This window comes from Myxine glutinosa, chromosome 1, assembly GCF_964187855.1.
Source record: "Myxine glutinosa chromosome 1, kmMyxGlut1.1, whole genome shotgun sequence".
Taxonomy (NCBI): Eukaryota; Metazoa; Chordata; class Myxini; order Myxiniformes; family Myxinidae; genus Myxine; species Myxine glutinosa.
In genome coordinates this window covers 393,712,359-393,784,447 of record NC_136261.1, presented here as the reverse complement: position 1 = coordinate 393,784,447, position 72,089 = coordinate 393,712,359, and the positions used below count along the sequence as shown (strand labels likewise).

The 72,089-nt window shown below is 40.9% G+C and overlaps 1 protein-coding gene across 1 annotated transcript; it reads left to right on the top strand.

Moving 5' to 3' along the window:
* Positions 1-38,084: 38,084 nt before the first annotated feature.
* On the top strand, positions 38,085-68,390 carry LOC137416679 (uncharacterized). Its single transcript, XM_068102315.2, has 5 exons — positions 38,085-38,120; positions 45,254-45,445; positions 50,841-50,951; positions 51,693-51,797; positions 67,323-68,390. The coding sequence occupies exons 2-5, from the start codon at positions 45,265-45,267 to the stop codon at positions 68,378-68,380; spliced, it is 1,455 nt and encodes a 484-aa protein (XP_067958416.1). The 5' UTR covers positions 38,085-38,120; positions 45,254-45,264; the 3' UTR covers positions 68,381-68,390.
* Positions 68,391-72,089: the final 3,699 nt, after the last annotated feature.

Genomic DNA, 72,089 nt, shown 5'->3' with positions numbered 1-72,089 from the left:
GAGTTATTTAATTATTAGCGATTAATTAAGTACTTATTTAATTAATCAAATTTCCTTTCTCTTCTGACCATTAACTCAGGCACCTTTTGAGATAGGAAGCTGACATTTGGACATGCCAATGACCAGGTGATTTGGCTGCAAAGGATATTTTTGATTTATTAATTAATCAATTAATCGATTAATTATTTAATTATTCGATTAATGCCAAAAAAAATTTTTTTTTAAGTTACAGATTCTGATGAAATAGTGGTAGTTTATGTGTTCTCTGACCAAATTGATTAATAATTTAATTTTTTTATGATTATTATTTATTTATTTTCATTATTAATAATTTATTTATTTTCTTTCTCATTTGGCCAATATCTCAGGCACCTTTTGAGCTGGGAAGCTAATATTTGGACATGAGTGACCAAGTGATGTGGCTATCAAGGATATTTTTGATTTATTGTTTAATCATTTCATCTATTAATTATTTATTGATTAATCGATTAATTATTTATTGAGTAATCAATTAATTATTTAATTTTTTATAAATGATTTATTTAATTAAATTTCTAAAAGATACATCTTCGGATGAAGCACTAGTGGTTTAGTTATGCTGTTAGCCAATTGATTATGAAAATATTTTGTAATAATCTTTTATTGATTTTAATTATACAATTAATCAATCAATTAGTGTACACCTCTCCCTCCCAATGCAGCCTCAATGAGCTGCACTGTGGTAATGCCGGCGCCGGAGGCGCCCCGGCAATGCCGCGCTGCAGCATATTTAATTATTTGGCATGGGGCGGTGTACTTTGAATGTATGTGTACTTGTTGTACACCGCTCCTTTCCTATGCCATCTCCAGGCAATGCAAATCGTCATTGCCGGGCACCAAAGGGGGCTCGCCAGTGACGCACGCTGAAAGAGAGTACTCAGTTTTCACTCTGGTTTCTTTCTTTCTTTCTTGTTTGTTTTCTTTCTTTTTTGTTTGTTTTCTTTCTTTCTTGTTTGTTGTACACCGCTCCTTTCCTATGCCATCTCCAGGCATTGCAAATCGTCATTGCCGGGCACCAAAGGGGGCTCGGCAGTGACGCACGCTGAAAGAGAGTGCTCAGTTTTCACTCTGGTTTCTTTCTTTCTTGTTTGTTTTCTTTCTTTCTTGTTTGTTTGTTTGTTTTCTTTCTTGTTTGTCCGGGCGATATCTCAGCCATCCTTTGAGCTAGGAAGCTGAAATTTTGGCACAATAGTGAGAAAGTGCTTTATCAAAAACGGTATATATATTTTTTGATTAATCAATAAATTTAGGAGTTATTTAATTATTAGCGATTAATTAAGTACTTATTTAATTAATCAAATTTCCTTTCTCTTCTGACCATTAACTCAGGCACCTTTTGAGTTAGGAAGCTGACATTTGGACATGCCAATGACCAGGTGATTTGGCTGCAAAGGATATTTTTGATTTCTTAATTAATCAATTAATCGATTAATTATTTAATTATTCGATTAATGCCAAAAAAAAATTTTTTTTAAGTTACAGATTCTGATGAAATAGTGGTAGTTTATGTGTTCTCTGACCAAATTGATTAATAATTTAATTTTTTTATGATTATTATTTATTTATTTTCATTATTAATCATTTATTTATTTTCTTTCTCATTTGGCCAATATCTCAGGCACCTTTTGAGGTGGGAAGCTAATATTTGGACATGAGTGACCAAGTGATGTGGCTATCAAGGATATTTTTGATTTATTGATTAATCATTTCATCTATTAATTATTTATTGATTAATCGATTAATTATTTATTGAGTAATCAATTAATTATTTAATTTTTTATAAATGATTTATTTAATTAAATTTCTAAAAGATACATCTTCGGATGAAGCACTAGTGGTTTAGTTATGCGATTAGCCAGTTGATTATGAAAATATTTTGTGATAATCTTTTATTGATTTTAATTATACAATTAATCAATCAATTAGTGTACACCTCTCCCTCCCAATGCAGCCTCAATGAGCTGCATTGCGGTATTGCCGGGCGCCTGAGGCGCCCCGGCAATGCCGCGCTGCAGCATATTTAAATATTTGGCATGGGGCGGTGTACTTTGAATGTATGTGTATTTGTTTTCTTTCTTGTTTGTTTGTCTGGGCGATATCTCAGCCATCCTTTGAGCTAGGAAGCTGAAATTTCGGCACAATAGTGAGCAAGTCCTTTTTCAAAAACGGTATTTTTATTTTTTGATTAATCAATAAATTGAGCAGTTATTTAATTATTAGCGTTTAATTATGTACTTATTTAATTAATCAAATTTCCTTTCTCTTCTGACCATTAACTCAGGCACCTTTTGAGTTAGGAAGCTGACATTTGGACATGCCAATGACCAGGTGATTTGGCTGCAAATTATATTTTTGATTTATTAATTAATCAATTAATCGATTAATTATTTAATTATTCGTTTAATGACAAAAAAATTTTTTTTTTTAAAGTTACAGATTCTGATGAAATAGTGGTAGTTTATGTGTTCTCTGACCAAATTGATTAATAATTTAATTTTTTGATGATTATTATTTATTTATTTTCATTATTAATAATTTATTTATTTTCTTTCTCATTTGGCCAATATCTCAGGCACCTTTTGAGCTGGGAAGCTAATATTTGGACATGAGTGACCAAGTGATGTGGCTATCAAGGATATTTTTGATTTATTGATTAATCATTTCATCTATTAATTATTTATTGATTAATCGATTAATTATTTATTGAGTAATCAATTAATTATTTAATTCTTTATAAATGACTTATTTAATTAGATTTCTAAAAGATACATCTTCGGATGAAGCACTAGTGGTTTAGTTATGCGATTCGCCAATTGATTATGAAAATATTTTGTGATAATCTTTTATTGATTTTAATTATACAATTAATCAATCAATTAGTGTACACCTCTCCCTCCCAATGCAGCCTCAATGAGCTGCACTGCGGTATTGCCGGCGCCCGAGGCGCCCCGGCAATGCCGCGCTGCAGCATATTTAATTATTTGGCATGGGGCGGTGTACTTTGAATGTATGTGTACTTGTTGTACACCGCTCCTTTCCTATGCCATCTCCAGGCATTGCAAATCGTCATTGCCGGGCACCAAAGGGGGCTCGCCAGTGACGCACGCTGAAAGAGAGTACTCAGTTTTCACTCTGGTTTCTTTCTTTCTTTCTTGTTTGTTTTCTTTCTTTTTTGTTTGTTTTCTTTCTTTCTTGTTTGTTGTACACCGCTCCTTTCCTATGCCATCTCCAGGCATTGCAAATCGTCATTGCCGGGCACCAAAGGGGGCTCGGCAGTGACGCACGCTGAAAGAGAGTACTCAGTTTTCACTCTGGTTTCTTTCTTTCTTTCTTGTTTGTTTTCTTTCTTTTTTGTTAGTTTTCTTTCTTTCTTGTTTGTTGTACACCGCTCCTTTCCTATGCCATCTCCAGGCATTGCAAATCGTCATTGCCGGGCACCAAAGGGGGCTCGGCAGTGACGCACGCTGAAAGAGAGTGCTCAGTTTTCACTCTGGTTTCTTTCTTTCTTGTTTGTTTTCTTTCTTTCTTGTTTGTTTGTTTGTTTTCTTTCTTGTTTGTCCGGGCGATATCTCAGCCATCCTTTGAGCTAGGAAGCTGAAATTTCGGCACAATAGTGAGCAAGTCCTTTTTCAAAAACGGTATTTTTATTTTTTGATTAATCAATAAATTGAGCAGTTATTTAATTATTAGCGTTTAATTATGTACTTATTTAATTAATCAAATTTCCTTTCTCTTCTGACCATTAACTCAGGCACCTTTTGAGTTAGGAAGCTGACATTTGGACATGCCAATGACCAGGTGATTTGGCTGCAAATTATATTTTTGATTTATTAATTAATCAATTAATCGATTAATTATTTAATTATTCGTTTAATGACAAAAAAAATTTTTTTTTTAAAGTTACAGATTCTGATGAAATAGTGGTAGTTTATGTGTTCTCTGACCAAATTGATTAATAATTTAATTTTTTGATGATTATTATTTATTTATTTTCATTATTAATAATTTATTTATTTTCTTTCTCATTTGGCCAATATCTCAGGCACCTTTTGAGCTGGGAAGCTAATATTTGGACATGAGTGACCAAGTGATGTGGCTATCAAGGATATTTTTGATTTATTGATTAATCATTTCATCTGTTAATTATTTATTGATTAATCGATTAATTATTTATTGAGTAATCAATTAATTATTTAATTCTTTATAAATGACTTATTTAATTAGATTTCTAAAAGATACATCTTCGGATGAAGCACTAGTGGTTTAGTTATGCGATTCGCCAATTGATTATGAAAATATTTTGTGATAATCTTTTATTGATTTTAATTATACAATTAATCAATCAATTAGTGTACACCTCTCCCTCCCAATGCAGCCTCAATGAGCTGCACTGCGGTATTGCCGGCGCCCGAGGCGCCCCGGCAATGCCGCGCTGCAGCATATTTAATTATTTGGCATGGGGCGGTGTACTTTGAATGTATGTGTACTTGTTGTACACCGCTCCTTTCCTATGCCATCTCCAGGCATTGCAAATCGTCATTGCCGGGCACCAAAGGGGGCTCGCCAGTGACGCACGCTGAAAGAGAGTACTCAGTTTTCACTCTGGTTTCTTTCTTTCTTTCTTGTTTGTTTTCTTTCTTTTTTGTTTGTTTTCTTTCTTTCTTGTTTGTTGTACACCGCTCCTTTCCTATGCCATCTCCAGGCATTGCAAATCGTCATTGCCGGGCACCAAAGGGGGCTCGGCAGTGACGCACGCTGAAAGAGAGTACTCAGTTTTCACTCTGGTTTCTTTCTTTCTTTCTTGTTTGTTTTCGTTCTTTTTTGTTTGTTTTCTTTCTTTCTTGTTTGTTGTACACCGCTCCTTTCCTATGCCATCTCCAGGCATTGCAAATCGTCATTGCCGGGCACCAAAGGGGGCTCGGCAGTGACGCACGCTGAAAGAGAGTGCTCAGTTTTCACTCTGGTTTCTTTCTTTCTTGTTTGTTTTCTTTCTTTCTTGTTTGTTTGTTTGTTTTCTTTCTTGTTTGTCCGGGCGATATCTCAGCCATCCTTTGAGCTAGGAAGCTGAAATTTTGGCACAATAGTGAGAAAGTGCTTTATCAAAAACGGTATATATATTTTTTGATTAATCAATAAATTTAGGAGTTATTTAATTATTAGCGATTAATTAAGTACTTATTTAATTAATCAAATTTCCTTTCTCTTCTGACCATTAACTCAGGCACCTTTTGAGTTAGGAAGCTGACATTTGGACATGCCAATGACCAGGTGATTTGGCTGCAAAGGATATTTTTGATTTATTAATTAATCAATTAATCGATTAATTATTTAATTATTCGATTAATGCCAAAAAAAATTTTTTTTTAAGTTACAGATTCTGATGAAATAGTGGTAGTTTATGTGTTCTCTGACCAAATTGATTAATAATTTAATTTTTTTATGATTATTATTTATTTATTTTCATTATTAATCATTTATTTATTTTCTTTCTCATTTGGCCAATATCTCAGGCACCTTTTGAGCTGGGAAGCTAATATTTGGACATGAGTGACCAAGTGATGTGGCTATCAAGGATATTTTTGATTTATTGATTAATCATTTCATCTATTAATTATTTATTGATTAATCGATTAATTATTTATTGAGTAATCAATTAATTATTTAATTTTTTATAAATGATTTATTTAATTAAATTTCTAAAAGATACATCTTCGGATGAAGCACTAGTGGTTTAGTTATGCGATTAGCCAGTTGATTATGAAAATATTTTGTGATAATCTTTTATTGATTTTAATTATACAATTAATCAATCAATTAGTGTACACCTCTCCCTCCCAATGCAGCCTCAATGAGCTGCATTGCGGTATTGCCAGGCGCCTGAGGCGCCCCGGCAATGCCGCGCTGCAGCATATTTAAATATTTGGCATGGGGCGGTGTACTTTGAATGTATGTGTATTTGTTTTCTTTCTTGTTTGTTTGTCTGGGCGATATCTCAGCCATCCTTTGAGCTAGGAAGCTGAAATTTCGGCACAATAGTGAGCAAGTCCTTTTTCAAAAACGGTATTTTTATTTTTTGATTAATCAATAAATTGAGCAGTTATTTAATTATTAGCGTTTAATTAAGTACTTATTTAATTAATCAAATTTCCTTTCTCTTCTGACCATTAACTCAGGCACCTTTTGAGTTAGGAAGCTGACATTTGGACATGCCAATGACCAGGTGATTTGGCTGCAAATTATATTTTTGATTTATTAATTAATCAATTAATCGATTAATTATTTAATTATTCGTTTAATGACAAAAAAAAATTTTTTTTTAAAGTTACAGATTCTGATGAAATAGTGGTAGTTTATGTGTTCTCTGACCAAATTGATTAATAATTTAATTTTTTGATGATTATTATTTATTTATTTTCATTATTAATAATTTATTTATTTTCTTTCTCATTTGGCCAATATCTCAGGCACCTTTTGAGCTGGGAAGCTAATATTTGGACATGAGTGACCAAGTGATGTGGCTATCAAGGATATTTTTGATTTATTGATTAATCATTTCATCTATTAATTATTTATTGATTAATCGATTAATTATTTATTGAGTAATCAATTAATTATTTAATTCTTTATAAATGACTTATTTAATTAGATTTCTAAAAGATACATCTTCGGATGAAGCACTAGTGGTTTAGTTATGCGATTCGCCAATTGATTATGAAAATATTTTGTGATAATCTTTTATTGATTTTAATTATACAATTAATCAATCAATTAGTGTACACCTCTCCCTCCCAATGCAGCCTCAATGAGCTGCACTGCGGTATTGCCGGCGCCCGAGGCGCCCCGGCAATGCCGCGCTGCAGCATATTTAATTATTTGGCATGGGGCGGTGTACTTTGAATGTATGTGTACTTGTTGTACACCGCTCCTTTCCTATGCCATCTCCAGGCATTGCAAATCGTCATTGCCGGGCACCAAAGGGGGCTCGCCAGTGACGCACGCTGAAAGAGAGTACTCAGTTTTCACTCTGGTTTCTTTCTTTCTTTCTTGTTTGTTTTCTTTCTTTTTTGTTTGTTTTCTTTCTTTCTTGTTTATTGTACACCGCTCCTTTCCTATGCCATCTCCAGGCATTGCAAATCGTCATTGCCGGGCACCAAAGGGGGCTCGGCAGTGACGCACGCTGAAAGAGAGTACTCAGTTTTCACTCTGGTTTCTTTCTTTCTTTCTTGTTTGTTTTCTTTCTTTTTTGTTAGTTTTCTTTCTTTCTTGTTTGTTGTACACCGCTCCTTTCCTATGCCATCTCCAGGCATTGCAAATCGTCATTGCCGGGCACCAAAGGGGGCTCGGCAGTGACGCACGCTGAAAGAGAGTGCTCAGTTTTCACTCTGGTTTCTTTCTTTCTTGTTTGTTGTACACCGCTCCTTTCCTATGCCATCTCCAGGCATTACAAATCGTCATTGACGGGCACCAAAGGGGGCTCGGCAGTGACGCACGCTGAAAGAGAGTACTCAGTTTTCACTCTGGTTTCTTTCTTGTTTGTTGTACACCGCTCCTTTCCTATGCCATCTCCAGGCATTGCAAATCGTCATTGCCGGGCACCAAAGGGGGCTCGGCAGTGACGCACGCTGAAAGAGAGTACTCAGTTTTCACTCTGGTTTCTTGTTTTCTTGTTTGTTTGTTTTCTTGGTTGTCCGGGCGATATCTCAGCCATCCTTTGAGCTAGGAAGCTGAAATTTCGGCACAGTAGTGAGCAAGTCCTTTGTCAAATACGGTATTTTTTGTTTTTTGAATAATCAATTAATTGAGGAGTTATTTAATTATTAGCGTTTAATTAAGTACTTATTTAATTAATTAAATTTCATTTCTCTTCTGACCATTATTAACTCAGGCACCTTTTGAGTTAGGAAGCTGATATTTGGACATGCCAATGACCAGGTGATTTGGCTGCAAAGCATATTTTTGATTTATTAATTAATCAATTAATCGATTAATTATTTAATTATTCGATTAATGACCAAAAAAATTTTTTTTTTTAAGTTACAGATTCTGATGAAATAGTGGTAGTTTATGTGTTCTCTGACCAAATTGATTACTAATTTAATTTTTTTATGATTATTATTTATTTATTTTCATTATTAATCATTTATTTATTTTCTTTCTCATTTGGCCAATATCTCAGGCACCTTTTGAGCTGGGAAGCTAATATTTGGACATGAGTGACCAAGTGATGTGGCTATCAAGGATATTTTTGATTTATTGATTAATCATTTCATCTATTAATTATTTATTGATTAATCGATTAATTATTTATTGAGTAATCAATTAATTATTTAATTTTTTATAAATGACTTATTTAATTAAATTTCTAAAAGATACATCTTCGGATGAAGCACTAGTGGTTTAGTTATGCGATTAGCCAATTGATTATGAAAATATTTTGTGATAATCTTTTATTGATTTTAATTATACAATTAATCAATCAATTAGTGTACACCTCTCCCTCCCAATGCAGCCTCAATGAGCTGCACTGCGGTATTGCCGGGCGCCGGAGGCGCCCCGGCAATGCCGCGCTGCAGCATATTTAATTATTTGGCATGGGGCGGTGTACTTTGAATGTATGTGTACTTGTTTGTTTTCTTGTTTGTTTGTCCGGGCGATATCTCAGCCATCCTTTGAGCTAGGAAGCTGAAATTTCGGCACAGTAGTGAGCAAGTCCTTTGTCAAATACGGTATTTTTTGTTTTTTGAATAATCAATTAATTGAGGAGTTATTTAATTATTAGCGTTTAATTAAGTACTTATTTAATTAATTAAATTTCATTTCTCTTCTGACCATTATTAACTCAGGCACCTTTTGAGTTAGGAAGCTGATATTTGGACATGCCAATGACCAGGTGATTTGGCTGCAAAGGATATTTTTGATTTATTAATTAATCAATTAATCGATTAATTATTTAATTATTCGATTAATGACAAAAAAATTTTTTTTTTTAAGTTACAGATTCTGATGAAATAGTGGTAGTTTATGTGTTCTCTGACCAAATTGGTTAATAATTTAATTTTTTTATGATTATTATTTATTTATTTTCATTATTAATCATTTATTTATTTTCTTTCTCATTTGGCCAATATCTCAGGCACCTTTTGAGCTGGGAAGCTAATATTTGGACATGAGTGACCAAGTGATGTGGCTATCAAGGATATTTTTGATTTATTGATTAATCATTTCATCTATTAAGTATTTATTGATTAATCGATTAATTATTTATTGAGTAATCAATTAATTATTTAATTTTTTATAAATGACTTATTTAATTAAATTTCTAAAAGATACATCTTCGGATGAAGCACTACTGGTTTAGTTATGCGATTAGCCAATTGATTATGAAAATATTTTGTGATAATCTTTTATTGATTTTAATTAAACAATTAATCAATCAATTAGTGTACACCTCTCCCTCCCAATGCAGCCTCAATGAGCTGCACTGCGGCATTGCCGGGCGCCTGAGGCGCCCCGGCAATGCCGCGCTGCAGCATATTGAATTATTTGGCATGGGGCGGTGTACTTTGAATGTATGTGTACTTGTTGTACACCGCTCCTTTCCTATGCCATCTCCAGGCATTGCAAATCGTCATTGCCGGGCACCAAAGGGGGCTCGGCAGTGACGCACGCTGAAAGAGAGTACTCAGTTTTCACTCTGGTTTCTTGTTTGTTTGTTTTCTTGTTTGTTTGTCCGGACGATATCTCAGCCATCCTTTGAGCTAGGAAGCTGAAATTTCGGCACAGTAGTGAGCAAGTCCTTTGTCAAATACGGTATTTTTTGTTTTTTGAATAATCAATTAATTGAGGAGTTATTTAATTATTAGCGTTTAATTAAGTACTTATTTAATTAATTAAATTTCATTTATCTTCTGACCATTATTAACTCAGGCACCTTTTGAGTTAGGAAGCTGATATTTGGACATGCCAATGACCAGGTGATTTGGCTGCAAAGGATATTTTTGATTTATTAATTAATCAATTAATCGATTATTTATTTAATTATTCGATTAATGACAAAAAAATTTTTTTTTTTTAAGTTACAGATTCTGATGAAATAGTGGTAGTTTATGTGTTCTCTGACCAAATTGATTAATAATTTAATTTTTTTATGATTATTATTTATTTATTTTCATTATTAATCATTTATTTATTTTCTTTCTCATTTGGCCAATATCTCAGGCACCTTTTGAGCTGGGAAGCTAATATTTGGACATGAGTGACCAAGTGATGTGGCTATCAAGGATATTTTTGATTTATTGATTAATCATTTCATCTATTAAGTATTTATTGATTAATCGATTAATTATTTATTGAGTAATCAATTAATTATTTAATTTTTTATAAATGACTTATTTAATTAAATTTCTAAAAGATACATCTTCGGATGAAGCACTACTGGTTTAGTTATGCGATTAGCCAATTGATTATGAAAATATTTTGTGATAATCTTTTATTGATTTTAATTATACAATTAATCAATCAATTAGTGTACACCTCTCCCTCCCAATGCAGCCTCAATGAGCTGCACTGCGGTATTGCCGGGCGCCGGAGGCGCCCCGGCAATGCCGCGCTGCAGCATATTTAATTATTTGGCATGGGGCGGTGTACTTTGAATGTATGTGTACTTGTTTTCTTTCTTTCTTGTTTGTTTGTTTGTTTTCTTTCTTGTTTGTCCGGGCGATATCTCAGCCATCCTTTGAGCTAGGAAGCTGAAATTTCGGCACAATAGTGAGCAAGTCCTTTTTCAAAAACGGTATTTTTATTTTTTGATTAATCAATAAATTGAGCAGTTATTTAATTATTAGCGTTTAATTATGTACTTATTTAATTAATCAAATTTCCTTTCTCTTCTGACCATTAACTCAGGCACCTTTTGAGTTAGGAAGCTGACATTTGGACATGCCAATGACCAGGTGATTTGGCTGCAAATTATATTTATGATTTATTAATTAATCAATTAATCGATTAATTATTTAATTATTCGTTTAATGACAAAAAAAAAATTTTTTTTAAAGTTACAGATTCTGATGAAATAGTGGTAGTTTATGTGTTCTCTGACCAAATTGATTAATAATTTAATTTTTTGATGATTATTATTTATTTATTTTCATTATTAATAATTTATTTATTTTCTTTCTCATTTGGCCAATATCTCAGGCACCTTTTGAGCTGGGAAGCTAATATTTGGACATGAGTGACCAAGTGATGTGGCTATCAAGGATATTTTTGATTTATTGATTAATCATTTCATCTGTTAATTATTTATTGATTAATCGATTAATTATTTATTGAGTAATCAATTAATTATTTAATTCTTTATAAATGACTTATTTAATTAGATTTCTAAAAGATACATCTTCGGATGAAGCACTAGTGGTTTAGTTATGCGATTCGCCAATTGATTATGAAAATATTTTGTGATAATCTTTTATTGATTTTAATTATACAATTAATCAATCAATTAGTGTACACCTCTCCCTCCCAATGCAGCCTCAATGAGCTGCACTGCGGTATTGCCGGCGCCCGAGGCGCCCCGGCAATGCCGCGCTGCAGCATATTTAATTATTTGGCATGGGGCGGTGTACTTTGAATGTATGTGTACTTGTTGTACACCGCTCCTTTCCTATGCCATCTCCAGGCATTGCAAATCGTCATTGCCGGGCACCAAAGGGGGCTCGCCAGTGACGCACGCTGAAAGAGAGTACTCAGTTTTCACTCTGGTTTCTTTCTTTCTTTCTTGTTTGTTTTCTTTCTTTTTTGTTTGTTTTCTTTCTTTCTTGTTTGTTGTACACCGCTCCTTTCCTATGCCATCTCCAGGCATTGCAAATCGTCATTGCCGGGCACCAAAGGGGGCTCGGCAGTGACGCACGCTGAAAGAGAGTACTCAGTTTTCACTCTGGTTTCTTTCTTTCTTTCTTGTTTGTTTTCGTTCTTTTTTGTTTGTTTTCTTTCTTTCTTGTTTGTTGTACACCGCTCCTTTCCTATGCCATCTCCAGGCATTGCAAATCGTCATTGCCGGGCACCAAAGGGGGCTCGGCAGTGACGCACGCTGAAAGAGAGTGCTCAGTTTTCACTCTGGTTTCTTTCTTTCTTGTTTGTTTTCTTTCTTTCTTGTTTGTTTGTTTGTTTTCTTTCTTGTTTGTCCGGGCGATATCTCAGCCATCCTTTGAGCTAGGAAGCTGAAATTTTGGCACAATAGTGAGAAAGTGCTTTATCAAAAACGGTATATATATTTTTTGATTAATCAATAAATTTAGGAGTTATTTAATTATTAGCGATTAATTAAGTACTTATTTAATTAATCAAATTTCCTTTCTCTTCTGACCATTAACTCAGGCACCTTTTGAGTTAGGAAGCTGACATTTGGACATGCCAATGACCAGGTGATTTGGCTGCAAAGGATATTTTTGATTTATTAATTAATCAATTAATCGATTAATTATTTAATTATTCGATTAATGCCAAAAAAAAATTTTTTTTAAGTTACAGATTCTGATGAAATAGTGGTAGTTTATGTGTTCTCTGACCAAATTGATTAATAATTTAATTTTTTTATGATTATTATTTATTTATTTTCATTATTAATCATTTATTTATTTTCTTTCTCATTTGGCCAATATCTCAGGCACCTTTTGAGCTGGGAAGCTAATATTTGGACATGAGTGACCAAGTGATGTGGCTATCAAGGATATTTTTGATTTATTGATTAATCATTTCATCTATTAATTATTTATTGATTAATCGATTAATTATTTATTGAGTAATCAATTAATTATTTAATTTTTTATAAATGATTTATTTAATTAAATTTCTAAAAGATACATCTTCGGATGAAGCACTAGTGGTTTAGTTATGCGATTAGCCAGTTGATTATGAAAATATTTTGTGATAATCTTTTATTGATTTTAATTATACAATTAATCAATCAATTAGTGTACACCTCTCCCTCCCAATGCAGCCTCAATGAGCTGCATTGCGGTATTGCCGGGCGCCTGAGGCGCCCCGGCAATGCCGCGCTGCAGCATATTTAAATATTTGGCATGGGGCGGTGTACTTTGAATGTATGTGTATTTGTTTTCTTTCTTGTTTGTTTGTCTGGGCGATATCTCAGCCATCCTTTGAGCTAGGAAGCTGAAATTTCGGCACAATAGTGAGCAAGTCCTTTTTCAAAAACGGTATTTTTATTTTTTGATTAATCAATAAATTGAGCAGTTATTTAATTATTAGCGTTTAATTATGTACTTATTTAATTAATCAAATTTCCTTTCTCTTCTGACCATTAACTCAGGCACCTTTTGAGTTAGGAAGCTGACATTTGGACATGCCAATGACCAGGTGATTTGGCTGCAAATTATATTTTTGATTTATTAATTAATCAATTAATCGATTAATTATTTAATTATTCGTTTAATGACAAAAAATTTTTTTTTTTAAAGTTACAGATTCTGATGAAATAGTGGTAGTTTATGTGTTCTCTGACCAAATTGATTAATATTTTAATTTTTTGATGATTATTATTTATTTATTTTCATTATTAATAATTTATTTATTTTCTTTCTCATTTGGCCAATATCTCAGGCACCTTTTGAGCTGGGAAGCTAATATTTGGACATGAGTGACCAAGTGATGTGGCTATCAAGGATATTTTTGATTTATTGATTAATCATTTCATCTATTAATTATTTATTGATTAATCGATTAATTATTTATTGAGTAATCAATTAATTATTTAATTCTTTATAAATGACTTATTTAATTAGATTTCTAAAAGATACATCTTCGGATGAAGCACTAGTGGTTTAGTTATGCGATTCGCCAATTGATTATGAAAATATTTTGTGATAATCTTTTATTGATTTTAATTATACAATTAATCAATCAATTAGTGTACACCTCTCCCTCCCAATGCAGCCTCAATGAGCTGCACTGCGGTATTGCCGGCGCCCGAGGCGCCCCGGCAATGCCGCGCTGCAGCATATTTAATTATTTGGCATGGGGCGGTGTACTTTGAATGTATGTGTACTTGTTGTACACCGCTCCTTTCCTATGCCATCTCCAGGCATTGCAAATCGTCATTGCCGGGCACCAAAGGGGGCTCGGCAGTGACGCACGCTGAAAGAGAGTACTCAGTTTTCACTCTGGTTTCTTTCTTTCTTTCTTGTTTGTTTTCTTTCTTTTTTGTTTGTTTTCTTTCTTTCTTGTTTGTTGTACACCGCTCCTTTCCTATGCCATCTCCAGGCATTGCAAATCGTCATTGCCGGGCACCAAAGGGGGCTCGGCAGTGACGCACGCTGAAAGAGAGTGCTCAATTTTCACTCTGGTTTCTTTCTTTCTTGTTTGTTTTCTTTCTTTCTTGTTTGTTTGTTTGTTTTCTTTCTTGTTTGTCCGGGCGATATCTCAGCCATCCTTTGAGCTAGGAAGCTGAAATTTTGGCACAATAGTGAGAAAGTGCTTTATCAAAAACGGTATATATTTTTTTTGATTAATCAATAAATTTAGGAGTTATTTAATTATTAGCGATTAATTAAGTACTTATTTAATTAATCAAATTTCCTTTCTCTTCTGACCATTAACTCAGGCACCTTTTGAGTTAGGAAGCTGACATTTGGACATGCCAATGACCAGGTGATTTGGCTGCAAAGGATATTTTGATTTATTAATTAATCAATTAATCGATTATTTATTTAATTATTCGATTAATGCCCAAAAATTTTTTTTTTAAGTTACAGATTCTGATGAAATAGTGGTAGTTTATGTGTTCTCTGACCAAATTGAATAATAATTTAATTTTTTTATGATTATTATTTATTTATTTTCATTATTAATCATTTATTTATTTTCTTTCTCATTTGGCCAATATCTCAGGCACCTTTTGAGCTGGGAAGCTAATATTTGGACATGAGTGACCAAGTGATGTGGCTATCAAGGATATTTTTGATTTATTGATTAATCATTTCATCTATTAATTATTTATTGATTAATCGATTAATTATTTATTGAGTAATCAATTATTTATTTAATTTTTTATAAATGATTTATTTAATTAAATTTCTAAAAGATACATCTTCGGATGAAGCACTAGTGGTGTAGTTATGCGATTAGCCAATTGATTATGAAAATATTTTGTGATAATCTTTTATTGATTTTAATTATACAATTAATCAATCAATTAGTGTACACCTCTCCCTCCCAATGCAGCCTCAATGAGCTGCACTTCGGTATTGCCGGCGCCGGAGGCGCCCCGGCAATGCCGCGCTGCAGCATATTTAATTATTTGGCATGGGGCGGTGTACTTTGAATGTATGTGTACTTGTTGTACACCGCTCCTTTACTATGCCATCTCCGGGCATTGCAAATCGTCATTGCCGGGCACCAAAGGGGGCTCAGCAGTGACGCACGCTGAAAGAGAGTACTCAGTTTTCACTCTGGTTTCTTTCTTTCTTTCTTGTTTGTTTTCTTTCTTTTTTGTTTGTTTTCTTTCTTTCTTGTTTGTTGTACACCGCTCCTTTCCTATGCCATCTCCAGGCATTGCAAATCGTCATTGCCGGGCACGAAAGGGGGCTCGGCAGTGACGCATGCTGAAAGAGAGTGCTCAGTTTTCACTCTGGTTTCTTTCTTTCTTGTTTGTTTTCTTTCTTTCTTGTTCGTTTGTTTGTTTTCTTTCTTGTTTGTCCGGGCGATATCTCAGCCATCCTTTGAGCTAGGAAGCTGAAATTTTGGCACAATAGTGAGAAAGTGCTTTATCAAAAACGGTATATATTTTTTTTGATTAATCAATAAATTTAGGAGTTATTTAATTATTAGCGATTAATTAAGTACTTATTTAATTCATCAAATTTCCTTTCTCTTCTGACCATTAACTCAGGCACCTTTTGAGTTAGGAAGCTGACATTTGGACATGCCAATGACCAGGTGATTTGGCTGCAAAGGATATTTTTGATTTATTAATTAATCAATTAATCGATTAATTATTTAATTATTCGATTAATGCCAAAAAAATGTTTTTTTTAAGTTACAGATTCTGATGAAATAGTGGTAGTTTATGTGTTCTCTGACCAAATTGATTAATAATTTAATTTTTTGATGATTATTATTTATTTATTTTCATTATTAATAATTTCTTTATTTTCTTTCTCATTTGGCCAATATCTCAGGCACCTTTTGAGCTGGGAAGCTAATATTTGGACATGAGTGACCAAGTGATGTGGCTATCAAGAATATTTTTGATTTATTGATTAATCATTTCATCTATTAATTATTTATTGATTAATCGATTAATTATTTATTGAGTAATCAATTAATTATTTAATTCTTTATAAATGACTTATTTAATTAGATTTCTAAAAGATACATCTTCGGATGAAGCACTAGTGGTTTAGTTATGCGATTCGCCAATTGATTATGAAAATATTTTGTGATAATCTTTTATTGATTTTAATTATACAATTAATCAATCAATTAGTGTACACCTCTCCCTCCCAATGCAGCCTCAATGAGCTGCACTGCGGTATTGCCGGCGCCCGAGGCGCCCCGGCAATGCCGCGCTGCAGCATATTTAATTATTTGGCATGGGGCGGTGTACTTTGAATGTATGTGTACTTGTTGTACACTGCTCCTTTCCTATGCCATCTCCAGGCATTGCAAATCGTCATTGCCGGGCACCAAAGGGGGCTCGGCAGTGACGCACGCTGAAAGAGAGTACTCAGTTTTCACTCTGGTTTCTTTCTTTCTTTCTTGTTTGTTTTCTTTCTTTTTTGTTTGTTTTCTTTCTTTCTTGTTTGTTGTACACCACTCCTTTCCTATGCCATCTCCAGGCATTGCAAATCGTCATTGCCGGGCACCAAAGGGGGCTCGGCAGTGACGCACGCTGAAAGAGAGTGCTCAGTTTTCACTCTGGTTTCTTTCTTTCTTGTTTGTTTTCTTTCTTTCTTGTTTGTTTGTTTGTTTTCTTTCTTGTTTGTCCGGGCGATATCTCAGCCATCCTTTGAGCTAGGAAGCTGAAATTTTGGCACAATAGTGAGAAAGTGCTTTATCAAAAACGGTATATATTTTTTTTGATTAATCAATAAATTTAGGAGTTATTTAATTATTAGCGATTAATTAAGTACTTATTTAATTAATCAAATTTCCTTTCTCTTCTGACCATTAACTCAGGCACCTTTTGAGTTAGGAAGCTGACATTTGGACATGCCAATGACCAGGTGATTTGGCTGCAAAGGATATTTTTGATTTATTAATTAATCAATTAATCGATTAATTATTTAATTATTCAATTAATGCCCAAAAATTTTTTTTTTAAGTTACAGATTCTGATGAAATAGCGGTAGTTTATGTGTTCTCTGACGAAATTGAATAATAATTTAATTTTTTTATGATTATTATTTATTTATTTTCATTATTAATCATTTATTTATTTTCTTTCTCATTTGGCCAATATCTCAGGCACCTTTTGAGCTGGGAAGCTAATATTTGGACATGAGTGACCAAGTGATGTGGCTATCAAGGATATTTTTGATTTATTGATTAATCATTTCATCTATTAATTATTTATTGATTAATCGATTAATTATTTATTGAGTAATCAATTAATTATTTAATTTTTTATAAATGATTTATTTAATTAAATTTCTAAAAGATACATCTTCGGATGAAGCACTAGTGGTGTAGTTATGCGATTAGCCAATTGATTATGAAAATATTTTGTGATAATCTTTTATTGATTTTAATTATACAATTAATCAATCAATTAGTGTACACCTCTCCCTCCCAATGCAGCCTCAATGAGCTGCACTTCGGTATTGCCGGCGCCGGAGGCGCCCCGGCAATGCCGCGCTGCAGCATATTTAATTATTTGGCATGGGGCGGTGTACTTTGAATGTATGTGTACTTGTTGTACACCGCTCCTTTACTATGCCATCTCCGGGCATTGCAAATCGTCATTGCCGGGCACCAAAGGGGGCTCAGCAGTGACGCACGCTGAAAGAGAGTACTCAGTTTTCACTCTGGTTTCTTTCTTTCTTTCTTGTTTGTTTTCTTTCTTTTTTGTTTGTTTTCTTTCTTTCTTGTTTGTTGTACACCGCTCCTTTCCTATGCCATCTCCAGGCATTGCAAATCGTCATTGCCGGGCACGAAAGGGGGCTCGGCAGTGACGCATGCTGAAAGAGAGTGCTCAGTTTTCACTCTGGTTTCTTTCTTTCTTGTTTGTTTTCTTTCTTTCTTGTTCGTTTGTTTGTTTTCTTTCTTGTTTGTCCGGGCGATATCTCAGCCATCCTTTGAGCTAGGAAGCTGAAATTTTGGCACAATAGTGAGAAAGTGCTTTATCAAAAACGGTATATATTTTTTTTGATTAATCAATAAATTTAGGAGTTATTTAATTATTAGCGATTAATTAAGTACTTATTTAATTCATCAAATTTCCTTTCTCTTCTGACCATTAACTCAGGCACCTTTTGAGTTAGGAAGCTGACATTTGGACATGCCAATGACCAGGTGATTTGGCTGCAAAGGATATTTTTGATTTATTAATTAATCAATTAATCGATTAATTATTTAATTATTCGATTAATGCCAAAAAAATGTTTTTTTTAAGTTACAGATTCTGATGAAATAGTGGTAGTTTATGTGTTCTCTGACCAAATTGATTAATAATTTAATTTTTTGATGATTATTATTTATTTATTTTCATTATTAATAATTTCTTTATTTTCTTTCTCATTTGGCCAATATCTCAGGCACCTTTTGAGCTGGGAAGCTAATATTTGGACATGAGTGACCAAGTGATGTGGCTATCAAGAATATTTTTGATTTATTGATTAATCATTTCATCTATTAATTATTTATTGATTAATCGATTAATTATTTATTGAGTAATCAATTAATTATTTAATTCTTTATAAATGACTTATTTAATTAGATTTCTAAAAGATACATCTTCGGATGAAGCACTAGTGGTTTAGTTATGCGATTCGCCAATTGATTATGAAAATATTTTGTGATAATCTTTTATTGATTTTAATTATACAATTAATCAATCAATTAGTGTACACCTCTCCCTCCCAATGCAGCCTCAATGAGCTGCACTGCGGTATTGCCGGCGCCCGAGGCGCCCCGGCAATGCCGCGCTGCAGCATATTTAATTATTTGGCATGGGGCGGTGTACTTTGAATGTATGTGTACTTGTTGTACACTGCTCCTTTCCTATGCCATCTCCAGGCATTGCAAATCGTCATTGCCGGGCACCAAAGGGGGCTCGGCAGTGACGCACGCTGAAAGAGAGTACTCAGTTTTCACTCTGGTTTCTTTCTTTCTTTCTTGTTTGTTTTCTTTCTTTTTTGTTTGTTTTCTTTCTTTCTTGTTTGTTGTACACCACTCCTTTCCTATGCCATCTCCAGGCATTGCAAATCGTCATTGCCGGGCACCAAAGGGGGCTCGGCAGTGACGCACGCTGAAAGAGAGTGCTCAGTTTTCACTCTGGTTTCTTTCTTTCTTGTTTGTTTTCTTTCTTTCTTGTTTGTTTGTTTGTTTTCTTTCTTGTTTGTCCGGGCGATATCTCAGCCATCCTTTGAGCTAGGAAGCTGAAATTTTGGCACAATAGTGAGAAAGTGCTTTATCAAAAACGGTATATATTTTTTTTGATTAATCAATAAATTTAGGAGTTATTTAATTATTAGCGATTAATTAAGTACTTATTTAATTAATCAAATTTCCTTTCTCTTCTGACCATTAACTCAGGCACCTTTTGAGTTAGGAAGCTGACATTTGGACATGCCAATGACCAGGTGATTTGGCTGCAAAGGATATTTTTGATTTATTAATTAATCAATTAATCGATTAATTATTTAATTATTCAATTAATGCCCAAAAATTTTTTTTTTAAGTTACAGATTCTGATGAAATAGCGGTAGTTTATGTGTTCTCTGACGAAATTGAATAATAATTTAATTTTTTTATGATTATTATTTATTTATTTTCATTATTAATCATTTATTTATTTTCTTTCTCATTTGGCCAATATCTCAGGCACCTTTTGAGCTGGGAAGCTAATATTTGGACATGAGTGACCAAGTGATGTGGCTATCAAGGATATTTTTGATTTATTGATTAATCATTTCATCTATTAATTATTTATTGATTAATCGATTAATTATTTATTGAGTAATCAATTAATTATTTAATTTTTTATAAATGATTTATTTAATTAAATTTCTAAAAGATACATCTTCGGATGAAGCACTAGTGGTGTAGTTATGCGATTAGCCAATTGATTATGAAAATATTTTGTGATAATCTTTTATTGATTTTAATTATACAATTAATCAATCAATTAGTGTACACCTCTCCCTCCCAATGCAGCCTCAATGAGCTGCACTGCGGTATTGCCGGCGCCGGAGGCGCCCCGGCAATGCCGCGCTGCAGCATATTTAATTATTTGGCATGGGGCGGTGTACTTTGAATGTATGTGTACTTGTTGTACACCGCTCCTTTACTATGCCATCTCCGGGCATTGCAAATCGTCATTGCCGGGCACCAAAGGGGGCTCAGCAGTGACGCACGCTGAAAGAGAGTACTCAGTTTTCACTCTGGTTTCTTTCTTTCTTTCTTGTTTGTTTTCTTTCTTTTTTGTTTGTTTTCTTTCTTTCTTGTTTGTTGTACACCGCTCCTTTCCTATGCCATCTCCAGGCATTGCAAATCGTCATTGCCGGGCACGAAAGGGGGCTCGGCAGTGACGCACGCTGAAAGAGAGTGCTCAGTTTTCACTCTGGTTTCTTTCTTTCTTGTTTGTTGTACACCGCTCCTTTCCTATGCCATCTCCAGGCATTGCAAATCGTCATTGCCGGGCACCAAAGGGGGCTCGGCAGTGACGCACGCTGAAAGAGAGTACTCAGTTTTCACTCTGGTTTCTTTCTTGTTTGTTTGTTTTCTTGGTTGTCCGGACGATATCTCAGCCATCCTTTGAGCTAGGAAGCTGAAATTTCGGCACAGTAGTGAGCAAGTCCTTTGTCAAATACGGTATTTTTTGTTTTTTGAATAATCAATTAATTGAGGAGTTATTTAATTATTAGCGTTTAATTAAGTACTTATTTAATTAATTAAATTTCATTTCTCTTCTGACCATTATTAACTCAGGCACCTTTTGAGTTAGGAAGCTGATATTTGGACATGCCAATGACCAGGTGATTTGGCTGCAAAGGATATTTTTGATTTATTAATTAATCAATTAATCGATTAATTATTTAATTATTCGATTAATGACAAAAAAAATTTTTTTTTTAAAGTTACAGATTCTGATGAAATAGTGGTAGTTTATGTGTTCTCTGACCAAATTGATTAATAATTTAATTTTTTTATGATTATTATTTATTTATTTTCATTATTAATCATTTATTTATTTTCTTTCTCATTTGGCCAATATCTCAGGCACCTTTTGAGCTGGGAAGCTAATATTTGGACATGAGTGACCAAGTGATGTGGCTATCAAGGATATTTTTGATTTATTGATTAATCATTTCATCTATTAAGTATTTATTGATTAATCGATTAATTATTTATTGAGTAATCAATTAATTATTTAATTTTTTATAAATGACTTATTTTTGATTTATTGATTAATCATTTCATCTATTAATTATTTATTGATTAATCGATTAATTATTTATTGAGTAATCAATTAATTATTTAATTTTTTATAAATGACTTATTTAATTAAATTTCTAAAAGATACATCTTCGGATGAAGCACTAGTGGTTTAGTTATGCGATTAGCCAATTGATTATGAAAATATTTTGTGATAATCTTTTATTGATTTTAATTATACAATTAATCAATCAATTAGTGTACACCTCTCCCTCCCAATGCAGCCTCAATGAGCTGCACTGCGGTATTGCCGGGCGCCGGAGGCGCCCCGGCAATGCCGCGCTGCAGCATATTTAATTATTTGGCATGGGGCGGTGTACTTTGAATGTATGTGTACTTGTTTTCTTTCTTTCTTGTTCGTTTGTTTGTTTTCTTTCTTGTTTGTCCGGGCGATATCTCAGCCATCCTTTGAGCTAGGAAGCTGAAATTTTGGCACAATAGTGAGAAAGTGCTTTATCAAAAACGGTATATATATTTTTTGATTAATCAATAAATTTAGAAGTTATTTAATAATTAGCGATTAATTAAGTACTTATTTAATTCATCAAATTTCCTTTCTCTTCTGACCATTAACTCAGGCACCTTTTGAGTTAGGAAGCTGACATTTGGACATGCCAATGACCAGGTGATTTGGCTGCAAAGGATATTTTTGATTTATTAATTAATCAATTAATCGATTAATTATTTAATTATTCGATTAATGCCAAAAAAATTTTTTTTTTAAGTTACAGATTCTGATGAAATAGTGGTAGTTTATGTGTTCTCTGACCAAATTGATTAATAATTTAATTTTTTTATGATTATTATTTATTTATTTTCATTATTAATAATTTCTTTATTTTCTTTCTTATTTGGCCAATATCTCAGGCACCTTTTGAGCTGGGAAGCTAATATTTGGACATGAGTGACCAAGTGATGTGGCTATCAAGAATATTTTTGATTTATTGATTAATCATTTCATCTATTAATTATTTATTGATTAATCGATTAATTATTTATTGAGTAATCAATTAATTATTTAATTCTTTATAAATGACTTATTTAATTAGATTTCTAAAAGATACATCTTCGGATGAAGCACTAGTGGTTTAGTTATGCGATTCGCCAATTGATTATGAAAATATTTTGTGATAATCTTTTATTGATTTTAATTATACAATTAATCAATCAATTAGTGTACACCTCTCCCTCCCAATGCAGCCTCAATGAGCTGCACTGCGGTATTGCCGGCGCCCGAGGCGCCCCGGCAATGCCGCGCTGCAGCATATTTAATTATTTGGCATGGGGCGGTGTACTTTGAATGTATGTGTACTTGTTGTACACTGCTCCTTTCCTATGCCATCTCCAGGCATTGCAAATCGTCATTGCCGGGCACCAAAGGGGGCTCGGCAGTGACGCACGCTGAAAGAGAGTACTCAGTTTTCACTCTGGTTTCTTTCTTTCTTTCTTGTTTGTTTTCTTTCTTTTTTGTTTGTTTTCTTTCTTTCTTGTTTGTTGTACACCGCTCCTTTCCTATGCCATCTCCAGGCATTGCAAATCGTCATTGCCGGGCACCAAAGGGGGCTCGGCAGTGACGCACGCTGAAAGAGAGTGCTCAGTTTTCACTCTGGTTTCTTTCTTTCTTGTTTGTTTTCTTTCTTTCTTGTTTGTTTGTTTGTTTTCTTTCTTGTTTGTCCGGGCGATATCTCAGCCATCCTTTGAGCTAGGAAGCTGAAATTTTGGCACAATAGTGAGAAAGTGCTTTATCAAAAACGGTATATATTTTTTTTGATTAATCAATAAATTTAGGAGTTATTTAATTATTAGCGATTAATTAAGTACTTATTTAATTAATCAAATTTCCTTTCTCTTCTGACCATTAACTCAGGCACCTTTTGAGTTAGGAAGCTGACATTTGGACATGCCAATGACCAGGTGATTTGGCTGCAAAGGATATTTTTGATTTATTAATTAATCAATTAATCGATTAATTATTTAATTATTCGATTAATGCCCAAAAAAATTTTTTTTAAGTTACAGATTCTGATGAAATAGTGGTAGTTTATGTGTTCTCTGACCAAATTGAATAATAATTTAATTTTTTTATGATTATTATTTATTTATTTTCATTATTAATCATTTATTTATTTTCTTTCTCATTTGGCCAATATCTCAGGCACCTTTTGAGCTGGGAAGCTAATATTTGGACATGAGTGACCAAGTGATGTGGCTATCAAGGATATTTTTGATTTATTGATTAATCATTTCATCTATTAATTATTTATTGATTAATCGATTAATTATTTATTGAGTAATCAATTAATTATTTAATTTTTTATAAATGATTTATTTAATTAAATTTCTAAAAGATACATCTTCGGATGAAGCACTAGTGGTGTAGTTATGCGATTAGCCAATTGATTATGAAAATATTTTGTGATAATCTTTTATTGATTTTAATTATACAATTAATCAATCAATTAGTGTACACCTCTCCCTCCCAATGCAGCCTCAATGAGCTGCACTGCGGTATTGCCGGCGCCGGAGGCGCCCCGGCAATGCCGCGCTGCAGCATATTTAATTATTTGGCATGGGGCGGTGTACTTTGAATGTATGTGTACTTGTTGTACACCGCTCCTTTACTATGCCATCTCCGGGCATTGCAAATCGTCATTGCCGGGCACCAAAGGGGGCTCAGCAGTGACGCACGCTGAAAGAGAGTACTCAGTTTTCACTCTGGTTTCTTTCTTTCTTTCTTGTTTGTTTTCTTTCTTTTTTGTTTGTTTTCTTTCTTTCTTGTTTGTTGTACACCGCTCCTTTCCTATGCCATCTCCAGGCATTGCAAATCGTCATTGCCGGGCACGAAAGGGGGCTCGGCAGTGACGCACGCTGAAAGAGAGTGCTCAGTTTTCACTCTGGTTTCTTTCTTTCTTGTTTGTTTTCTTTCTTTCTTGTTCGTTTGTTTGTTTTCTTTCTTGTTTGTCCGGGCGATATCTCAGCCATCCTTTGAGCTAGGAAGCTGAAATTTTGGCACAATAGTGAGAAAGTGCTTTATCAAAAACGGTATATATATTTTTTGATTAATCAATAAATTTAGGAGTTATTTAATTATTAGCGATTAATTAAGTACTTATTTAATTCATCAAATTTCCTTTCTCTTCTGACCATTAACTCAGGCACCTTTTGAGTTAGGAAGCTGACATTTGGACATGCCAATGACCAGGTGATTTGGCTGCAAAGGATATTTTTGGTTTATTAATTAATCAATTAATCGATTAATTATTTAATTATTCGATTAATGCCAAAAAAAATTTTTTTTTAAGTTACAGATTCTGATGAAATAGTGGTAGTTTATGTGTTCTCTGACCAAATTGATTAATAATTTAATTTTTTTATGATTATTATTTATTTATTTTCATTATTAATAATTTCTTTATTTTCTTTCTTATTTGGCCAATATCTCAGGCACCTTTTGAGCTGGGAAGCTAATATTTGGACATGAGTGACCAAGTGATGTGGCTATCAAGAATATTTTTGATTTATTGATTAATCATTTCATCTATTAATTATTTATTGATTAATCGATTAATTATTTATTGAGTAATCAATTAATTATTTAATTCTTTATAAATGACTTATTTAATTAGATTTCTAAAAGATACATCTTCGGATGAAGCACTAGTGGTTTAGTTATGCGATTCGCCAATTGATTATGAAAATATTTTGTGATAATCTTTTATTGATTTTAATTATACAATTAATCAATCAATTAGTGTACACCTCTCCCTCCCAATGCAGCCTCAATGAGCTGCACTGCGGTATTGCCGGCGCCCGAGGCGCCCCGGCAATGCCGCGCTGCAGCATATTTAATTATTTGGCATGGGGCGGTGTACTTTGAATGTATGTGTACTTGTTGTACACCGCTCCTTTCCTATGCCATCTCCAGGCATTGCAAATCGTCATTGCCGGGCACCAAAGGGGGCTCGGCAGTGACGCACGCTGAAAGAGAGTACTCAGTTTTCACTCTGGTTTCTTTCTTTCTTTCTTGTTTGTTTTCTTTCTTTTTTGTTTGTTTTCTTTCTTTCTTGTTTGTTGTACACCGCTCCTTTCCTATGCCATCTCCAGGCATTGCAAATCGTCATTGCCGGGGACCAAAGGGGGCTCGGCAGTGACGCACGCTGAAAGAGAGTGCTCAGTTTTCACTCTGGTTTCTTTCTTTCTTGTTTGTTTTCTTTCTTTCTTGTTTGTTTGTTTGTTTTCTTTCTTGTTTGTCCGGGCGATATCTCAGCCATCCTTTGAGCTAGGAAGCTGAAATTTTGGCACAATAGTGAGAAAGTGCTTTATCAAAAACGGTATATATTTTTTTTGATTAATCAATAAATTTAGGAGTTATTTAATTATTAGCGATTAATTAAGTACTTATTTAATTAATCAAATTTCCTTTCTCTTCTGACCATTAACTCAGGCACCTTTTGAGTTAGGAAGCTGACATTTGGACATGCCAATGACCAGGTGATTTGGCTGCAAAGGATATTTTTGATTTATTAATTAATCAATTAATCGATTAATTATTTAATTATTCGATTAATGCCCAAAAATTTTTTTTTAAAGTTACAGATTCTGATGAAATAGTGGTAGTTTATGTGTTCTCTGACCAAATTGAATAATAATTTAATTTTTTTATGATTATTATTTATTTATTTTCATTATTAATCATTTATTTATTTTCTTTCTCATTTGGCCAATATCTCAGGCACCTTTTGAGCTGGGAAGCTGATATTTGGACATGAGTGACCAAGTGATGTGGCTATCAAGGATATTTTTGATTTATTGATTAATCATTTCATCTATTAATTATTTATTGATTAATCGATTAATTATTTATTGAGTAATCAATTAATTATTTAATTTTTTATAAATGATTTATTTAATTAAATTTCTAAAAGATACATCTTCGGATGAAGCACTAGTGGTGTAGTTATGCGATTAGCCAATTGATTATGAAAATATTTTGTGATAATCTTTTATTGATTTTAATTATACAATTAATCAATCAATTAGTGTACACTGTACACCTCTCCCTCCCAATGCAGCCTCAATGAGCTGAACTGCGGTATTGCCGGCGCCGGAGGCGCCCCGGCAATGCCGCGCTGCAGCATATTTAATTGTTTGGCATGGGGCGGTGTACTTTGAATGTATGTGTACTTGTTGTACACCGCTCCTTTACTATGCCATCTCCGGGCATTGCAAATCGTCATTGCCGGGCACCAAAGGGGGCTCAGCAGTGACGCACGCTGAAAGAGAGTACTCAGTTTTCACTCTGGTTTCTTTCTTTCTTTCTTGTTTGTTTTCTTTCTTTTTTGTTTGTTTTCTTTCTTTCTTGTTTGTTGTACACCGCTCCTTTCCTATGCCATCTCCAGGCATTGCAAATCGTCATTGCCGGGCACGAAAGGGGGCTCGGCAGTGACGCACGCTGAAAGAGAGTGCTCAGTTTTCACTCTGGTTTCTTTCTTTCTTGTTTGTTTTCTTTCTTTCTTGTTCGTTTGTTTGTTTTCTTTCTTGTTTGTCCGGGCGATATCTCAGCCATCCTTTGAGCTAGGAAGCTGAAATTTTGGCACAATAGTGAGAAAGTGCTTTATCAAAAACGGTATATATATTTTTTGATTAATCAATAAATTTAGGAGTTATTTAATTATTAGCGATTAATTAAGTACTTATTTAATTCATCAAATTTCCTTTCTCTTCTGACCATTAACTCAGGCACCTTTTGAGTTAGGAAGCTGACATTTGGACATGCCAATGACCAGGTGATTTGGCTGCAAAGGATATTTTTGATTTATTAATTAATCAATTAATCGATTAATTATTTAATTATTCGATTAATGCCAAAAAAAATTTTTTTTTAAGTTACAGATTCTGATGAAATAGTGGTAGTTTATGTGTTCTCTGACCAAATTGATTAATAATTTAATTTTTTTATGATTATTATTTATTTATTTTCATTATTAATCATTTATTTATTTTCTTTCTCATTTGGCCAATATCTCAGGCACCTTTTGAGCTGGGAAGCTAATATTTGGACATGAGTGACCAAGTGATGTGGCTATCAAGGATATTTTTGATTTATTGATTAATCATTTCATCTATTAATTATTTATTGATTAATCGATTAATTATTTATTGAGTAATCAATTAATTATTTAATTTTTTATAAATGATTTATTTAATTAAATTTCTAAAAGATACATCTTCGGATGAAGCACTAGTGGTTTAGTTATGCGATTAGCCAGTTGATTATGAAAATATTTTGTGATAATCTTTTATTGATTTTAATTATACAATTAATCAATCAATTAGTGTACACCTCTCCCTCCCAATGCAGCCTCAATGAGCTGCACTGCGGTATTGCCGGGCGCCGGAGGCGCCCCGGCAATGCCGCGCTGCAGCATATTTAAATATTTGGCATGGGGCGGTGTACTTTGAATGTATGTGTACTTGTTTTCTTTCTTGTTTGTTTGTCCGGGCGATATCTCAGCCATCCTTTGAGCTAGGAAGCTGAAATTTCGGCACAATAGTGAGCAAGTCCTTTTTCAAAAACGGTATTTTTATTTTTTGATTAATCAATAAATTGAGGAGTTATTTAATTATTAGCGTTTAATTATGTACTTATTTAATTAATCAAATTTCCTTTCTCTTCTGACCATTAACTCAGGCACCTTTTGAGTTAGGAAGCTGACATTTGGACATGCCAATGACCAGGTGATTTGGCTGCAAATGATATTTTTGATTTATTAATTAATCAATTAATCGATTAGTTATTTAATTATTCGTTTAATGACAAAAAATTTTTTTTTTTAAAGTTACAGATTCTGATGAAATAGTGGTAGTTTATGTGTTCTCTGACCAAATTGATTAATAATTTAATTTTTTGATGATTATTATTTATTTATTTTCATTATTAATAATTTATTTATTTTCTTTCTCATTTGGCCAATATCTCAGGCACCTTTTGAGCTGGGAAGCTAATATTTGGACATGAGTGACCAAGTGATGTGGCTATCAAGGATATTTTTGATTTATTGATTAATCATTTCATCTATTAATTATTTATTGATTAATCGATTAATTATTTATTGAGTAATCAATTAATTATTTAATTCTTTATAAATGACTTATTTAATTAGATTTCTAAAAGATACATCTTCGGATGAAGCACTAGTGGTTTAGTTATGCGATTCGCCAATTGATTATGAAAATATTTTGTGATAATCTTTTATTGATTTTAATTGATGCTGGCGAGGGTTCGTTTATTCGCAGCTCTACACGCTCTCCATCAAAATCGAAGTTACATAATTGTTCCCTTTTGTATTTTCGTTATAACCGTATTTATTTTATGGTGTATGTACGTATATTGTCCCGACGAAGATTTTCGGTGCAAATCTTTCATACCTGTATTGAAAATCGTGTTAATTCGTGTCGTGTCTTGAGGCCTTGTACAGTGTACACTGTACAACCTTGAGGCTTTGTTTTTCTCTCAGCGGTCCGTCGTTTGTGATCCAATAACTTTAGTTCTCTCAGATTTCCCAGTCTTTTCACCCCATAGCCTACTTCCTTATGTAAATCTCAACTCAAAAAAACAAAAAAAAAAGACATTACCTTCTCTGTGCTCATTCGTTTATTCATTCTTATTCGTTCGTTCGTTCTTCGACCACGTGTTTCTCCCCCATTTCCCCAGATAGATTGTCAAATTTCAACCCGTTATTTTATCGTCCATGCGATATTGTTTGATTATAGTTAGTTTTGGTTTGAATTTCCTGTAACTCGTAATTAATTAATCGTGTTCTGCTCCTCGTGTGTGGCCTTGTAGTTGTACCACCGTCGGTGTTTTGTTAACTTAAGCGTGTTTTGCTTGGCTCTTAGTTTTTTCCCTTCTACCCCGAACATAATACTCTGTCTAACGTTCTAAATCCCCACGCCCCCACCCCCCCCAAAAAAAACCAAAAACATTTATTTTCCTTTCTCCACGTGTACTGTTGTCTCATCCTGTATTTTCTGTCCAGGTGTGCTGTTCGCCCCGCCCCCATTATCTCCTTGCCATCCACCGTTTGCCCTGTTCACGTGACTCGTGGTGGTCCCTCTCGGCTCTCCCCCCGTTGGTATTTTGTGCATATAAGATTGTTCACAGTTCTGTTTAAATATTATTTAAATATGTTTAACCTTTCCCCTTCTGTGTTTTATTCAGTGGTATTTTACAACACGCTGTTTTTCTTCCTATTTAAAAGGCTTTTCTCAATTTCCTCTCCAACTCATTCCACTTCAAAAAAAAGAAATTCAATATCTTATACGTCTCCCTCACTACATGGTCTAAATTCACATTCATTCCATCCCTCCTCCATCGTTCTGAATCGGATTGCTAACTGGAAAATAACAACAAACCCAATTTGTTATCAATATTCGTCTTTCATTAATCATCCACTTTCTAAACTCCCCTCTTGCCCCTCCCATCCAAATCCCCCCCTTGCACCTACACTCCTAAACTCCCCCCTTGCCCCTCCACTCTTAAACTCCCCCCTTGCCCCTCCACTCCTGAACTCCCCCCTTGCCCTTCCCCTCCTAAACTCCCCCCTTGCCCCTCCCCTCCAAACCCCCCCTTGCCCCTCCACTCCTCAACTCCCCCCTTGCCCTTCCCCTCCTAAACTCCCCCCTTGCCCCTCCCCTCCAAATCCCCCCCCTTGCCCCTACACTCCTAAACTCCCGCCTTGCCCCTCCACTTCTAAACTTACCCCTTGCCCCTTCCCTCCAAAACTCCCCCCTTGCCCCTCCCCTCCTAAACTCCCCCCTCACTCCTCCCCTTCAAAACGCCCCCCCAACCACTCCCATTCAATTCTCCCCCCATGCCATTCCTCTCCAATTCTCCCTCCTCCCCCCTCCTCCTCCAAGCTGCCTCCTCCCCACTTCGTCTCCCTTCTATCTCATACCTCCACCCCCCCAAACCTTCTACTTTCCTCTGTCCCCCCTCAAACAACCCCTCACTGTGCCTCATCCCTTCACCATCAAACCTTTCATCCTCCTCATCCTTCCCTTTCTTGGAACTCTTCTGCAATATCTGACACACTATCAACTGCTCTCCCTACCTCCCCCTCTCATCCTTCATCTTACCCTACTCCTCCCCTCCCCTGTCCTGTACCCGATGCTCCCCCTCTCCCTTTATTAACGGCATGGACCTCAAACATCCGGGGCCTTCGCTCAAACCTGACTGATCTCTCCATACAGGTTGCTTCTGACAATCCAGACTTGATCTGCTTAACAGAGACTTTCCTCCTTCAAGATGTCTCTGATTCCTTAATATCTCTTCCTGGTTACTCCCTCCTCCGGTATGATAGACCCGAGCCTCGGCCTGGTGGTGGGGTGGCTATCTTTCTCAAAAACTCTCTTCCTCACTCTCCTTGCACTGCCCTCTTTCCTCCTCACCCCCAGGAGTACCTCTGGCTACGGCTTCCTCTCCGCTCCCACCTTTTGTTCATATGTGTTCTGTACCGTCCCCCAAACAGTGATGACTCCATCTACATTTCACTGTCTGACAACATGGACCAACTTCTATCCACTCATCCCAACTCTCTCTTCCTCATATGTGGTGACTTCAACTGTCATCATGGCACCTGGTTGGGTGTGGGTTCCTCTCTCACCAGTCATGGCTCCTCAGCAAAGGACTTCTGTGACTCACTGGGATTGACACAATCTGTCAATTTCCCGACCCAGATCTCAGCCAATGGAGTATCTTCTCTTCTAGACTTGGTTATGACAAACTTCCCTGCTAATGTCTGCTGCTCTTTTTCTGCTCCAATCGGTTCTTCTGATCATGTGCTTGTCAAAGTGGACATCTCTCTGGCCATTCTCAGAGAGCCTCCTCAGCGTCGACGAGTCTGGCATTTCACTCAGGCCGACTGGGACGGTCTTCAAGCAGCCCTCAATCGTCTGGATTGGTCTCCCATCTCCACTGCCTCTGACATCAATTCTTCCTGGGAATTCTTCCAAAGCAAACTGATCTCTCTCATGCACAGATTTATCCCATCTCGCCTTCAGTTGTCTTACCCTTCCTCCCATCCATGGTACACTGAATCTTGTGGTGAGGCAGTTGCCCTGAAACAAGTTGCCTTTGCCTCTTGGAAGGCTAATCCAACTGAAGGCAATCTCAGTTCCTTCCACCAAGCTCGGAACAAGTGTGTGTCTCCCCTCAGGAGTGCCAGGAAGCACTATCTCTCCTCACTCAAGAATGAACTCTCAAACCTGTCTCCTTCCTCCAAATCCTGGTGGCGTCTGGTCAAATCCGTTTCTGGTGTTTGTTCCCCCTCCATCCCCTCCCTTACCTCAAATGGCCACACAGTTGACATCGCACGTGACAAAGCCGAATGCCTCAACTCTGTGTTTGCCTCAAAATCCTTAGTCCCAAACCCATCTCTCTCTGTTCCCACCTATCCCAGTCGAACCCAACTGCTCCTGGACTCTGTGTCCTTCTCTCCTGACAAGGTGGAGGAGTTTTTGTCGAACCTCGACTCTAATTCTGCAACTGGACCAGACGGCATCAGCCCACGGGTCCTAAAATCCTGCTCTGCCGCTCTATCTCACCCTCTCTCTGTTCTTTTCACCCTATCTTTTGCTCAAGGTCATCTGCCAGCATCCTGGAAATCAGCTAACATTACCGCTTTACACAAAAAAGGTGCAAAAACAGATCCTTGCAACTACAGACCAATCAGCCTGCTCCCAATTATCAGCAAAGTCATGGAATCCATCATTGCTTCGGATATGAAATCTTTCCTCTTCTCCAATGGCTTGATCTCTGATCATCAATTTGGTTTCAGACCAGGTCACTCGACTCTGGACATGCTGCTTCTGCTGTCTCAACAATGGATGGAGGTCCTCAATGCCAAACAGGAAATCAGAGCTGTCTCCCTTGACATATCACGTGCCTTCGACACGGTCTGGCACCCAGCTCTGCTCACCAAACTCTCCTCCTATGGTATCCATGGAAATCTCCATGCATGGCTTGCAGACTTCCTCTCTGGTCGTAGTCAACGTGTGGCCCTGAATGGATTTCTCTCATCTCCCCTTCCTCTTCAGGCTGGAGTTCCCCAAGGCAGCGTGCTGGGCCCTGTGCTTTTTCTGGTCTTTATCAATGATCTCTCCGACTCTCTGGAAAATCCTCTCTATCTCTTTGCTGATGACTCCACTCTCTGCCGCTCCATTCCTCTTCCCTCAGATCGGAGGTCTGCAGCCTCCTCACTCTCAAGACCTGGACAAAATCACAGACTGGTCAAACAAGTGGAACATGTCTTTCAATCCTGACAAATCTCACTCTCTTACTATGTCTCTCCGAAAAGATCGACTGGACAACCCTCCCATCTACTTTCTCAACAATCCTCTCCAAGAAGTTCTGTCGCTCAAGCTTTTGGGTCTCACTATCTGCCATGATCTTTCTTGGGAAAACCACATTTCCAAGCTGGCCTCCAAAGCCAGTCGCCGACTGGGCATCCTCCGTCGTGCGAAGTCCTTCCTCGGCACACCTGAGCTCCTCACCACATACAAGGCTTTCATCCGCAGCTCAATGGAATACTGTTCTCCCCTATGGGCTGGTGCTCCTGCCTCACACCTGGCTCGGCTTCACGCTGTTGAATCCAAAGCTTTCAAAATCATTGGAATCTCCCGCGATGAAGCTATCTCTGAGGGCCTTTCACTCACTCACCGCAGGCAGGTAGGTGGTCTTTCTGTCTTCTATCAACTCCTCTCCGGCCTTGCTCCCCCAGCTCTCTCTGTGCTCTGTCCCCCAAATATTCCTACAGGTCGCACAAGATCTGCCAGCAACCCTCTGATGGTTAAACTGCCGAAATCTCGGCTCTCTGCTCACCTTCACTCTTTCATTCCTCTTTTCTCCCGCCTCTGGAGCAAACTCCCCCACTCCCTTCAATCCCACTCCTCCCTCCAGGTCTTTAAAACAGGTGTTCACCACCATCTCTTATCTTCCCCCATCCAAAACCTTGATCTTTTCGACCCCCACTAATTCACCCCAGATCCACCTTGTTTGAAATTCCAACTTCTTTCCTGGAAGTCCTGGCAGTGTCCATATGTTTATACCTCTCCCACCCCCCCCCCCCCCCCTTCACATGCCTCCCGCCCAAAGCCCTCTCCCTCCCACAGATCTCTCGATGTCTCCATGTCTCTCGGTCCCTGCTCTCAAATGTTGTGTTTGTGTCCTTCCCCCTCTCTCCCCATCTTGTCTACCGCTCCCGATGTTATTTGTTTTATGTGTCTGTTTGTCTTTATGTGTGATTAATGTTCGCTCTTTCACGAGCCTCGATATTGTATACAAAACAAAAATAAAAAAATAAAAAAATACAATTAATCAATCAATTAGTGTACACCTCTCCTTCCCAATGCAGCCTCATTGAGCTGCACTGCGGTATTGCCGGGCGCCGGAGGCGCCCCGGCAATGCCGCGCTGCAGCATATTTAAATATTTGGCATGGGGCGGTGTACTTTGAATGTATGTGTACTTGTTGTACACCGCTCCTTTCCTATGCCACCTCCAGGCATTGCAAATCGTCATTGCCGGGCACCGAAGGGGGCTCGGCAGTGACGCACGCTGAAAGAGAGTACTCAGTTTTCACTCTGGTTTCTTGTTTGTTTTCTTGGTTGTCCGGACGATATCTCAGCCATCCTTTGAGCTAGGAAGCTGAAATTTCGGCACAGTAGTGAGCAAGTCCTTTGTCAAATACGGTATTTTTTGTTTTTTGAATAATCAATTAATTGAGGAGTTATTTAATTATTAGCGTTTAATTAAGTACTTATTTAATTAATTAAATTTCATTTATCTTCTGACCATTATTAACTCAGGCACCTTTTGAGTTAGGAAGCTGATATTTGGACATGCCAATGACCAGGTGATTTGGCTGCAAAGGATATTTTTGATTTATTAATTAATCAATTAATCGATTAATTATTTAATTATTCGATTAATGACAAAAAATTGTTTTTTTTTTAAGTTACAGATTCTGATGAAATAGTGGTAGTTTATGTGTTCTCTGACCAAATTGATTAATAATTTAATTTTTTATGATTATTATTTATTTATTTTCATTATTAATCATTTATTTATTTTCTTTCTCATTTGGCCAATATCTCAGGCACCTTTTGAGCTGGGAAGCTAATATTTGGACATGAGTGACCAAGTGATGTGGCTATCAAGGATATTTTTGATTTATTGATTAATCATTTCATCTATTAAGTATTTATTGATTAATCGATTAATTATTTATTGAGTAATCAATTAATTATTTAATTTTTTATAAATGACTTATTTAATTAAATTTCTAAAAGATACATCTTCGGATGAAGCACTACTGGTTTAGTTATGCGATTAGCCAATTGATTATGAAAATATTTTGTGATAATCTTTTATTGATTTTAATTATACAATTAATCAATCAATTAGTGTACACCTCTCCCTCCCAATGCAGCCTCAATGAGCTGCACTGCGGTATTGCCGGGCGCCGGAGGCGCCCCGGCAATGCCGGGCTGCAGCATATTTAATTATTTGGCATGGGGCGGTGTACTTTGAATGTATGTGTACTTGTTTTCTTTCTTGTTTGTTTGTCCGGGCGATATCTCAGCCATCCTTTGAGCTAGGAAGCTGAAATTTCGGCACAATAGTGAGCCAGTCCTTTGTCAAAAACGGTATTTTTTTTTTGATTAATCAATAAATTGAGGAGTTATTTAATTATTAGCGATTAATTAAGTACTTATTTAATTAATCAAATTTCCTTTCTCTTCTGACCATTAACTCAGGCACCTTTTGAGTTCGGAAGCTGACATTTGGACATGCCAATGACCAGGTGATTTGGCTGCAAAGGATATTTTTGATTTATTAATTAATCAATTAATCGATTAATTATTTAATTATTCAATTAATGACAAAAAATTTTTTTTTTTTAAAGTTACAGATTCTGATGAAATAGTGGTAGTTTATGTGTTCTCTGACCAAATTGATTAATAATTTAATTTTTTTATGATTATTATTTATTTATTTTCATTATTAATCATTTATTTATTTTCTTTCTCATTTGGCCAATATCTCAGGCACCTTTTGAGCTGGGAAGCTAATATTTGGACATGAGTGACCAAGTGATGTGGCTATCAAGGATATTTTTGATTTATTGATTAATCATTTCATCTATTAATTATTTATTGATTAATCGATTAATTATTTATTGAGTAATCAATTAATTATTTTATTTTTTTACAAATGACTTATTTAATTAAATTTCTAAAAGATACATCTTCGGATGAAGCACTAGTGGTTTAGTTATGTGATTGGCCAATTGATTATGAAAATATTTTGTGATAATCTTTTATTGATTTTAATTGTACACCGCACCTTTCCTATGCCATCTCCAGGCATTGCAAATCGTCATTGCTGGGCACCAAAAGGGGCTCGGCAGTGACGCACGCTGAAAAGGAGTACTCAGTTTTCACTCTGGTTTCTTGCTTTCTTGCTTTCTTGCTTTCTTGGTTGTCAGGGCGATATCTCAGCCATCCTTTGAGCTAGGAAGCTGAAATTTCGGCACAATAGTGAGCAAGTGCTTTGTCAAAAAGGCTATTTTTTGTTTTTTGATTAATCAATTAATTGAGGAGTTATTTAATTATTAGCGATTAATTAAGTACTTATTTAATTAATCAAATTTCCCTTCTCTTCTGACCATTAACTCAGGCACCTTTTGAGTTAGAAAGCTGATATTTGGACATGCCAATGACCAGGTGATTTGGCTGCAAAGGATATTTTTGATTTATTAATTAATCAATTAATCGATTAATTATTTAATTATTCGATTAATGACCAAAAAAATTTTTTTTTTAAGTTACAGATTCTGATGAAATAGTGGTAGTTTATGTGTTCTCTGACCAAATTGATTAATAATTTAATTTTTTTATGATTATTATTTATTTATTTTCATTATTAATCATTTATTTATTTTCTTTCTCATTTGGCCAATATCTCAGGCACCTTTTGAGCTGGGAAGCTAATATTTGGACATGAGTGACCAAGTGATGTGGCTATCATGGATATTTTTGATTTATTGATTAATCATTTCATCTATTAATTATTTAATGATTAATCGATTAATTATTTATTGAGTAATCAATTAATTATTTAATTTTTTATAAATGACTTCTTTAATTAAATTTCTAAAAGATACATCTTCGGATGAAGCACTAGTGGTTTAGTTATGCGATTAGCCAATTGATGATGAAAATATTTTGTGATAATCTTTTATTGATTTTAATTATACAATTAATCAATCAAGTAGTGTACACCTCTCCCTCCCAATGCAGCCTCAATGACCTGCACTGCGGTATTGCTGGGCGCCGGAGGCGCCCCAGCAATGCCGCACTGTAGGATATTTAATTATTTGGCATGGGGGCGGTGTACTTTGAATGTATGTGTACTTGCTATACAATTAATCAATCAATTAGTGTACACCTCTCCCTCCCAATGGAGCCTCAATGAGCTGCACTGCGGTATTGCCGGGCGCCTGAGGCGCCCTGGCAATGCCGCGCTGCAGCATATTTAATTATTTGGCATGGGGCGGTGTACTTTGAATGTTTGTGTACTTGTTTGTTTTCTTGTTTGTCCAGGCGATATCTCAGCGATCATTTGAGCTCGGAAGCTGAAATTTCGGCACAATAGTGAGCAAGTACTTTGTCAAAAACGGCATTTTTTGTTTTTAGATTAATCAATTCATTGATGAGTGATTTAATTATTAGCGATTAATTAAGTACTGATACATTTCCTTTCTCCTCTGGCCATTATCTCAGGCACCTTTTGAGGTAGGAAGCTGATATTTGGACATGCCAATGACCAAGTGATTTTGGTTGTGAAATAATTTTTTCATTTATTGATTAATCAATTAATTGATTAGTCATTTAATTATTAGCGATTAATTAAGTACTTAAACATTTCATTTCTGTTCTTGGCATTATTTCAGGCACCTTTTGAGTTTGGAAGCTGATATTTTTTGGACATGCCCAATGAACAAGTGATTTGGCTGCAAAGGCTATTTTTGAATTATTGATTGATCAGAACATTGACCTAACCTTTTGCCGGACGTCAGTTCCTGGCCGACCGGTTCGTGAAAGATTCCGGCCGAGTTTCCCCGGCTAAACCCAAATAACGTGGGAATCATTGTGGCGGTGAAAGAAGAAGAGGGACGTGCTTGGTATGAGACTTAAATTAACGGGAGATCACGCTCGGTTTCTACGAGGCTGCGTCATCGCGTTTTTCATGACGTCACTGGAGGAATTTCCTCTCTGAGTTCAAATGGCGGAAGTGTTTCGGACTTTCGGTGTTTGTACGTTTCTCAAGCTTCATCACCAGGAGAGGTAACGTGTGTGTTCGTCATGGGATCGAGTGATTATGAAGTTATTAGTGATAAATGTACAATGATCGAGTTTGGTTCGTTCCGTCATGGAGGGTGGACACTGTAGACCTGTGTCGAGGGTTCGATTGGGAAGACTCGTGTCCGCAGGGTGACGGGGGATGTGTTTCGACAGCAAACGTCAACTTCCTGCTTGGGAAGCGGCTCACTTGATTCTATGGTTGTTGGACCACTCTGTGGTAGTTAGGCCCCGCAGTGGTGGTTAGGCCCCGCAGTGGTGGTTAGGCCCCGCAGTGGTGGTTAGGCCCCACCGTGGTGGTTAGGCCTCGCCATGGTGGTTAGGCCTCGTCGTGGTGGTTAGGCCTCGCCGTGGTGGTTAAGCCTTTGCCGTGGTGGTTAATAGGCCCCGCAGTTGTGGTTAGGCCCCGCAGTTGTGGTTAGGCCCCGCAGTTGTGGTTAGGCCCCGCAGTTGTGGTTAGGCCCCGCAGTTGTGGTTAGGCCCCGCAGTTGTGGTTAGGCCCCGCAGTTGTGGTTAGGCCCCGCAGTTTTGGTTCGGCCCCGCAGTTGTGGTTCGGCCCCGCAGTTGTGGTTCGGCCCCGCAGTTGTGGTTCGGCCCCGCAGTTGTGGTTCGGCCCCGCAGTTGTGGTTCGGCCCCGCAGTTGTGGTTCGGCCCCGCAGTTGTGGTTCGTCCCCGCAGTTGTGGTTCGGCCCCGCAGTTGTGGTTCGTCCCCCGCAGTTGTGGTTCGTCCCCGCATCGTCCCCGCAGTTGTGGTTCATCCCCGCATCGTCCCCGCAGTTGTGGTTCGTCCCCGCTGTTGTGGTTCGGCCCCGCAGTTGTGGTTCGGCCCCGCAGTTGTGGTTCGGCCCCACAGTTGTGGTTCGGCCCCGCAGTTGTGGTTCGTCCCCGCAGTTGTGGTTCGTCCCCGCAGTTGTGGTTCGTCCCCGCAGTTGTGGTTCATCCCCGCAGTTGTGGTTCGGCCCCGCAGTTGTGGTTCGGCCCCGCAGTTGTGGTTCGTCCCCGCAGTTGTGGTTCGTCCCCGCAGTTGTGGTTCGTCCCCGCATCGTCCCCACAGTTGTGGTTCATCCCCGCTGTTGTGGTTCGTCCCCGCTGTTGTGGTTCGTCCCCGCTGTTGTGGTTCGTCCCCGCTGTTGTGGTTCGTCCCCGCTGTTGTGGTTCGTCCCCACTGTTGTGGTTCGTCCCCGCTGTTGTGGTTCGTCCCCGCTGTTGTGGTTCGTCCCCGCAGTTGTGGTTCGTCCCCGCAGTTGTGGTTCGTCCCCGCAGTTGTGGTTCGTCCCCGCAGTTGTGGTTCGTCCCCGCAGTTGTGGTTCGTCCCCGCAGCGGTGGTTCGGCCCCGCAGCCGTGGTTCGGCCCCGCAGCCGTGGTTCGGCCCAGCAGCCGTGGTTCGTCCCCGCAGCCGTGGTTCGTCCCCGCAGCCGTGGTTCGTCCCCGCAGACGTGGTTCGTCCCCGCAGACGTGGTTCGTCCCCGCAGACGTGGTTCGTCCCCGCAGTTGTGGTTCGTCCCCGCAGTTGTGGTTCGGCCCCGCAGTTGTGGTTCGGCCCCGCAGTTGTGGTTCGGCCCCGCAGTTGTGGTTCGGCCCCGCAGTTGTGGTTCGGCCCCGCAGTTGTGGTTCGGCCCCGCAGTTGTGGTTCGGCCCCGCAGCTGTGGTTCGGCCCCGCAGCGGTGGTTCTCGCCGCAGCGGTGGTTCTCGCCACAGCGGTGGTCCTCGCCACAGCGGTGGTTCTCGCCGCAGCGGTGGTTCTCGCCGCAGCGGTGGTTAAGTCCCGCAGTGGTGTTTGGGTCCCGCAGTTGTGGTTAGGCCCCGCCGTGGTGGTTAGGCCCCGCCGCAGTGGTTTGGCCCCACAATGGTGGTGATTAGGTTCCATCGTGGTGGTTCGGCCCCATTGTGAATGCACATGTTATTGTTTGTACTTTTGAACATTTCTATTTTGTATTTTCATATCCATTAAATTGTATGATTTTCAGTTCATATAAATTATAAACGAAATATAATTTCCTGAGGTACAAAACTATTAATTTGTTCCATTTTGATTGCTGCATTGCATCATCGCTTTTTCCACAGACACGAGATTTCATTCTTCATTGGTGAAGAATCACTTTAAAAATTCTCTAATCCGGATTTGAATCTTCACCAAAATTGAATCAATTCTTCCTTGTCAGACACCCAACCTCTCCACCAAGTTTCTTCCAAATCCGTCTGTGACTTTTTGATATATCCTGCCATATATAGTTTTTGGCCCGATCTCTCAATGGTGAAAGAATCACTGAAGACATTCAAGAAGCCGGATCCAGATCCAGATTTCCTGAGAGCCAGGAAACGCTATCTCTCTACTCTCAAGACTGAACTCTCAAACCTGTCTCCCTCTTCCAAATCCTGGTGGTGTCTGGTCAAATCTGTTTTTGGAGTTTGTTCCCCTTCCATCCCCTCCCTTACCTCAAATGGCTACACAGCTGACTCCGCACATGAAAAGGCCGAATGCCTCAACTCTGTGTTTGCCTCAAAATCTTGTGTCGCGAACCCATCTCTCTCTGTACCCACCATACCCAGTCGTACCCAGCTGCTCCTGGAATCTGTGTCCTTCTCTCCTGACAAGGTGGAGAAGTTTCTGTCAATCCCCGACTCTGATTCTGCAACTGGACCAGACGGCATCAGCCCACAGGTCCTAAAATCCTCCTCTGCCACTCTTTCACACCCTCTCTCTGTTCTCTTCACCCTCTCTTTTGCTCAAGGTCATTTGCCATCAGCTTGAAAATCAGCCAACATTACCTCTTTACACAAAAAGGTGCAAAAACAGATCCTTGCAACAACAGATCCTTGCAACAACAGACCAATCAGGCTGCTCCCAATCATCAGCAAAGTCATGGAATCCATCATTACTTCAGATATCAAATCCTTCCTCTTCTCCAATGGCTTGATCTCTGATCATCAATTTGGTTTCAGATCAGGTCACTCGACTCTGGACATGCTGCTTCTTCTGTCTCAACAATGGATGGAGGGTCCTCAATGTCAAACAAGAAATTAGAGCTGTCTCCCTTGACTTATCACGTGCCTTCGATACAGTCTCGCACCCCGCTCTGCTCACCAAACTCTCCTCCTATGGTATCCATGGAAATCTCCACGCATGGCTGGCGGACTTCCTCTCCAGTCGTAGTCAACGTGTGGCCTTGAATGGGTTTCTCTCATCTCCCCTTCCTGTTCAGGCTGGAGTTCCCCAAGGCCGTGCTCTGGGCCCTGTGCTTTGTCTGGTCTTCATCAATGATCTCTCTGACTCTCTTGAAAATCCTCTCTATCTCTTTGCTGATGACTCCACTCTCTGCCGCTCCATACCTCATCTCTCAGATCGGCAGTCTGCAGTCTCCTCACTTTCTGCAGACCTGGACAAAATCAGACTGGGCAAACAAGTGGAACATGTCTTTCAATCCTGACAATTCTCACTCTCGCTATTTCTCTCCGAAAAGACCGACTGGACAACCCTCCCATCTACTTTCTGAACAATTCTCTCCAAGAAGTTCTGTCACTCAAGCTCTTGGGTCTCACAATCTGCCATGATCTTTCCTGGGGAAACCACATTTCCAAGCTGGCCTCCAAAGCCAGTTGCCGACTGGGCATCCTCCGTCGTGCGTCCTTGGCACACCTGAGCTCCTCACCACATACAAGGCTTTCAGCCTGCAGCTCAATGGCATACTGCTCTCCCCTCTGGGCTGGTGCTCCTGCCTCAACTAGCTCGACTTCACCCTGTTGAAACCAAAGCTTTCAGAATCATTGGAATCTCCCGCGATGAAGCTAACTCCAAAGGCCTTTCACTCACTCACCGCCGGCAGGTTGGTGGCCTTTCTGTCTTCTACCGACTCCTCTCTGGCCTCGCTCCCCCAGCTCTGTCTGTTCTCTTTCCGCCATATATTCCTACAGGACGCACAAGATCTGCCAGCAACTCTCTTTTGGTGAAACTGCCAAAATCAAGACTCTCTGCCCACCTTCATTCTTTCATTCCTCTTTTCTCCCACCTCTGGAAGAAACTCCCTCCCTCTCTTCAATTCCACTCCTCCCTACAGGTCTTTAAATCAGCAGTTCATCACCATCTCTTGTCTTCCCCCATCCAAAACCTTGATCTTTTCTACCCCTGTCAATTCACTCCAGACCCACTTATTTGAAATACCGACTTCTTTCCTGGAAGTCCTGGCAGTGTCAATGTGTTTTATACCTCTCTCACCCCCCCCCCCCCTCGCACCTCCTTCCCATGCCTCCGTCCAAGCTCTCTCCCTCCCACAGATCTTCCGATTACCCTGTTCTCTACTGTTGTACTTGTGTGCTTCCTCTCTCTCTCCCCATCTTGTCTCCCGCTCCTTTGATCATATGTTTTTGTGTCAGTTTGTTTTTATGTGGTTAATGTTAGGTCTTACATTAGCCGCGATCTTGTACACACAAAAAATGAAGGGCTTCATTAAAATCTAATCGTTTCATCCTTGTCACATACGCTTTGGCTCTGTGCCATATTTCGTCCAAATCCGTCCACAAAGTTTTGAGATCTTGTTCACAAACACAGACCGATGAAAAATCACTCCTCGAGCGACCCTTGGCAAAAGAGAACAAAGTAGAATGGCACTCGGTAGAGCATCCTTTTGACCATACAAATAAGTGGTGGTTGATTTTGGTGACCTGATATGCAAATAGCCTTCAAATTTCAAGTCAATCAGGTGAAAATTGAGGATTTTAGGAATGTGAAAATGTTGTTGACCTTTGGCCTCTGTTGAGCTTTTGCCCTATGTTGACCTCAAAAATAGTTGGTGATTGAATTCAGTTCGCTGATATGCAAATCCTATTCAAATTGCAAGTCAATGTGATGGAAATTGAGAATTTTAGAAATTTGAAAAGATTGTTGAGTTTGGCCCACGTTGACTTTTTGGCCGATGTTGACTTTTTGGCCCATGCTGATCTCAAAAATCGTTGGTGGTTGATTTAAGTTCCCTGATATGAAAATCCTATTCAAATTTCAAGTCAATCGGATGAAAATTGAGGATTTTAGAAATTTGGGAAAAGTGGTTGACCTTTTTTATTTGTGTATACAGGATCGAGGCTCGTGAAAGAGCTAACATTTACTTCACAAAAAAATCAAACAGACACATAAAACATATAATAAGGGGAGCGGTGGACAAGATGGGGAGAGAAGGGGAAGCACACAAACACAACATTTGGGAGCAGGAACATCGGGAGATCTGTGGGAGGTAGAGGGCTTTGGGGGAGGAGGCGTTGGGTGGGGGGGGGGGGGGGGCGGTGGACCTTGTTCAGAATAAATAGGATTCTGTCAGACCACCAACCCTACCATTTGATGAAGTTTTGTGGAGATGAGTTTAAAATTGCGACCAGTTGGCAAGAATAATTGAAAGGACAGAAAAACACAAACACACACACAAAGCAGAGTTGGTTTTTGGGGGGTTTTTTTGTATACAAGATCGAGGCTCGTGTAAGAGCTGACATTGATCACAAAAAGGGTTGTCCAGACGGTCTTTTCGTAGAGACATAGTAAGAGTGTGAGATTTGTCAGGATTGAAAGACGTATTCCACTTGTTTGACCAGTCTGTGATTTTGTCCAGGTTTGCAGAGAGTGAGGAGGCTGCAGACTGCCGATCTGAGGGATGAGGTATGAAAGCCCGCTTGGAGTTTGCAAAAAAGCACCTAAAGGACTCTCAGGCTGTGAGAAACAAGATTTTGTGTGGGCTTTCATTTGTCTTTCACTGAGGAGAGGCTTCCGTCTGGGCACTCTGCCATAAAACCCAGATCGGTGGAGTGTTGCAGTGATGGTTGTCCTTCTGGAAGTTTCTCCCATCTCCACACAGGATCTCTGGAGCTCAGCCAGAGTGACCATCGGGTTCTTGGTCACCTCTCTTACCAAGGCCTTCTCCCCCGATTGCTCACTTTGGCCGGGCGGCCAGCTCTAGGAAGAGTCCTGGTTGTTCCAAACTTCTTCAATTTAAGAATTATGGAGGCCACTGTGCTCTTGGGAACCTTCAATGCAGCAGAAATGTTTTTGTAGGCTTCCCCAGATCGACACAATCCTGTCTCTGAGTCCTGCAGGCAGTTCCTTCGACCTCATGGCTTGGTTTTTGCTCTGATATGCATTGTCAGCTGTGAGACCTTATATAGACAGGTGTGTGCCTTTCCAAATCATGTCCAATCAATTGGATTTACCACAGGTGGACTCCAATCAAGGTGTAGAAACATCTCAAAGATGATCAAGAGAAATGGGAGGCACCTGAGCTAAATTTAAAGTGTCATAGCAAAGGGTCTGAATACTTATGCAAATGTGATATTTCAGTTTTTTCTTTTTAATAAATTTGCAAAACTTTCTAAAATCCTGTTTTCTCTTTGTCATTATGGGGTATTGAGTGTAGACTGATGAGGGGAAAAATGAATTTAAACGATTTCAGCATAAGGCTGCAACAAACAAAATGTGAAAAAAGTGAAGGGGTCTGAATACTTTCTGAATGCACTGCACATGCAGAACCACTTAGTAATTTATTTAGCTTATTCAAAATTATTAATTTATTATTATTAATTTATTCCAAGTATTATTAAACTTATTAATTTATTCAAAGGGAAATTGTGTTGAATAAATTCAATGAAAAAAGATCACAAGCTGGTCAAACACTTGAAATTTGTCCTTCAATCCTGACAATTCCCACAGACATGTTCCAGAGGAATGTTGTTGTTCCATCCGATTTCTTAAAACTGGTTTCTTATTTATTACCTGAAAGTTATTGATGATTGATGTGGGAAAACTGTCTGCATATGAGCATATCTGTGGCATGGATTACATCTGAGCTTCATACACATTACCTGTTCTTGTGTATTTGTAAGGTAACGCCATCTCACCATTGAATGTCTTCATCCTAAAATTTCTGAATAGGCCGAGATTTTACAAAAATATCTAAACTTTTGAATGTTTTATATGTGGCCAAATCAACATTCACATCAACATGTAATACAATTACAGTATTGTCTTAAGACATGTAGTTTTGTTTTTTGGGGGTACTTCACATATTGACACTTTGTGAGATCAAGGTACTCAGAGTGGAGGGAACCTCAGGAAGAGTGGGATGTTTTTTGCCTCTCTAAAGGTTCACGCATCATGTACGCTGAAGTTGGCTGTGAGGATTCCTGTCATGTGCAACCGGAATTGGAACAGCCGACTGTGCTTGCGTGTGGAATGAAGGTTGAGGAGCTGGAAGCATTTCCTGAGATTCTGCAGATAAAAATAGAGGATGTGAACTCCTTTGTTCTGGTGGAGGAGCAAAGCTACCAGCTCGATGGTGAGTTGTGTGAATCACTTCTGATGACATCTGTGTTTGTTTGGTGCCCTTTTTGTATACTTGATAGAGGCTCCTGAAAGAGCTCGAGCAGAATGGAAGGGAATAAAATGGAAAGAGGAAACAACAATAGCAGAGCATAAGTGACAGTGAGATGAAGGGGAGGGGACATTGGCACATGGGGGTGAACAAGCTGTGCAGAAGTTTAATGAAACACAGGAAGAAGAGGAAGGGGAAAGTGTGGATGATGAAACCAATCAACGAACAAACGAAAAGAGGTGAGGTGAGACAGAGTGAGGTGAAAAGATGTGAAAGAGGAAGAGAAAATATGTGAAAGATGAAGAGGTCAAAAGAGGTGAGGTGATTGGGGGAGGCGGTGTTGGGGGATAATCACAATTACCTGGAAAATGGATTGCTTTGAAATGGGGTCAAGGGGGTGGAAAAGATAATGGTTGGATGGAGGATGATCTGAGATTGTGATGAACAGTTGTCTTGAAGACTTGGTGGGAAGAATGAGATGGAAGAGAATGTGGAAGTTGTTTCCACAGTTGGTTAAAAAGGAGAATGCGAGGGTGAAGGTCAACAGGTTTCCTACATTTTGGGAGTTTCACCAGAAGGGATTGCTGGTGGATGTGTTGCCTGCAGAAACCTTAGGGGCAGGGCTGGGGCAACGCATGGAAGGAGCAGAACAGAAAGGAGACAGGATAAGAAAGAGATACCACTATCCTGTCTGTGCAGTGAATGTGATAGGCCCATAGACTCAGCTTCATCGCGGAAGATTCCAACTATCTTGAGGCCTTGTTTCCACAGCATCCAGCTGAGCAAGGTGTGAGGCAGGGGTGCCTGCCCATAGGGGTTGCTGTGTATTTTGAGTTGTGGTTCTATCCTTCAATGTGAGACAATCGCCTCGTGAGGCAAACTGTACGCACTGAAACGACGTGTGGTGAAACTAAGAAAAGAAGATCATTGTGGTGGATTATTCATTTTCATTCATTCGCATTTGTCTCTGCTCGGCGTCTTGGAGATAATTATTCTCCAACAGTCTTGTCGCCCATTTGGGAGTCTGAGTCCATCACAATGCACATGTTTTAAAAGCCAATCGATATCTCTCACCTGTCACTGGAGGAAACAACCAATCGGCTCTCACCTCATCAATCACCCCCAGTTGTGACTATCATTCGATAGTTAGTCAACACAAGGCCCTTCTCGTCAAAGACGGCTGAATAAAGCAACCAAGAAAAGCTCTGCGAAATAAGGCCGTTTCAAGCTCTACAGCGGCAGGCATTTCTAAGTAGCACAAGTATGAAAACCCAAACAATACAAGCTCACATCCGCCACTGTTCATCACTTATTGGCGAATCGTCAGCGATAGCTTATACGGAACGCTATTCTGTGGAGGAATTCAGGTCATTCGATGCTCATTTGCACTGGGGTCTTGGTTTGCTGCATTGTTGACATTCATCCATAGGATGGTGCACACATTGATGAATTCAATGCATGCGATAAACCAGGATGGCAGTTTATACGTGTGTCCAGATTTGAACTCAGACAATGTAGCTCAGATGTGTGTGCACAACTTTAAAGTATCTTGCCAGTCCAGTCCTTCAATACCATTAATCAACACATGATTAGCTCACGTGGAACGTAGTTCCGGGGAGTTTATGCGATGGCACGTTGTCGGTCCGTAAACACTTGCAACTTCTTCTCTGAAACTGCTGATGGGAGTGTGACGAAACTTGGCATAAATGATATTTGGTACGTTGTGACTAAAGTTTGTTCACGTCATTAGAAATAAATCGGGGTTTAAGAGGGTCCACTGGGGGTCAAAGTGGATCCAGGTTTGACCCCCAAAATAGGTATTTGCTTTTTTTCTTTGAAACTACAAACACACTTTTGATGAAACTTGACCACAACCTTCACCAACCGTGATGTACCAAAGTTTGTTCACAGCATTAAAAAAAAAAATCGGGCCTAAAGGGGTCTGTGGAAGTCGTGGGGGGAAGGGTTGCCCCCCCCCCCTCCCCACCCATCCCAAAGTAGGTATTTGGTCTTTACTCTGAAACTACACACACAATTTCAATGAAACTTCACCACAACCTTAATCACCTGTGATGTACCAATGTTTGTTCAAGGCATTAGAAAGATTGGGGTCTGAAGAGGTATACTTGGTGAGGAGGGGGAGGGGTTGCCCCCCCCCCCATTTTTTTTTTGTTTGCTTTAAGTCTTATGATTATGTTCGTATTATTGTACACGAGCAACAGCAACCGCCCTTCGGGTGGGGCTTCAATTGGCAAGCCCAAATGAAAAGGTAAAATATCAGAAATTGAAGGCTTTTTTATTTTAAACGATTCATATAAACATCCTTTGAATCATATCACACGCAAATCATCAAAATCTAAACAGTACATGGCTAAACAGTACATGGACGATCACGTACCACGTGCATCTTGCATCTAGCTCGCTCTCATGTTGTCCCGATAATCATCCTTCCGCAGGTTCACTGACGGAAACATTGTTATGACTTTTACTTCCTCGAGACAGTCAAGTACGCTCATCTTTTCGGTGCACCGGCATGAGACGAGAACGGCCCGTGCATGGGCTGATCCGAGGGTCTCATCAAACCATCCGATCGGTTGTAGTGACGGGTGGTGTGTACAAAGGGCAGGGACTTAATCAACGCGAGCTGATTACTCGTGCTTACTGGGAATTCCTCGTTCGTGGGACACTGTCTCAAGCCCCAGTCCCCATCACGGATGGGGCTCAGCGGTTTACCCGAGCCTGACGGCGAAGGGCAAGGTACACGCTGGCCCGTCCAGTGTAGTGTGCGTGCGGCCCCAGACATCGAAGGGCATTAAACGTTCATTCAACATTAAACGTTCATTAAACATTAAACGTTCATTAAAGGATTACGAAACGAAAAACATTACGAAATTATGTTCACACCGTCAAGTCAAACACTACCATGAACACATACATCGTCGCAACATCGTCACAATGAGAACATCGTCACAATGAACGTTATGCGAACGCGAATGTTATGCGGGAATCCAAACCTGAGAATGCTGGAGACCAAAGCTGAAATTTTGAAAAATAAATAGCCTATTTTACTCCTGGAGATCCCAGGATTACCCACCCAAAATATCTTTGCGATCGATTCAGCAGTTTTTACGGGACCTTCAAACAGACAGACGGACATGTGGTGAATTATAGTAAGATCGTCACAATGAGAACATCGTCACAATGAACGTTATGCGAACGCGAATGTTATGCGGAAGTCCAAACCTGAGAATGCTGGAGACCAAAGCTGATATTGGGAAAACTAAATAGCCTATTTAACTTCCCCGGGTCCCAGGATTACCCACCCAAAATATCTTTGCGATCGGTTCAGCAGTTTTTACGGTACCTTCGAACAGACAGACGGACATTTGGTGAATTATAGTAAAGACTAGCAATGGTACCCGCCCTATGGGTGCTGCTTCAATTGGGATGCCCAAATGAAAAGGCTAAATATCAGAAATTGAAGGCTTTTTTTTTCTTTTAAACGATTTATATAAACATCCGTTAAATGTCGTTCGGTGCAGCCATTTGTGCGGCACCCAGGAAAATAACGTCAGGTGGGAGCAAGTATCACCAGGATGTGGGAGTCCACGTTTCTGATCCTCCTTCATGCCGAAGTAGCCCACCACTTCTCAAGCATTCTACTCTTCAGATCCGCCATACCAGATTTAAACTTGATACTGAAGACGCGTGCAGTTAGTACTCCCGATGTTGTATGTACTCCCGTGTCCTCTAACAACCCGTGTCCTTATAAAAGGTCTTTGTCCGAGGTCACCGAGTTCGATCGGTGCAGCCGTTTGTGTGGCACCCTGGAAAACAACATCGTCACAATGAGAACGATGAACGTTATGTGAACGCGAATGTTATGCGGGAGTCCAAACCTGAAAATGCTGGAGACCAAAGCTGAAATTGGGAAAACTAAATAGCCTATTTTACTCCCAGGGGTCCCAGGATTACCCAGCCAAAATATCTTTGCGATCGGTTCAGCAGTTTTTACTGTACCTTCGAACAGACAGACGGACATTTGGTGAATTATAGTAAGATGCTGCCCTGTTTTCTGGTAACCATTGAAATTGGTTTAAAATACCTTTAGTCAGTGTGGTACACTGCTTTCTTACACCAGGTGAGCACCCAGGGGTATTGCCCCTATTTTTCCAAACCACTCCTGAGCTTTTCTACACTTTCTGACTTTTGATCCTTTCCACTCCTCATATCATTTGTTCACATGTCATGGCTTTGGCGTATTCGTTCCATTCTCTGCATTTGTCAATATTGTTAGGTTTGTGGGAGTAGGTGATGACATGATATAGTGGGGATAGAACTGTGTAAGGTAGCATGGACTGTGTGCGAGTCGGAAGCCAATCTCAATGTATTTAAGTAGAAAAAATGTGAGCTTAAGATGGTTTATGTCATTACACGGTGGGTGGAGCTTGTGTTAACTAGGTGGGGTCAACATTAGTTTCCCCAGGTTGTGATTGCTCCCTGTGGTTTTTCCCAATGTTTTTACGAATATAACAAGTCGGCCATAAAAACGCACATCTTTAACCAACAACAACAACAATCACAGACAGTACCCAGACATTACGATCGACAAGTAAGCCTGCCCACATGAACAAGATAGGAAAAAGGCCTTGCTCCGTAAAGGCCGAGAATAGGTGGGCGATCAAGAGGGCCGTGAGGCCCCTCCCCCGAAGAGCTCGGGCAATTGGACGGTGTGACATCAGAACTAGAAGGTTTGGACTTGGAGGCCGAATAAATTGTGCAGGTTCTCGCTCGGTCTGTCTTTCGGCTGAGGTGGTCGCTTTGTCTTGCGTGCACTCATGCAGAGAACTGTCAGGAGCTCAGAGACCCTTTGAAACTTTGGAGCCAAAGGTGTTGTTTGACGGTGGTGTTTTTCAAGAGAGCTGGAGCTGCGTCACGTTTTGGAGGGAGACGAGCGAAAGAGGACCAGCCGCACGAACCCCCTCACGTTCGTGGTGACGTGGAGAGGGACTTCACGCCATTTTGTACGTTTCCCGCGCAAGCGGCTTCGGGCTGCGTTGTGCTGCCGACTTCATTCGGCGATCTAATTGGATCAAAGCTGAGTGCCATCGGCTTTAAAACATTTTATTTTCATTGTCTTTCCCCTTGTCTGTTTTTGTGTCTGATTGGAGACCTGTGCATTAGGATTAGGATTTAGGATTTAGGATTTAGGAGCATTAGGATTTAGTTTACCTCGCCTTTCATTTTTATTGCGTGCATTCCGTCCAAAATGCAATACTTATTGATACATTTTAAGTGTGGAATCGGCTACACATGTGACACAAGAGTGCCTGCATTTAATAAAAGTTACTTTTTCCAGATTTATTTGTGAAAGTGGAAGTGAAAACTGAGCACAACATCGATGTCCAACTGGATCGACCTGAACCAAATGATGCTGAAGCTTCTCTCCTCAAGAACTATCCCCATGAAGGTTTCTGTCGATGTCTACACATAAGGATTTAGTTTACCACACCTTTCATTTTTATTCTGTGCATTTATTTTGTTAATTTATTATTGTGGCATTTTTCCATTTGTCGTCTTTGTGGGTTCGAGCAGAAGCCTGTGAGCTCCGTGCATGTAAGCACCTTGCCCCTTCAGTTCCCCTTTTTGCCATAAAAAGTACTGCCAAGATTTCGGCCATTTGCCTCGGCAATTAAGGACAGTCCTGCTATCCGTCCAAGGCTATTGTTCATCGGCCATGGACCTGACAATATGTTAACCTGCCACACTCTTTCAAGACAAAAAAAAATCAACCAGTCACATGTTGGATCGCAATTGTTTATAATTCGACAATAAATCAGTTTGGTGGAGAAAACCTTTATTTTGCCGCTGTACATTTTTCTTACTTTCTCTGTTTTACTGGTTGTCATTTTTGGTGGTGGTGGAATTCCCACTTAAGATGTGGTCAGGGAGGAAGCATCTCATAACACAGGCAGTTTGCACAGAACATAATTATTTGATATCATAATGTTTTCACATGACGCCATTCCTGAAGGAAATGTTTTACTTTCTCCATTCAAGGAAGATTTTAATGTTTTGAAAGAGATTTTAATGATTTTAATTTTTTTCTAACGATTTTAATGCAATGTTTCTTCATGTATTTTAAGAGTGTGGAACCAGCTATACATGTGACACAAGAGTGCCTGCATTTAATAAAAGTTACTTTTTCCAGATTTATTTGTGAAAGTGAAAACTGAGCATGACATAGATGTCCACCTGGATCAACCTGAACCAAATGATGCTGAAGCTTCTCTCCTCAAGAACCATCCCCATGAAGGTTTCTGTCGATGTCTACACATTTTGATTCGAACAGTTTGATGATGAACTCTGGTGTTAAGAAAAAAAAAAACACGTTATGATTTAATTGCTGTAAGAAATAACCATGATGGCAGATCATTTTCTCAAACATCAATTTTCCCCTTCATTAGGATATAAAATATTTTAACCAACAATAATATACCTTGTTGTATCCTATTTTCCTTAATTTGTACAATCAATTCTGATTGCATTTTAATTTGACACCTGTTAGTATAGCCCCCGTTGGACTTTGTCCAAAATGGAGGTTTATGGATTGGGTCTCGTCCGTCCGCAGCCATATCTCGTACATGTATGCACCGATTTTGTTCAGAAAGACATAATGGTGTTGATCTGCACATCATTTTATTTCGTGTTGCAATCAAAGATGGCTGGCTGGTGGCCATTTTAGGTGCAAAAAAACTTTAAAAAAACTATGTTGAACACATCCTCAACCATTTGGCAGACACTCATTTGCTGATGTTGTTCAAACTTGGCAGACAGATAAGGAATGATGGCTAACATATGCACGTCATTTTCCTTCGAGATCAGATCCAAGATGGCCAACTGGCAGCCATTTTGTCACTTTAATATTTCCCAAACCATTTCTTGAACATGCACCACCCGATTTTGATCACACTTGGCATAAGCACAACATGATGGCATATATGTGCATTGTGCACCTCCCTTTGTGTGATCTGATCAAAGAGGCTGGCGACTTAAAAGACTGACGGCCATTTTAGTTGTAAATACCCAATATTGACCACATCCTGAACCATCTCTTGCACATGCATTTATTAATCTTGTTCAAACTGAATACAACAACAACAACATGCATTTTAAAGGCCATTTTCCCTGCTAGAGCGGGGGTTAGCCTTGCGGTCCCCATGACAATCTTCTCCATTTTGCTCTATTTTCTGCATCTCTCCTTGTTTAACCCCCTTGCCCGCATTTCTTCTTCCCCCATCTTTAGCCAAGTCTTTCTCGGTCTTCCCCATCTTCTACTTCCTTCTACATTCATTTCCATCACTCTTCTCAACCAGTCACTTTCATCCTTCCTCAACACATGACCAAACCATCTCAACCTGTTCCTCTTCACAGCATCAATCACAGGCTCTATTCCCATCATCTTTTGCAATTCATCATTTGTCTTCCTCTCTCTCAACGATACTCTGCACATCCGTCGAACCATTCGCATTTCCACCCTTTCCAACCTTCGTTGCTGCTCTACGTTCATTACCCATGTCTCGCTCCCATAAATCATAACACTTCTCACACATGCAGCATACACCTTTCCCTTCAGCTTCAACGACACTCCCCTCATCATCAGCACGCCACTCAATTCCCGAAACTTCTTCCATGCACATCTCACTCGAGCAACCGTTGCCGAGTCTGATCCACCTTCTCCATTCAGCATGTCTTCGAGGTAGCAAAATGTTTTCACACCTTCCAGCTTCACGCCGTCTCCAAGATCCAACTCAACATTTCCTCCATCTGCAGCTCCCTCTGTGCACACCTTACATTTGAATGTAGCTGCCACACTGGTTAATGACCCTTTCAGACCACTACATTTTTGATGAACCCACTCAGCGCACATTGTACACTGAATGGAGTTCACTCCAACACCCTTCCTACACACAGCACAGGGCCACTTCCCAGTTCTTTCCACCTCACCACATGCTTTACCACTTGCCATCACCTTCGTCTTTCCGATATTCACCTTCAGACCTTTTTTCTCCATACATTCCTTCCACGTGTTCATCTTTTCCTTCAGTCCATCCATACTTTCCGCAATCAACACCAGATCATCTGCATACAACAACTTCCACGGTAAACCCTCCTTTACGTTCTGAGCCAGCACCTCCATCACAGCTACAAATAGTAGTGGACTTAGTACCGACCCCTGATGCACTCCCACCTTCACCTCAAACTCACCACTGTTCCCGTCCTTCATCCTTACAGCTGTGCGCGCTCTTTTGTACATTGCCATCACTACTCTGATCAACCATTCCTCCACTCCTAACTTCCTCAATGCCCATGTCAATACTTTGCGTATGTATTGTCATGCACATTTACGTCAATACAATACCCAAACTGAATGACACAGCAAATTATTGATTGGTTACATATGCACATTTTCTTTCGAGATTTGATCTGAGATGTCCGATTGGTGGCCATTTTGTTATGAAACCATGTCCCCAACCATTTCTCGACATGCTTGGGCAGATTTTATTCAAACTTGGCACAAAGACAATGCATGAGAGTATACATATGCAGAAGATTTTTTTTTTTGTAATCCAACCAAAGATGGCCGGCTGACAGCCTTTAACTCCGAATGGCAAAATTTTGAAAAACACGGGGGCCATGACATTTTATGACTTTTTTTTGACTTGTTGATTGATTTTAATAGCGTGACTCGGTGCATTTTGCGCGCCTCACCACACGTTGTTTCAGAGGGATAGGTATTTTTGACCATTTCAGTGTCTTATGGGTCTTTTGTGTATTCATGGTGTTTTGGGTCTTCAGGGCCATTTGGGTCTTTTGGATCCTCAGGGTCTTTTGGATCCTCTGTGCCTTTAAGGGTATTTTGGGTCTTTGGGGTGTTTTGGGTCTTTGGGGTGTTTTGGGTCTTTGGGGTGTTTTGGGTCTTTGGGGTGTTTTGGGTCTTTGGGGTGTTTTGAGTCTTTGGGGTGTTTTGGGTCTTTGGGGTGTTTTGGGTCTTTGGGGTGTTTTGGGTCTTTGGGGTGTTTTGGGTCTTTGGGGTGTTTTGGGTCTTTGGGGTGTTTTGGGTCTTTGGGGTGTTTTGGGTCTTTGGGGTGTTTTGGGTCTTTGGGGTGTTTTGGGTGTTTTGGGTCTTTGGGGTGTTTGGGGTGTTGGGTTGTTTTGGGTTTTTGGGGTGTTTTGGGTCTTTGGGGTTTTTTGGGGTCTTTGGGGTGTTTTGTGGCTTTGGAGTGTTTTGGGTCTTTTGGGTCTTCAGGGCCATTTGGCCTTCAGGGCCATTTGGGTCTTCAGGGCCATTTGGGTCTTCAGGGCCATTTGGGTCTTCAGGGTTTTGGGGTGTTTTGGGTCTTTGGGGTGTTTTGGGTCTTTGGGGTGTTTTTTAATTTTATTATTATTATTATATATATTTTTTGTATACATAATCGAGGCTTGTGAAAGAGGTAACATTGATCACACAAACAAATCAAACAGACAAACAAACAAAGTATATAAAAAGGGGAGCGGTGGACAAGATGGGGAGAGAAGGGGAAGCACATAAACACAACATTTGATAGCAGGGACATTGGGAATGTGTGGGAGGGATAGGGCTTGGGGGGAGGCGGCGTGGGAAGGGGGGGGGGGGGGGGGAGAGAAGTATAAACACAAGGACACCAAGGACTTCCAGGAAAGAAGTTGGTATTTCAAAAAAGTGGATTTGGGGTGAAATTAGCGGGGGTAGAAAAGATCAAGGTTTTGGATGGGGGAAGATAAGAGATGGTGGTGAACAGCTGTTTTAAAGACCTGGAGGGAGGAGTGGGATTGAAGAGAGTGAGGGAGTTTGTTCCAGAGGTGGGAGAAATGAATGAAGGAGTGAAGGTGAGCAAAGAGCCTTGATTTTGGCAGTTTAACCATAAGAGGGTTGCAGGCAGATCTTGTGCGACCTCTAGGAATATTTGGGGGACAGAGCCCAGAGAGAGCAGGAGGAGCAAGGCCGGAGAGGAGAAGACAGACCACCAATCTGCCTGCAGTGAGTGAGTGAAAGGCCCTCGGAGGTAGCTTCATCACGGGAGATTCCAATGATTCTGAACGCTTTGGTTTCAACAGAGTGAAGACGAGCTCGGTGTGAGGCAGGAGCACCAGCCCAGAGGGGAGAGCAGTATTCCATTGAGCTGCGGATGAAAGCCTTGTATGTGGTGAGGAGCTAAGGTGTGCCAAGGAAGGATTTCGCATGACGGAGTATTGCCAGTCGGCGACTGGCTTTGGAGGCCAGATTTGAAATGTGGTTTTCCCAGGAAAGATCATTGCAGATAGTGAGACCCAAAAGCTTGAGTGACAGAACTTCTTGGAGAGGATTATTCAGAAAGTGGATGGGAGGGTTATCCAGTTGGTCTTTTCGGAGAGACATCGTAAGATTGCGAGATTTGTCAGGATTGAAAGACATGTTCCACTTGTTTGCCCAGTCTGTGATTTTGTCCAGGTCTGCAGAGAGTGAGGAGGCTGCAGACTGCCGATCTGAGGGATGAGGAATGGAGCGGCAGAGAGTGGAGTCATCAGCAACGAGATAGAGAGGATTTTCAACAGAGTCGGAGAGATCATTGACAATGACCAGAAAAAGCACAGGGCCCAGAACACTGCCTTGGGGAACTCCAGCCTGAACAGGAAGAGGAGATGAGAGAAACCCATTCAGGGCCACACGTTGACTACGACTTGAGACGAAGTCTCTGTGACTACACGCCAGCCAGGCGTGGATATTTCCATGGATACCAAAGGAGGAGGGTTTGGTGAGCATAGCGGGGTGCCAGATCGTATCGAAGGCACGTGATATGTCAAGGGAGACAGCTCAAATTTCCTGTTTGATATTGAGGACCTCCATCCATTGTTGAGACAGCAGAAGCGGCATACCCAGAGTAGAATGACCTGGTCTGAATCCAAATTGATGATCCGAGATCAAGGCGTTGGATAAGAGGAATGATTTGATGTCAGAAGCGATGATGGATTCCATGAGCTTGCTGATTATTGGGAGCAGGCTGATTGGTCTGTAGTTGCAAGGATCTGTTTTTGCACATTTTTTGTGCAAAGCGGAAATGTTGGCTGATTTCCAAGCTAATGGCAGATGACCTTGGGCAAAAGAGAGGGAGAAGAGAACAGAGAGAGGGTGTGAAAGAGCGGAGACCAGGATTATAGGACCTGTGGGCTGATGCCGTCTGGTCCAGTTGCAGAATCAGAGTCAACGATTGACAGAAACTTTTCCACCTTGTCAGGCGAGAAGGACAGAGAGTCCAGGAGAAGCTGGGTATGACTGGGTACAGAGAGAGACGGGTTTGGGATACAATATTTTTAGGCAAACACAGAGTTGAGGCATTCAGCTTTTTCATCTGCTGAGTCAACTGTGTAGCCGTTTGAGGTAAGGGTGGGGATGGAGGGGGAACAAACACCAGAAACAGATATGACAAGACGCCACCAGGATTTGGAAAAGGGAGATAGGTTTGAGAGTTCACTCTTAAGAGAAGAGAGATATTGTTTCCTGGCTCTCCTGAGGGTTGACACACTTGTTCCGGGTTTTGTGAAAGGAAATGAGATGAGATTGCCTTCCCTTGGATTTGCTTTCCAGGAGGTGAAGGCAAGTTGTTTCAGGGCAACTGCCTCACCACAAGATTCCGTCCACCATGGATAGGAGGAAGGGAATGACAACTGAAGACGAGATGGGATAAATCTGTGCATGAGAGAGAGAGAGCAATTTACTTTGGAAGTATTCCCAGGATGAGTTGGTGTCAGAGGCAGTAGAGATGGGAGACCAGTCCAGATGATTTATGGCTGCTTGAAGACCGTGCCAGTTTGCCTGAGTGAAATGCCAGACTCGTCTACGCTGAGGAGGCTCGCTGAGAATGGCCAGAGAGATGTCCACTTTAACAAGCACATGATCAGATGAGCCGATTGGAGCAGAAGAAGAGCATCAGACATTTGCATGGAAGTTTGTCATAACCAGGTCTCGAAGAGAAGACGCTCCGTTGACTGAGATCCGGGTCGGGAAATGGACATATTGTGTCAGTCCCAATGAGTCACAGAAGTCCTTTGCTGAGGTGCCATGGCTGGTGAGAGAAGCACCCACACCCAGAAAACTCCTTACCATCCACAAAATGTTTTAGAAAAAAAACAGTGCATTCTGAATGAATGTAGAATGGAGGGAGGTACAAAAAATAATTGGACAGAGTGGGGATAGACCAAGAAGGCTCGTTGGAATGGCTAAGAAAAGGTCGGCTCGACTGGGACGGAGAACAAATCATAATAAATGCCCAAGATTTGAAAAAAATGTTTCAAAGATTGAAAAATGTTTCATAACTTCTACGAAGAAAGCCGCATTAACGGTAGCAACTTTGGGAAGAAATTTTGCATGAACAATCATTTCCGCATCGAAGAACGCAATCAGCATGACCTTCACTTGCGATCTCGACTGACACTCATTTTTAAGGTGTCAGTGACACAGGTGTCTTCAATGGGAGGTCTATGCTTTCATTTCCCGATCATACCCATCAACCCACGACTCATCACCCTTTATCACCTGGGGTAATATTGGATCTGAAACGCATCGATCGACCAAGTTGGATGTGTTATTGTTGCACATATGGGACCACACACACAATAGTGTGTGGATCTTGAATGCACTTGCACTGCTGTAGAAAACCATGAAGCAATCGTACTACTGGAGAAAACAATGAAACGTCACAAAATGTGACGTGTTATGACATGTTTAGACTCGGTAAAGGCAAGCTGAGATACAAGAAATGTTGTCTGTGACTTGGCATGCCTGGTGTATTCAAAGGATTCATCCGATATTATTCAAAAGCTGATCTCAGGGCAAAGGGTCTTGATGGTCAAATGGGGTCTTAATGGTCTAATGGGGGTCTTTTTGTCCCCCGTCGCACCACAGAGCGAAAGGGGGACTATGGTTTTCCCCTCCGTCCATGTGTGCTTCCGTGCGTGCGTGCATTGAACCTTGTGAGCGGAATATCTTGGAAAAATATACGAACTACTAACTTCTAATCTGGTGTGTGGGTGTATGTACGCATAAGGAAGAACGCTATTGAAAATTGGGTCGCCACGTCAAAATCCAAGATGGCCACCTTGCGTTTTCCACTTTGTCAACACATCACTTCACCGACGGGGGACCTAGGCGTAACGCTTGTTAATATTAGGTCTAGGCTCGGAGAAGAGCTCGGACACAGAACACGTCATCTCTAACCTTCACCAACGCATTCGATGACACTCTAACCCACTACACGAGGAGAAGGAACTATTCTAATCTTACACTATGGAAATAACCACACGAAGGGACCTGTATGGTGGTTGCCATTGCCTCTGAGTGGTTTCTGAAAACCACAAGAGTTTGAATATCTTGAGGAAAACCCAAACTTTTGCACAGTGCTGTATATTTACATCAATAATAATTTTTTTTAGCCGCGTCGCAGACGCTGCTAATAGAGTGCCCTCTGCTGTTGTTGTTGTTCTTCTTGTTCTTCTTCTTCTTGCACAGAAGACAAAACCTCAAAGCTCCACCCATTCTGGGAACCATAGCTCCACCCATTTTGGGAGAGGCTTCATATAAACAAATATCCACCATTTTATTAACTCGCATAGCTTTGAGGCCTGTTTTGTAGGCCCGTGGTGTCGCTCTCTCACACAGTTTTATTTCAAATCAAATTCGATATATCATTCCATTTTTCACAGTCGCTAACATAGTTTTAGACTCGGTTGAAAAAAAACGGGAAGAAAATCCGATGAAAGTCGCCCTTTATAGAACGAAATGAATTCTCAAAGGCCTGTAACTTCAAGTCCATTGAGATTATTTTTTTTAAATCGCGGCATGGTCAGTCATACACCGCCCGAAATAAGAGACGGGAAAATGCCGAGATATATATATTTTGTTTAAATCGCGGCATGGTCAGTCATACACCGCCCGAAATAACAGACGGGAAAATGCCAAGATATATTAAAAATTCGTCCATTTGATGACGATCGTCACGATGAAATATTTAATTTATACGTCGTCACAATAATGTGGAGAGAGGAGCATAGCTTCGTTCACGTGTCGCTACACACGAGAAATTGCCGAGATATATTTTTTTCAATCACGGCTTGGTCAGTCATACACCGCCTGAAATAACAGACGGGAAAATGCCGAGAAATATAAAAAATTCGTCCATTTGATGACTATCATCACGATGAAATATTTAATTTATACGTCGTCACAATAATGTGGAGAGAGGAGCATAGCTTCGTTCACGTGTCGCCACACACGGGAAATTGCCAAGATATATATTGTAACGGTTTTGAGAAGTGTAACGAATTTGAGAAGTGTAACGGTTTTTGGGAAGTGTAACAATTTTGGAGGAAGTGTAACGAATGTGAAAAGTATGGTTTTGTTGTGTGTAACACCCTCGTAATGTAAATAATGGTCGCAGCCGTCCTCCTAGTTAATTCCATGAAACTTACACACAGGCCACGATATATCTTTTTAAATAGTGTATTTCCTTATTCTATGTAGGCTAAATATGTGTTTCCCACTAGATTGACTTTGCATTGTATCAAACAAAATAAGCGTAGGCCCTTTCAATTTCCCCAAACATCTCCGCTCTCCAAAGTTCCTTTCAAAAGGGGTGCGAGTGGTGTTCAATCCCGTAAGCCGCCATTGCCCATGTGCTCATCTCGGAGAAGAAGGGGGGTAGGAGCCGCCAACTCACAGGCGTGGCACATGGTCATGAGCAAAGGAGGAATCGGACAGCCCTAACAGCCAACCAGCACCGCGGTTAGCGACCCGGTAGGCGTGCTCTCGCAGCCGGCGGCTTGATTCCGCCCCGAGTGATAAAAGCGGCTGGAAGGGACTGCTTCACCAGATCAGATGGGAGATGAGCGAAGAGGTGACATACGAGAGGAGCTGTGAGCTGAGCTGTGAGCGGTGAGATGCGAGACGCTCCAAGCCAAAGAGGAGAGGTACTCGGAGAGGAAACCAGCTTTGGAGAGACGCGCTGAGAGGAGGGAGACGGCTCCACCAGAAGGAGAGGAACAGGTGTGACCGAGCCAGCGCGTGACGTCTACAGCATCGGCAGCGGATACGCGACCGAGGGTTTTCCCGCCAAAAACGCGAGGAATTGAGAGCTGCTACCTCCGACCCTGCCTCCCTCTCCAGCAACCCACCTCCGCCATCCCTGCCTGCAATTTCCCCCGGGTAAGTGTGAACGTCGTCTGTCCTAATCGTTGTCCTGGGGTTAAGTAAATTGAATAGAATAAGTTAACGATTCCCTGTGTGACTGCTTCTTCCATCCATTGCTTGTGTGTGTATAATAAATCTGTTCTTCCTCCGTACTCTGTCTTCTTCTTCTCTTTTCCTTCTCTTTCGGTCGCTTTAGAGTTTTCCAGATTGGGCAGCTGCGGTGCGATACGGCCAAAGTTCTGGGTGAATCGGGTTCTAATCGGGGAGTAACTGTTCGGTCGCGGTTGGACCATCCGCTCGGCCCATCATAACATCTAAACCGCATCAGTAACAATTGGTGTCTGGGAGTGGGATTCGGGGCCCGAACCAAATTTTTAAAACATCTAGAAAAAAAATTTGGTCAAAATTTGGAGCGGACGAAATTTGTTTTGTTTTAAAGCAAAACCCGAATTTTGAAATCGCGCCATGGCTGGTCAAGGCGACTGGATGCCGGTGGGAGAGATAGACAGGGTGGAATCGACCCAGGACCTCGGGGAAATGTATGTGGAGGAAAGGGAGGAGGAGAAAAATGGCAATGTGGTTGCGGAGGTTTCAGACGCACAAAATGGCGCTCTTGCGCACGAGGTTGGGGCAGCTGCGGCCGCACCCTTTGTACTACCAACGGTGGCCCAAATGCAAGCCTTCATGGCCCAATTCATGGTGGAAATGCAGAGAGAAAATGACATTATGGAACGAATGGAAAACAGAATGAGGGCTGATAGTGAGCGGTTGAGTAACCAAATTGAAGCAACAACGAACGGAATGAGGGCCGATAGGGAGGAAAGGGAGCAGAGGGACAGAGACCGCAAGTTGGGCGAAAGGGTCCCAGGGGTGCACGACGAGGTAACGCGGGTCGAGAAGCGCTGGTTGAGCGAAGCGGAGGAAAGCGCGGGTACAATGACGGGGGTAGAAATCGCGACACGGGGTTTGGAAAAGCCGGCGACCGATGAGGTAGAGGGAATTTTATTAAAGCCAACGGTCGTCGAGGTGAGTAAAGAAAAAGCGGAAGTGGGCATTGAAATTGAAGAGATGACGGAGGTAGCCCAGGAATTGCAGGGAGAAATGGAAAATGTACAAAGTCCCTGCTCAAATCATGATGATGTACTCGCTAATCCAAATGGAAGTTTACAGGTTCGCATGGAGAAAAGGATCCCCCAGGTGAGTCGTGCTGTTGTGTATTGTGCTGGGAGATTTTGTAAGAGGATGTTTAGCGACAAAAGAATTGTCGCGCGCTTGGGATCGAGGAAGCATCCGGGCGTTGGTGAAGGGTCCCGTGTGAGTGGAAATGGCACGCGTGTGGGAAGAAAGTGTGCGTCAAGGGGTGAGCGTGTTATGAAGCGCGAGTGTGAAACCGAGTGCGAGCGAGAATGCACGTCGGGGTGTACGGAGTGTGACATGGAGAGTAAGGTGGTTGTGGAACGTGTGCGAGGAAGCACACCTGAGTTGGTGATGGCACAGGTGTGAGAGGGCACATCGGAGCGCGAGTGTGAAACCGAGTGTGAGCGAGAATGCACGTCAGGGTGTACGGAGTGTGACACGAATAGTGAGTTGGTGATGGCGCAGGTGCGAGAGGGCACATCGGAGCACGAGTGTGAAACCGAGTGCGAGCGAGAATGCACGTCGGGGTGTACGAAGTGTGACACAGAGAGTAAGGTGGTGGTGGAACGTGTGCGAGGAAGCACACCTGAGTTAGTGGTAGCGCGAGTGTGGGAGAGCCCGTGTGAGCGCATTAGTGGGTGGATGCCAGAGTGCACGCCCATGGTGAGTGTTACGGAGGACGTAACTGAGGAGAGGTGTGCGCAAGAGTGTGCGCGAGAGGTGTGGTGTGTAACAGGGAGAGCGTTGGTGGAATGTACGGACGGCGTTGGAACGCCAGGTTTTGTGAGGGTGAAAGTGGTAGCGTATGCATGTGAGCATGCAAGTGAAGCATCGACGGTAACCGGGTTAGTGGTTAGGGCGACGGAAAGCCGATGTGAGCACTCGGGGCGCGGTGTGCTTTGTTGGGTGCGAGGCCCGGCGCGGATCGATGCTGCGTCGCTTCTCTTCGAAGCGTCGTTGCCGATTCGGGCTTGGCCCCGCCCCGCACGGTCGAGTCCGGGCCTTGGCGGGCGAGGCGACCGGTCCGGTTCAAGGGCGAGTGGGAGGAAGCGGAACGGTGCCCCCTCGCGGGGACGGGGTTCCGACCGGGGGAGATTGAGCCATCGGGCCCGGGACCGCAAGGTGCCGCGCCGAGATGGTGCGTGGAACCTCGGTCCAACCAAACCACCTCCCTTGAACCGAAAGCCGGACGGATTCAACCTGCAGGCGACCAAACCACCCGAATTCATTGCTCGGCTTTACGAACCGAGTTTAATGATGTCACGACGCACCGAGGCTAGGATATAGTGGACTGTGATGATGGTGATAGTGATAGTGATCGTGATTTGATACGAAATTTATAATAGTGGGTAGAATTGGCAGTAAATGGAAAATTTTTGATTTGTGGAATTTGGATGTGCAAAATTGATAGTAGGACCTCCCCGATGTGGTGGGATGGCAAATCCACCATCCCTCACAGAGTGGGGCAAATGCGCAATAGTTTATGGGGTGGCTATGACAACCGAGCCAGGGAGGGCTTGGATAATGATAGGGATCTAGAAGAGATTGACATTAGGTGACGCTAAGACTAGTTAGTGACTGATACCTGTAGTGGGGACGCAGGTAGTTTAGTGTGGATGATAATGACGTGGGAGCGCAATAGTTTAAAGGGACGACTGGGAAGCGCAAGTTTCAGAGGGGAGTCGTTAGCTGAGATGATGCCGTGTGTTTGAGGAGTGAACAGGTGTGATTGCACAGGTGTGCAACTGAACAGGTGAATGGAGCAGTGTATGAGGGAGTAGTGGTGATTGCGTGTTGTGCTGACCAAATGGTCCAGGAAGAAAGGAGGGTGCAGGTGGCACCAGGTATGATTGCACAGGTGTGCAACAACAGGTGTATGTGGCTATGTGGAATAAATGGTAGTGTGGAATATCTGGAGTATTGGAATGGATGGTCGTGGAGTGAGTATGGTGGAAATTGTGGAGTGGAGTGGATGGTGCGAAGGTGTGAATGGGGGAAGAGTGGACCCCCATCACGGATACCCGGGGTGGGTAGTGTAAGTGTTAGGTAGAGGGTATAGGTAAATTGTGGTTGGATATTGGCATCTGTGGTGCGGGTGAAAGAATGGTCTTTGGATGGGTGCATTAGTGTTGTGGAAATGGCTGGGCGTGTAGCCTGTTAGTGTGTGTAGTTGGTTGGGCGCTCCACCACTGTGAGGATGTCGGCCAGGTGAGGCCGCAGGTGGGCTCTGGGAGCCGGTAGTAGTTGTTGTGGATGGGGCCCGAGGATCTGGAGGACGGACCCGGGTAGCCCAGTGCCAGAGGGCACCGAGTGGGGTGACAGAGCCAGGGGGGGGCTGTCCCAAGTTAGTTAGGTTAGGGTGAGGAGCTACGTAAGCTCGGGTGGCAACTGCAGTGGTGGAGGTGTGCAGGTGGGTAGACGTGCTGGGAGAGCTACACGCCACAGCCCAGAAATTGTGTGAGGGCACCGGGAGATGAATCGGGGGAGTGAGACCCCAAATTGAGAAGCACCACAGTTTGGTCAATGGGAATTGGTTTTTAGAACCCATAGTGTAAGTGGCCAATGGATTGGCAGGGAGAGACCCTGGGTAGTGTAAAGTGTGTTAAAATCATTTAGAGGATAGTTAGGATGAAGGATCTCCTCGCACCATCTGCATCCACTCACCTGAGGTGACAGGTACTCCGCACCATGCCATGTTTAATTATTTTTGATGCAAATGTTTTGGATTGTGAGACGTATCATGACGTGGGTGTGACATTGTGCTTGATGTTCCATCTCTTCCTCCTTATGAGGATTGATGACGAGTTGGGTGATGGCAAATTTTGGATAGAGGGATTGTGGTGACGAATTTGGTATAGAGGAACTATGGGGAGACGTGACAGTAGCGATGGATTGGTAATGTGTAGATTTTTGTACATATGGGGTAAGGGCAAGGGTAGTGTAGGTGACAGGGGGGTGACGTACGGTAGGGACGAGCTTTCTCACTTCGCCCTCCGTACGCATTTCGCCTTGCATTGCCTTATTGATGTGTACCCTTGTGACCTTACCCCTCGCTCAATTGTCTCTTTTGTCTCCCACATGACCTGTGCGCCATTGGGGGCCGAGGGGAGCGTGCGTGAGGTGGCCATTGTGCGCACGAGATTCCCAGAACCAGCATGCATTGCGTTGATGTACCACTTTATGGACCGCTGTTCTGCGGCCAAGTACCACTTGATGGACCCCAGGTTCTGGGGCAGGGCACCTCTGTTGGAGACCGGCCATAATGGCCAGGGAATCTTGCTTGCGGACCTCGGTAAGGTGGCACCTATGCCAAACAGGTGGACCACCCTTAGTTGGCCCCTGTTGCCCTAAAAAAAAATGGACACAGTTTGTGCTTTTTATATTTCCAAGTAGGCCGCATGAAGCCAGAAGACGTCGGGAAGAACATCGGCCCAGGAGAGAAAGAGAGGACCACCACCAGTTGTTTTGTTGTGTTTATTATGAACCATGGTGACTGCGCACTGAGTGGTGCTTTGTGGTGCTTTTGGGTGCTTTGGTGGTATTGGTACTGGTGCATCGATGCAATGCATGCTGTCTCCTCCCTTCCAAGAGGAATTTCTTTTTTCTTGTTCCCTAAAAAGAAAAAAAAAACACAGGTCCTGGGTTGCGTTGTAAAAAAGAAATAACGTCATTGTAAATAATGCTCCCCACCGTAAATGTATAGTTTGAGAATAATTCCGTAATTCGGTTAGCTGTGGACTTGAGTCTGTTAGACAGGGTGCAATGCAATAGGGGGACATACTTATTTGTGTTTTAAGATTGTCACACTCAGGGTCAGGTTAAAAGTAGAGGGAATTACACCTACGTGTCACACTAAGTTAAAGTTTTGTAGGCCTGAGGACGGGCCTGAAGAAAGGAGGGTGCAGTGTAACGGTTTTGAGAAGTGTAACGAATTTGAGAAGTGTAACGGTTTTTGAGAAGTGTAACAATTTTGGAGGAAGTGTAACGAATGTGAAAAGTATGGTTTTGTTGTGTGTAACACCCTCGTAATGTAAATAATGGTCGCAGCCGTCCTCCTAGTTAATTCCATGAAACTTACACACAGGCCATGATATATCTTTTTAAATAGTGTATTTCCTTATTCTATGTAGGCTAAATATGTGTTTCCCACTAGATTGACTTTGCATTGTATCAAACAAAATAAGCGTAGGCCCTTTCAATTTCCCCAAACATCTCCGCTCTCCAAAGTTCCTTTCAAAAGGGGTGCGAGTGGTGTTCAATCCCGTAAGCCGCCATTGCCCATGTGCTCATCTCGGAGAAGAAGGGGGGTAGGAGCCGCCAACTCACAGGCGTGGCACATGGTCATGAGCAAAGGAGGAATCGGACAGCCCTAACAGCCAACCAGCACCGCGGTTAGCGACCCGGTAGGCGTGCCCTCGCAGCCGGCGGCTTGATTCCGCCCCGAGTGATAAAAGCGGCTGGAAGGGACTGCTTCACCAGATCAGATGGGAGATGAGCTGTGAGCGGTGAGATGCTCCAAGCCAAAGAGGAGAGGTACTCGGAGAGGAAACCAGCTTTGGAGAGACGCGCTGAGAGGAGGGAGATGGCTCCACCAGAAGGAGAGGAACAGGTGTGACCGAGCCAGCGCGTGACGTCTACAGCATCGGCAGCGGATACGCGACCGAGGGTTTTCCCGCCAAAAACGCGAGGAATTGAGAGCTGCTACCTCCGACCCTGCCTCCCTCTCCAGCAACCCGCCTCCGCCATCCCTGCCTGCAATTTCCCCCATGTAAATGTGAACGTCGTCTGTCCTAATCGTTGTCCTGGGGTTAAGTAAATTGAATAGAATAAGTTAACGATTCCCTGTGTGACTGCTTCTTCCATCCATTGCTTGTGTGTGTATAATAAATCTGTTCTTCCTCCGTACTCTGTCTTCTTCTTCTCTTTTCCTTCTCTTTCGGTCGCTTTAGAGTTTTCCAGATTGGGCAGCTGCGGTGCGATACGGCCAAAGTTCTGGGTGAATGGGGTTCTAATCGGGGAGTAACTGTTCTGTCGCGGAGCCTTCGCTCGGCAAAGTAACATCCTAAACCGCGATCAGTAACAATATATTTTAAATCGCGGCATGGTCAGTCATACACCGTCTGAAATAACAGATGGGAAAATGCCGAGATATATTAAAAATTCGTCGCCACACACGGGAAATTGCCGAGATATATTTTCACTTTGCACAAAAATAACATCAAGTAATTGAATCAATAGGAATGTCCTGTGCCTATAACATCGACGTTATAGGCACAGCTGCATCCAGGCATTGTGTAACATCGACGCGGGTTTTGTTTTAATTAAAACTTTTTGTACTTGTTTTTACTTTTTTTGCAGTGGAACAAATACATATGCACATGTTTGTGTACATTTGTCAGAATTATATCATGAGTATTGAACAAAATCATATTTTTTACAGGTCTTGTGATGTTGTATTTGCAGGTGGATCCATTGAATCTACAAGGGAAACTGCACCTATTTTCATGAACAGCGTAGACACAGGCCTGCAGGACTCGCCAACTGAAACAAACAAGAGGACTTTTTCCAAACACAACAAAACGAATAATGAATTGTTTGCACACAATGATTTTCACCAGGCTCACAAAGGAGAGAAAGATGAACACCCATATCAATGCAAAATTTGTTTAAAATCCTTTCGTTATTCATCCAGCTTTGCATCACACCTGCACAAACACAATGGTGAGTGCCCATACAAATGCACAGCTTGTGGAAAATCTTTTAATCATTCATCCACCCTTAAATCACACATGAGAATTCACAATGGTGAACGCCCATACAAATGCATAAGTTGTGGAAAATCTTTTCGTCAGCCATCCCACCTTAAATCACACATGAGAATTCACGATGGTGAGCGCCCATACAAATGCACAAGTTGTGGAAAATCTTTTAATCAATCATCCACCCTTAAATCACACATGAGAATTCACAACGGTGAACGCCCATACAAATGCACAAGTTGTGGAAAATCTTTTAATCATTCATCCACCCTTGCAAAGCACATGAGAATTCACAATGGTGAACGCCCACACAAATGCACAAGTTGTGGAAAATCTTTTTATCGATCATCCCCCCTTGCAAGGCACATGAGAATTCATAATGATGAACGCCCATACAAATGCACAAGTTGTGAAAAATCTTTTAATCAATCAGCCAACCTTACAAGGCACATGAGAATTCACAATGATGAACACCCATACAAATGTACAAGTTGTGGAAAATCTTTTGATCATTCAGCCACCCTTGCAAGGCACATGAGAATTCACAATGGTGAACGCCCATTCAAATGCCTAAGTTGTGGAAAATCTTTCGATCGGTCATACCACCTTACAAGGCACATAAGCATACACAATGGTGAACGCCCATACAAATGCACAAGTTGTGGAAAATCTTTTAATCAGTCATCCACCCTGAAATCACACATGACAATTCACAATGGTGAACGCCCATTGCCAGTTAAAAACACATCTCGCTATGCATGATCGGTGCAAGTTAAAATGTGACTATGTATATATACAACAACACAACATGCCTTTTAAGGCCATTTTCACCGCTAAAGCGGGGGTTAGCCTTGCGGTCCCATGACAATCTTCTCCATTTTGCCCTATTTTCTGCATCTCTCCTTGTTAACCCCCTTGCCCGCATTTCTTCTTCCACCATCTTTAGCCAAGTCTTTCTCGGTCTTCCCCATCCTCTACTTCCTTCTACATTCATTGCCATCACTCTTCTCAACCAGTCACTTTCATCTTTCCTCAACACATGACCAAACCATCTCAACCTGTTCTTCACAGCATCAATCACAGGCTCTATTCCCATCATCTTTTGCAAATCATCATTTGTCTTCCTCTCTCTCAACGATACTACGTACATCCACCGAACCATTCGCATTTCCACCCTTTCCAGCCTTCGTTGCTGCTCTACGTTCATTACCCATGTCTCGCTCCCATAAATCATAACACTTCTCACACATGCAGCATACACCTTTCCCTTCAGCCTCAACGACACTCCCCTCCTCATCAGCACGCCACTCATTTCCAGAAAATTCTTCCATGCACATCTCACTCTTGCAACCGTTGCCGATTCTGATCCACCTTCTCCATTCAGCATGTCTCCGAGGTAGCAAAATGTTTTCACACCTTCCAGCTTCACGCCATCTCTAAGATCCAACTCAACATTTCCTCCATCTGCAGCTCCCTCTGTGCACACCTTACATTTGAATGTAGCTGCCACACTGGTTAATGACCCTCTCAGACCGCTACATTTTTGATGAACCCACTCAGCACACATTGTACATTGAATGGAGTTCACTCCGCCACCCTTCCTGCACACAGCACATGGCCACTTTCCAGTTCTTTCCACCTCACCACATGCTTTACCACTTGCCATCACCTTCGTCTTTCCTATATTCACCTTCAGACCTTTTGTCTCCATACATTCCTTCCACTTGTTCATCTTTTCCTTCAGTCCATCCATACTTTCCGCGATCAACATCAGATCATCTGCCTACAACAACTCCCACGGTAAACCCTCCTTTACGTTCTGAGCCAGCACCTCCATCACAGCTACAAATAGTAGTGGACTTAGTACCGACCCCTGATGCACTCCCACCTTCACCTCAAACTCACCACTGTTCCCGTCCTTTGTCCTTACAGCTGTGCATGCTCTTTTGTACATTGCCATCACTACTCTGATCAACCATTCCTCCACTCCTAACTTCCTCAATGCCCATGTCAATACTTCGCGTGGAACCCTATCGAATGCTTTCTCCAGATCAACAAACCCAAGAAACAACTTCTTCCTCTTCTCCATGTACTTTTCCTGCAACTGCCTCGCAATAAGGAGCACATCTGTCGTTGCTCTTCCTGGCATAAATCCAAACTGCATTTCGTCGATCTTCACCTTCTTCCTTATCCTCCTCTCCAACACCCTTTCCAATACCTTCATTCCATGCTCCAATAACTTTAGCGCTCGGTACGAGCCACACTCCAGAGGGTCACCTTTCCCCTTGTATAGAGGGACGAGGGTACTCAGTTCCCAATCCAATGGAATGCGGCCTTCTTTCACCACCAGATTACAGATCTCTGTCATTCTCTTCACACCCCAACTTCCTGCTGCCTTCAACATATCTCCCACAACTCCCGTCGGCCCTCCCGCTTTTCCACTCTTCATTGCTTTTATCGCTTCCTCAACTTCCTTCTCAGTTATCTTCTCTGCCGGTCCTAAAACTGGGTTACTCTCTATGTTGCCATCCCATTCATTCTCTGTATTCAACAGCATTTCCATATATCTTTTCCATTTTCCTTTAATTCCATCTGGGTCCACAACGATTTGTCCCACTTCATCCTTCAAGCAACTCACCCCCATCACATCACACCTCTCTTTCGCTATCTGCTTTGCAATCTTGAATACTGCTTTCTGACCCTCTTCCGAATCCAAGCTTTCTCCGAACATTTTCCTCCATGCCTCCTGCGCCTTTGCTACCTCTTTCTTTGCAGCCTTCTTGGCTGCCTTATAACTTTCATGCTCTGCTTTTTCTGCTCCTGTACCCTTCGCCTTCTGCTACTCCTTGAACTTCTTCCTCTTCTGGTCAATCCTCTTTCCAACTTCCTCATCCCACCAGCATGTTTCCGATTGCCTCGGTAGTCCTTTTGTCCATCCACATACCTCACCAACGGCTCCCAACAGACTATCTTTCATTGACATCCAACCACGTTCAAGCTCAACCACATCAGCCTCTACCCTACTCAGCCTCTCTTTTAATGCCTCCCTTACTGTCACCTCTTTCAACCTCCACACCTTCATTCTCGGTTGGTTCTTCACCCGCCGAGCTCTCCTCGCACCTTTCACCCTTATGTCACAGACAACCAAGTGGTGCTGTGAAACAGCCTCCTCCCCCGGGATCACCTTTGTGTCCCGGAGGTGCCCCCTATCTCGCCTACGCACCATCAGGTAGTCAACGGTTGTCATCGACCCACCTGACGTGTATGTAACAAGCTTATTATCCTCTTTCTGGAACTGAGTATTACAAATCAACAAATCAGCTCCATCAGCAAACTCCAAAATCCTTTCACCTTCTCCATTTCTCACACCATATTCGTAACCCCCATAAACACCCTCAAAACCGTCCATACTCCTTCCCACATGTCCATTTAGGTCTCCTCCTACCACAACAACTTCCTCATCTTTCACGTTTCCCATCAGCTTCTGTATCGCACACCAGAACTTGTCCTTCTCTTCATCACTCCGACCAACCTGCGGAGCATATCCCGAGATGACGTTCACCAAGAGCTTTCCAATCATCATTTTCACCATCATCAACCTATCACTCACTCTAGTCACACTCACCACACTGTCTACAAACTCCTCAGAAAACAGGACACCAACACCATTCACGCCCTCCAGGCACCCTTGCCACACAAACTTGTATTTCTGTCCCTGCTGACCCTTCACAATTCTCACACCACTTCCCTTCCATCTCGTCTCTTGCACACAACATATGTCCACTCTTCTTCTGATCAATACTTCCACCACTTCTCCTGATCTCCCTGTCATTGTCCCTACATTCCATGTCCCAAACCTCAGAAACTGATCTCCACTTCGGGCTGTACCCTGCCCATATGTAGTTGTAATTGTCATGGTTCTCTTTTTGAGGCAATGTTTCCACGGCCGGATGCCCTTCCTGACGCCAACCCTCTTATTCACCTCTTACGACATGCAGGGATATGGTGTACCTATTCTAACCAGGGTACACACCGGGATAAAGCTTTGAATAAACCAAACGGGTTTAATCCCGAACAAATAAACGGAGAATGAAATCAATAATAACTATATACAATGAAGTAAAATAAATCTGATAAAAACGAATGCGTCAAGTCACAAGCACAGACGGGGCGAGGGACACAAAATGGCAACTTATCTCTGGTGGCAGCGGTTGAGAGGATGGCACAGAGCAGGCGATGAGAGGATGGGCACGGAGCAGGCGCTGAGAGGATGGGCACGGAGCAGGCTGAGATGAGTAGGATGACGAAGAGATGATGAGGAGACGAGAACGGGACCATCAACAGGCAATGGTGGAGGATGATAACACCAAGGCCAAAGCAGGCAGGCAGGATGACCTCCTTAAAGCTCTCCTTCTTTGGAAGACCAATCTCCTCAGAATACCACTTCTCACCAAAAACGTGAGCTCCTCTC

Excerpts from the sequence above, each read along its gene's own strand:
- LOC137416679 (XM_068102315.2), top strand. The coding sequence starts at position 45,265 with ATGTACGCTGAAGTTGGCTGTGAGGATTCCTGTCATGTGCAACCGGAA. Across the intron at positions 50,952-51,692 it reads CAAGAACTATCCCCATGAAG|ATTTATTTGTGAAAGTGAAA; the intron begins GTTTCTGTCGAT and ends TACTTTTTCCAG. Across the intron at positions 51,798-67,322 it reads CAAGAACCATCCCCATGAAG|GTGGATCCATTGAATCTACA; the intron begins GTTTCTGTCGAT and ends TTGTATTTGCAG.